The following is a 72089-nucleotide window of genomic DNA, read 5'->3' as shown; positions in this document are numbered from 1 at the left end:
TACTGGCACAAGTGATGAATGTGCTTACTTCATTTGAGATGGCAGGAAGAAAGCTGTCACTGAATTAGCCCTTATTTTCTCCTCTCTGTCTGTGTTGGTGCCGTTCTCTCTTCCTCTCCACCTCTTTCTCCCTAATTAAAAAGCCAAATCAGGAGTTAAACTGCATAAACTGTGTCTGCCAGTGACATTCTCCAGCCTAATCCTCATTTTAGCCCTCTTTCCTCATCTTCTCTCTCGCCTCTCCTGACTGCGAGTATAAAACCACGGCAAAATCTTTTCTCCCCAAACACAGATTTATTCAAATGTACCATTTGCATAATTCAGTATTTACATAATTGATTTTCAAGGAAGCATTTCTCACCATGTGAGGTGGCTTTGCAGACCAAAAGGTCTCATTTTGACACGCATGTGCACGCACGTTCTTAGTGAAGTGTCACATTCTCTGCCACTGTTATTCAGTTTTTAACTCCCACAGAGAGACAGACGTGTGTATACACACACACACACACACACACACACACACACACACACACACACACACACACACACACACACACACACACACACACACACACACACACACAGTGTTGCTCTAACATTTCAAGTCTAAATGAAGCATCTGTTGACCCTCATGATACACCCAGCAAACACAATTCAGCTCAGCATAGATTAATCAAATCTATTGAGATCCATTAAATTGGTGTGGTTGTGTGGAGGGGGTGTCATTATTTTGCTTCCTTGCACTGCAACTTCTCCCTAGAAGTCAGTGTCCTGGAAAAACGACCAAGAGCACAACATGCAAACCCCAAGAGGTGTAAAAGCAAAAACACCCTGCATAAATCTCTACAACTGTACAAATTTTACTTCTCTAAGGGTAATGTTAGTAGAAGGACTCAAACAAAAATGAACACTGCTTTCCAAAAAAACATTTGAGTGTGTCTGTAGTTTGCCACAGACCTGGATGTTCCACAAAACTTCCTGACCACTTTGTTCTTTGCCCACATGAGACAAAAATGCATAATCCTATGTTTGGAGGATAAAAGGCAATGCAGACCAACTCCAGAATCTCATCCCATTTGTGAAGGATGCTGTATGAAGCATCACAGTTTGGGGCTGCTTTGCTAACTCAGGTTCTGGATGCCGTTCAATTATTGAAGGAGTGAATTTAAAAAGGGTTTAAAGAAATTTCACATTAGACTGTTAGGGCTGTCAACTCAAACCACATGAAAGATGGATAAAAACTTGTAGATTCACTATCTACAAAATACATTGATGAAATATGAAAATTCAGATTTTGGAATGGCAAGGTCAGATACTGTGGGATGACCAGAAGATGGCTGTTCAACTGAGACATGGAAGTAAGACTGAAGGAGGACTTTAGGGAGGAATGATCCAAATGTTTGTTCTGTAAGACTCAAAAGTACCAAAAAGCATCTAGTAAAATCAATGCAGCTGAAGAAGCAAATAACAAAAAAAAAATTCAAGTTTTTTCCAGAATTGGAAATGTCTGAAACAGTTTGATCAGACTTTAAATGAACCCTACCACTCCCCGCCATAAACTCCCTGTGATATCTGATTGCACACGTCTGAGAACAGCGCGGGTAATTGTCTGGAGAATTCACAGTGAGGAAGTGAACGTCACGTGTCCTGCCTCCTGCACAGACACTAACTTTGCCTTAGCCAAACGATTCAGTAGTAAGAAGAGCAACTTTAAAATTTGTTAAAGTTTAAATTTGAAATGTTGTTGGTACAGTTACCTGCAGTCTAATAATTAAGGAATATTCCTAAACTGTTGGCCTGATCTACATACAAACATAATCTGATCTGCAGACGGTTATAAACCAGCTGTATGTGTTTCTGTTAACTGAGGGATCACAGTGAATTCTATATGTATTGGCTTGATCTAGGTTCCCTGGGAATTAACCTTAGTCTAATTGGAATTCTTCTTTGGCTGTGTTATTGCTAGCTCAGTGGATTCAGACTCTTAATGTTCACATTGAGGCTGCTAACTGCTGGTCATCAGGGAGCTCGGAGCTGGAAAACAATGAGTGGATGCGTCTGAAATGCTATGTGGGCTATGGCCCATGAACTGCACCAAACTGCTTGGGTGTGAGTTTGTCTGCATTTGTATCACAACAAGCCCCTTCACCTATCTTCTAAGTCTTTCATCTATGGAAATGGGACCGCCACACTCCTGTGAGCACTGCTGGGGTCTACATACACACAGCACAAACACAGTCACATTCAGACACATACTTGGTTTAGGGCCAGCCATTGAAGAGCAGGGAGGTTAAACAGCTGGCATCGGCTGTATCCGTTACACGGATTACCCAACACACACATGCATTCTGCCGCAAATGGCTTTGTGAGTTCACCTCATTTAACTGAATGGTGTCTTTATGAGGCATAGCAACATTCGAGCCACCTACTGCTCTAGTCTGGCCCTTTCTGTCCCGTGTCTAATGCCAGACTGGCGGTACTTGGTAGCACTTCAAATTCCTTAACAGAATGTTTTTGATTTGGTGATATTCAAGAATATGCCGTATTATAAGATTTTATTATGGTAGTAAAGACTCGTATTGAGGCTTATAAATGATCATATAAATACAGCTGGTGAACAGCTAGTCTTGGCTGGCCTACTAAGAGGTTTTAAAGCAAACAGTAATCATACACATGTATAATTGCAATTGAACTGTTATTGTTAAAACTAAAAGTTGAGGCTTAAACTAACAGTAAATAATCTGTAGGTTTTTTTGGGGGTTTTTTTTGTTTTGTTTTTTGTTGTTGTTGTTGTTGTTGTTGTTGTTGTTGTGGGTTTTTTGTTTTTTTTTGTGTGTGTGTGTGTTTTTGTTTTTTTGTTTTTTTGTTTTTTTTAAAGCCGCAGAGACTTCTCAGTCTCTGAAGAAGTCACTTACCTGGATTATTGAGCATAAGAACAGGATATACACATGGTCCATTTTTGCATACTTTGTCTACCAACTCTATGTTGTGGTTTCTACTTTTTTACACTCTTTTAAAAGTGTAAAGATAATCTCTTCTCTCTCAACTGAAGAAAAAAATCAAGGCACATCATGAGATACAAGGCAGTGAAGTGAAACAGGGCATATAGGTGGTCAGGACAGGGTAGTGAGGACCGTGAGACTTGTTTCGATCCAAAAACATGTATGAAGATTTTGACACTTGTGATATAAAGTTACTTGGTTAGAGAGTCCATGTTGCAATATACTGGATGTATTATGAGTGCTATGAGTAAATGAAATGTGCCATATAAATAAACTTGCCATCGTTTGAAGGCTAGAATGACATCTCGGGTGACATTTTATATCTGGCAAATTAAGTTTAAATCTTAACCACTTGCTCTGCAGTGTGATGTATTAACCTTGTTCTGTCCTTGATCCTTTTCATTTCTTTCTTCTCTTGCTTTTTGCTACTTTCATTCGCCCCCTTTCTTTATATATCTCTACCTCACCTTCCTTCACTCTCATAATATACTTGTTGGTTGTTTGCTCTTCCTCTTTGTCTCTTTAACCATCTACTCCAACCCCGTGCCTTTCTTATATCCTCTACTGTCTAACTAACTCCTGCTCCTTCTCTCCCTCCCAGCCTGCAGATTTGGATGCCTGGGTAAGCAACACCACCATCGCTAGTGCCTGCTTCTTTTCTCTCTTTTTTTTTTTTTTTTTAAATCACGTTGTTTTTTTTCTTGCTCTTCCCTTCTTGCTCTCTCTCCTCTCACTCTCTCTCCTCTATTCAAATGTCATGTTTTCATTGTGCATTAAAGCGAAGCTGTGAGTATGCTGCCGCCACCATTCCACACAACAACACTTTGGGAGGTATTCAGCTAGAAAATTACACATCATCTGTGCTGCTGGCAGAGGTGATTTTACTCACAAACACATATATACACTCACATCCCTTAAGCGTCAGTGTAGAAAGGGAAAGCTCTGTGAGCACAGTATAGGGATTTACAGATGTGTTCCTTGGGAATACATGCGACTGTTAAGTTAGGATGAGATTAGATTGGATTACAATAAATGTGATGTCACTCAGCGTAAGAGTGTGCGTCTGCATGGTTGTACCCACCATATCAGCAAAAAGCAGGGAAGATCAGTAGATCAGTCAGGGAAGATGTTGTTGTTCCATCTGATCTATATCGCTCTCGCTAATGCACAACTCAGTACAGTAATCAGTCATCATTACACCATCACTGTGTGTGTGTGTGTGTGTGTGTGTGTGTGTGTGTGTGTGTGTGTGTGTGTGTGTGTGTGTGTGTGTGTGTGTGTGTGTGTGTGTGTGTGTGTGTGTGTGTGTGTGTGTGTGTGTGTGTGTGTGTGTGTGTGTAATACAGTCTTTCTGTTTCAGTTCTCTATAAATCCAGGGCCCATGGTTGCCTTTTGCTGCGGCACCCGCAGCCACTTACATTGTGTTCATGCACCATGTCGTGTTCATACTGTTGTAGCACTGCTTCACTCATTACCCATATTGGTTAGATATAATTTGCATTCATAAATGCCCTTCATGAACACTAATTGGCATTCATTTTTAAAATGTAGACACACATACACATACCGTATGTTCACCTTTATAGATTACAGGTAGAGAGAATTCAACCATCTCATGCACAGCGTGCTCGTTTAGCTAACTCTTCTAAGGCTGATGCAACTTGACTATCTATATGCAATTAAGATTTTGCAGCTGTTTGGGTTTTTTAACTGCTGCATGATGAAACCTTTAACATATGTATGTAAACACTTGGGTCCTCAACCAGCTGGCAGGGTTTTTGGAGCAACAGTTGAATTTAAGCTCACCTTAGTTTTATTACTGTATAATGCCTGTGTTCTGAATATCATGTTCTCATAGAAAGAGCACCGTACCTTTTTATTGCTAAATGAGTCAGTGACTGTCCAAGCAAAACACTTTCTTGCTTTTATGTTCCAGGCCATGTTTGTTTATTCAATTCACTGTATCTTTCTTTTTCCATTTTAAATGTTGTGATCAGAGGTTCTTAAATTGGCTCAGTGAATAACATCCAGTAATATCACACACTGAGCTCAAGGCATGGCTAAACAACCCTGATCTGTAGTGTGCCTGCGTGACATTTGTGACATTGCTTCCTTACTTGCACAGTCCTTTTTCTTGCTTTTGTCACTTGTCTTTACACCTTTGCTACAGTTAACCACTGTATCTTCTTTTAAGATTATTTGAATCAGTATTTCTTATAAAGAAGTTATTTTCTGTCCTTTTTTTTTGTAATATGAAATAATATCGACTCACTTTAAATTCTCAAGTAGTTAAAAGAAGGTGACTCCATAACAGTTCTCCTTTACAACAAGCATTTTCTTTGCAGCCACCATGCATGGGTATTTCTGACTTAAAGCTGATTTAAAGCTCATTTTCAGTGTATCTTTTTGACGTCTGCCTCCTGTCCTCCTCTGCTTGCATGCTGCTACGTCATGGCCCAAACTATGGGTCTTCCTACAGCCAATCTGCCACCTCGCTGCCTGTCAAAACTTGGCTAAAGCCATTCACCTCATCTTAACGCCAGCGACGCCATGTCAGCCCCTGCCACAGCTGTCCCAGTCTCATGCTACCTGAATAGTTTTGTAAGTTTTGTTACAATGCATGGACATAACCTTAAATAGCTGTTTTGTTGTTAATTGTTGTGTGTTACTTTGTGATGTAGATGTGTATAATCATAGACTTTCATCAAACTATATAAATAAAGTAGTGTATAGATAAGAACACATACATGTTCCTGGAAAAATACATAACTATAAACTTGTGAAGGATACTTAGAAAGTTCTCCTTGTGCTATCTGTGTATCCCCCATATCTAAATGTGTTGTTAAAGGGCAGGTTTCTATGTTTTGTGTGCTCACTAGCAGTGAATAGATGGAGTGCCTTTTGTAGTCTGGCTTGCATTTTCTTGGTAAAAATCTGGAAAGTGTAACTTAAAAAAGTGTTAGTGTTTTTTGCCTGTGGCTCTTTTGCTCCGGCAATTCTACAACTGTGCAATATTATATCAGTATTGAGTTCTATATATTAGATCAGTTATGTACTCAGATTATGATTGCACGGTGGGCAAAACAGTTCCAGTGCAGTTCCAGTGCTAGTGAAACTAGACTCTGCAAGTACTTCCAAATACTGTACTCTGTAGCTACAGTAACAAGTGGCATATATATGTTGTCTGTCTTATTATTTGACAGGATTATTTTGTGATTTAAAAACTATTATTTTGCATGATGGTTACTGTGAGTAACCGTGTATTCCTACTTTGATTTACAGTGGGTGGACTGTGTAGTCAGAGTTGATATTTTGCTGTATTTTTCCAGTTCGGGGTTTTGCTGAAAGTCTTGAGGCTTTTAGCGCTACATTGCAGTCTTTAAATGAGCACACATTCAGTCCTAAATGGGTAACTGGCTTGTATTTGTATAGCGCTTTACTTAGTCCCTAAGGACCCCAAAGCGCTTCACACTACATTCAGTCATCCACCCATTCACACACAAAAATGCACAATACGATCCAAAATTGATGAGCCACACTTTATTTCTTTATTTTTTTCCAAAAAATGGGAAGCTGGTGCAGTGATTAATTGAAATTTGCAGTAATACTTGGAAATACAGTATATGAGTCAAATAAAAAGGTGTTTTTACATTTTCAACAAGCTTGAAAGTCAATATTTGGTGTGACCACCTTTATTCTTCAAACTGTCTGAACTCTCTTACGCGGCTTTCTTGTCATTTCTTCAAGTAGTCTTTAGGAATAGTTCTTCAGACTTCTTGAAGGACATTCAAAGCTCTTCTTTGGATGTTTGCTGCCTTTTGTTCCATTCTCCCAAGATGTGCCACACTGCTTCACTTATGATTTTTATTATTTTATTGTGGGGCCTTTACCTTACAATATAAAGCACTTTCAGGTGACTCTTGTTGTGAATTGGTCCTATATAAATAGAATTGAATAATGTTGACTTTATGACTTTAGTGCATTGGCAGTGTGTTTGAGCTCATTTTATGCTGAAAATGAAGCAATCGCTAATCAGACACTTTGCAGATCTGAAGATGCTTTTCTGTGTTCAGAATTTGGACGAGATCCCTAACACCACTGGCTGAAATGCATCCCCAAACCATGTCTGTGTTTTACAGACTGCTCTACACACACTCTGTTGGACATCTCCTGACCTCAGCATACACAATGACAACTATTTGAAACAAAAATCTGGATTCCTCACACTGTCAGACCTGTTGCCACTGATTTTCAGTCTAGTTCTTGTATATTTGGCAAACCTCTCTTTTCTTCCTGTTTTCCATCTTTAAGAATGGCTCCTTGGCAGCCACCTTTCCATTGAGACCATTTCTGATGAGACATCAGTGAGCAGTAGATGGATTAACCAAAGGTCCAAATGCATCACTCAGGACCTGTGTCAGGTCTTTGCTGGATTTTGTTTTCCTGTTTGTTAAGGACATGACTTTCAGATACTGTTCATCTGCTGTAGTTATTTCTTCAGGCCTTCTACTACATTTTATTGTAGTTGTTGTTTTTCGCTCTGGTTTTGTCTTTTCTTGTCCTTTTTTCCTTTTTTAAGGATGCACCACCCACGATGCAAAAATATGCCAGGTTTTCAGCTCTTTGGGACTCACCTGTTGGTGCAAAAATACTATTTTTATGGCGATCAAGCTGTGTTATCATCAGTATCTTTCATAGATTCAACTGGAACATTCTGCTAGTAACAAAGTGCCTAAAGATATAATTTAAAATTGGTTCTTTGCTGAGTTGTCTGTCATGTGTTGGCACAACTCTAGTTTTTCTTTTTAAGTTGGGTACCTTTTCACACTTGAATGATTCATAGATTACTGTTAAGTGACAAACAAGTCAGGTACAAGGATTGGACTGAAACTCAGTGAAAAAGAAGCCAATGTCCAAAGAAGAAATCTAAAAAGACTTTCAGAAACTTGGAGACCTGAGACCATTTAAAAATGACAAAGTCTGGCAACTTGGAAGCAAAACCTAAAGAAAGGTGCGTCTTGAATCATTTGCACACTATATGAAACCGCATCCCAAGACTACAATATTGATGTGACACAATAAACACTGACCAGTACCATCCAAGAATTTACACATGTATGTCATAAAACAAAGTGCTATGTCATTGACAGCTGGTCTTCACATGTCATTTAAAAAGTGGTATACTACTTATTCTTATTCTTTTTCCCTTTCCTTTCTCCCTCTCTCTTGCAGGCCCGAAACCTGGAGATGAAAGAAAGGGAGCTTGCTACTATATCTAGCTTCTATAGGGAGCAATTGGAAATACTGGAGAAAAAGGTAAAAGCCATGTCCTTATCTCATAAACATGACTGCTATTGCATATCAATATTGGCAACACTAACATTAGTATACTGTTTAAAACAAGAAGCCTAAACTCACCTGAATGGCTTTTCCATTTGTCCACTGGTTCCCTTGTTTTTCTGCTTTGTTTCTCCCCTCTGGAGAGGTTCCCTGATGGGTTTGTTAGAAAGATACAAGAATTTACATTTTTTAGATGTATAACAGCCGATCTCACTAATGAGATGAAAAACATCCTGTAGACTTGGAATGAAAAGACAACTTCACATATAAGGAATATCAAAACAAATCCTTAAGTGAGATACAGTATTACTCACTCTCCATAGAGATGAACATCTTGGTGGAATACAAGACACTGTTTCCTGTCTTGGAAATGCCAAGCCCACGTACCAGTGTCGGAATATGAATGTAAATGAATTAAAAGTTTCAGCAGGCAGATAAGAGGCGTGACTTTCTGTTGATGTGCCTGCACTCAAGAGGTTCCTCAGATAGCTGGAGTTGCCTAATGCAATGCACTGTGCTTTTCTGTTTTCTCATCACTGTATACCTTTGTTTTGTTTTTTAGTGCTTTAAAGGAATTGTGTGTTGTTTTCCCTCTACCTAATTTGCTTTTGATATTGTGCACAGTAAAAATCACTGCAATGGTGGTTTGATAAAGCTTTCTTTCAAAGTACCCAGTAAACTTTGTGAGGAGTAAGGCTGCACTGGCGTAGGATTTTGGTTGATACTCTAAAGCATATGCAGATGCTGCAAGGACTGAAAGTAAATTTAGAAAGAACAATTCCAAATTAACACCGATGATAAAGTATAATGAAAAATTATGAATAATTAAATGTAAAGGAAACAGGGTTTGAATGGATGAGTGAATTTCTTTTCTGTTCATTATCTTTGTCATGTTTAATTTGACTGCTCATTTTAAACATGACAAAAGTTTTAAATAATCTCATGTGAGCCAAAAGGTCAGGCTGCTGTAAACGTTCGGCTTCCATCAGTGTTTTCAACTCTTGGATCTGTTTGATGCCAAAAAGAGAGATTTCCCTGGCCGTCTCTTGGCTGTGGGCAAAGCAACCTCACCCACATGTTCTGTCTGACTCAACAATTTGCTCTGCACAGGAAATGTATAATCAAACGTAGACGAATAGCAAACGTTTGATCAAAAAGCAAGCTAGGGGGCGGCTCTGGCGCAGAGGGTTGAGTGGGTCATCTACTAATTGGACAGTCAGTAGTTTGAGCCCCGAATCCCCCAGTCTGCATGTCAAAGTATCCTTGGGCAAGATGCATCCATCAGAGTGCGTCTAAATGTTGGGCAAAAGGCCTTAGGCATAGGAAAAAGCATTTTTATTAGTGGGTGCGTGGATGGGTAAATGAAGCTTTGTAGGAGTGCTCAGAATAAAAAAATTCCAATATTGTTTAAGCAATCATAAAAATCAAAGCAAAATATTGAATTTGCTTTATTTGTATTGTAGTTGTAAACATTTAAAGTAAGAGTCCCTATAAATAAAATGTGCAGTGAGATAATAGTCAGTCAATGTTATAGCACATTTCCCATATGTGCACTTATTAACAGGGACATAAATAGACATAGTTTCATACAGCTTACGATTGAAAGATTAAGTCCACCATTATGTTCCACATTAAGCAAGTGATTAGTGTTAACTTTGCTATTGATGTTTTTGCTGTCCACTTCCATTTTCCAGATCTTATATCAGCTCCGACATCTAATTGAGGGACGGCTAATTCCAATAAAGAAGAGCAAAGCTTTTTTTCTTTGTCTACAGCTTGTTTACAAAAGCTCTTTGTCAGAAAACGATGACGTAAATACCCACAAGCACCTGCTTCCGCCTGGAGGCAATGAGGAGAACTCATAGAAAGTTGGCCTCAAAGAAACAGTAGCTAAATCAGCTTTTTTCAGACAGTTCATGAACTAAGGCCCAGTATAAGATAAGGGTTTTTCTGAAATGTGAATACTATAGTGTTACCATAGTAGACTAAAAAAGAAAGATGGAACTGGAAATTAGTCCAATAAACTTTAAGGTTACATTGACATAACCTGATAGCAAAATACACAATGGAAATACACAAGGAAATGAAAAGGTATCCGGTAGATGCAAATAACCTTACTCCAGTTTCCCTTCCCTTCATCAGTCCCGTTTCCCTCCTTAAATCCCAGCTTTCCCTCAGGTATTTGGTAGACACTCCTGGGGTCTTGACTCCCTTTCTGCGCCTCTACTCAGTCTCTCCCTCCCTGTAGCAAGACCCATCAGGCAGAGGGTTACTTTATCTACTCCCTAACACTCGCCTCCTTTAGGCCTGTGAGAAAACCTTTTACATAGGCAAGTTAAATGGGAGGGCCCCTGCACTCCGTGCAGCAAGCAACATGCGGTGCAATACTTGACGGAAGAGACTGATTGGCAGAAGAGTGCAGGATGGTCTATCTTTCTCCGCTTGCTGCTGCAGTCCCGTTTTCTATCTTTTTTTATTTCGCCCCTCACTTGCACACAGCTGACCTGCATTTGAATGAGGAAGCTAAAAAGCAGGGTACTGAGAGGGAGAGATAAAGAGGCTATATGGACTGTGCATTAAACAGACAGTCTATCCTGAGCCGGCATCCACCCTCCTCCTCCTTTTTCTTCATTTTCCAGTCTAGCACTCCATTCATCCAGTTCTCCTTTCAAGCTTCCTCTCCATTTCCTTTGCTATCTTTTTTCTTTTCACTCGCTCATACCTGGTGCAAATTCCAGTGGGGCTGAAATAAATGGCCACTTAAAAGTTGAATTGTGACTGACACAGGTTATATACATAAATGCAAAGCACAGGCTGAAACAGTAATGTGTCTCACTTGTGACACAACTGATTCAATCAAGTCTTTAAATGGCTTTCCATACTTTAGCCTTTGTACATTCTGTGAAGACATGTCAAATGTTAGAACTGAGAAATGTTATCAGTAACAGGATTGGGTATTGTTGCAGCTCAATGTAAAACAGAGAAATTGAAAAGAATCCAGCCTGTTATCGGCACACAGTTCAAAAAGCTATTATCCGCGATTGTATGGAGGTCCATTAGTACGCATGGCATGGGTAACTCGTGCACCCAAGGAGCAATTCTTGAGCTGCTTTCTCTTTTAGCATGACAGATGCAACAGGCATGATTTCAAATGCAAATTTCAGATTTAAATTTGGCTGATGCACAGCAGACTGACAATCTTCAGACCCGGCTAGGTCTGCAGGGCTTTATTTATTGGTTCATTGTATTATTTATCTCTAATTTTATTTTACATTGCAAATGGAGTTAGCCAAAGGTTGGAAAGGCTGTAAAAAAAATAAAAATAAAATAAAATAAAGGACAATCCACTGGTAATCTGTGTGTGGCGTTCCACTGAATCAACATTTTACTTTGGCTTAGCGTCAGATTTTTCTAACAGGTTAATAATGGTGTATATAACTGTGCGCACACTGTGTGTGTGCCAGTGTGAGAATACACACAAGCAAGCTCTAGTGTCCAGTTTGCCTTAGGGATGAATGATGATAACAGGCTGTAATGTTTGTCTAAGGGCTGCGGAGACTGTTTGAATTCACTCCTGACACGAATGTGAAAACGGTGTGTGCATGTTTGTGTGCAGGAGTTTGTAGATTTGTGGGCTCTGACAGGTTTGCGCGCATGCTGTCATATCAGAAATAATTGTGGACAATCCATTGCACAACTTCCACACATACATGTTGTGTATATACAAAACAACACACAAACGCTGCAACGCCGGCTGAACATACCAGTGCATCTTCTAATTCTGCTCCGTCCCAAATCTCCTTCCCTCCTCCTCTATTTTTTGGATGCCTCCCTAATCTCTCAACAGTGTAGAGGTAGTGTATATCTGTCTTCCTGTGGAAATATACCCTGTGACTCTGTAAACAAGCCTCACTTTAAAATTCACCTCTTTTAATCCCTTCTACCCCCCCTTTTGTCGACTGCTTCCTCAAAAAGAAAATTAATCCTCCTCCGTCCAAGCACGGCGCATGAAACAACCCCTCCCTCGAAATCCTGACATCAGCCCATCTCAGTCCACAGCTCCTGGAGGGTGTTCAGACAAGTGTACGCTCAAGGATCATCTGAACACAACAATTCAAGTAGAAACACAGATTTAGTCACACACCTGCATGTATGCAAGCTAATACACAACCACTAATCCCCTCCGTGAACCTTTCCAGCAACCCCAAAACCTTGCCTTCCCCCACTGAGGGCTGTCATCCCCTCTTTCTGCTTCTCCATATAGGGCTTTTGTCCCCATGGGTGGAAATGACTTGGAAGATCTCAGTGTGTGTATGCCAGTGATAGAGCTACCTCCTCTCTGTAGTCACGAGAGCTGAGCTAGGGCTATTCCTTGGGGTTTGTTCTTGATTAGACACAAAATAACGTGTGTGTGTGTGTGTGTGTGTGTGTGTGTGTGTGTATATATACACAACCACTGAACAGCATCACAGCCCCCCAAAGTTTCTGTTGGATTAGCTGTACCTGCCTAGCTTATTCACATATGTTGATTCTCTTGGTTTTTCCTTTGGTTTGTGTGGAGAAAAACAGACAAGATGTTCAAATGAAGCATGAAAGGCTCCAAATTGGAAAATTCCTGACAATCTCTGAAGAGCACACAGTTTGCAGGGGTAAAATATAGTGTTTCAAAGTATGTTTTACAAGCAGTGACGGCATAACTAGTGAAAAAGTTTGTTTTCATTGCAGGTTTCTGTGATTTTTTTATTTTATTTTATTTTTTTTATTTATTTTTTTGCATCACTCAGTCACCTATCAACCACTGCCTTACCTCTCTGAAACCTTTTAAGATCGAGCTTTCGTTTAGGATTTGCCAAAAAATGACCCCTTTTGACAGCAAACATTTCGACACAGTCTGTATTTATAAAACAGGCATATTAAAGTCTGCAGTCCCTTTAAGGAAGGTCCTGCTATTGTGCATCTGTTTTATTGAGTTGACTTGGACACTTGATGGAGATGAGCTCTACCAGTGCTGTCCTCACTGTTACAAGTTAAAATGTTTGCTACAAAAAAGGTTCATTGTCAGCAACAAGTTCACTTTACCTTTAAACCATCTACTTGCTGCTTCTCTTTCTGGTGCCCAGCTCTCTTTGTCCTGCATAATCAGAGGCACCCATGGGTTTAAGCCCCTGTGGAGACATCATTTTTTTTATTTATTTTTTTTATCTTGGCTCAAACACTTGATGTCCCACAAGGGAACCATAAACTTTCAAGTTTCAGCTCAGCCTTCCTCGGAGTCTGTCCATTGAGCCCATTGACCTGAGGCTAAGGGCTAAGCCACTAATGGGAGACTAAGTTCTTACCACAATATTCCCAAAGGGTGAACCAAAGTAGTAGCTTCACTCCAGCAAAAAATGAGTCTTTAATGTCCATGAATTCAGGGACTGGTTGCTAGTACTGTCAGATTATGGCATTTATTAGTGATGGTTTATGCTTAGTAGATTAATAAAACATCTGAGCAGAAGTTCAGAGGTCTGAAAATGTCTCTTCTTTCAAAAGTACAGGATGGTGGTATGAAATATGCTTGACTTGAAACCTTTGAGTTGGAGTTATTACTCCCCCATCCCTGTCAAGGTATGGTATTTAAACCTAGTCATATACTGGCAAAGGAGAGACATGGCGACAAGAGGAGTCTAATCCTGAGTTCTGTCCTGGATAATCCAATATAGCACAGCTAGGAAGCATAACTGGCAGTCATACACCTGGGGATGTTTGGCATTTTCACATTTTGAGTTATTGTGCAGCCCAAACATAAACTCAGGCAGATAGGGGAGGTAAAGTGTAGCTACATTTACATTAGCATGTTTATGCACCTCTGCATTGTCCACATTTCTGTCTTAGCGACTGTTAGGTGTGTTTGAAAATGTTGTGGTTGGAAAAGGAAATTTATGTGCCGAATTGATTTATTATCATATTTATAATGGATCTTTTTGAATCCCATATAAAAGGTGATTCTTGTCTAAATCTGGTGCCTACAGCTTCACTACTTCATCAAAGTTGGTGCTGATTTGAAATATCCTCCTCCTTACAAGACTTATGACTCCTTTTTTCCATCTTTTCTTTAAAGAACAGGGATGAAGATAATGGAGAAGCAGATTATTACACCGTAGTGAATACTAAAAGATAGGATTAAGGAAAAGATGCCTATGACATTACTTGATTCAGTTCCAACACCAGACATTCAGATCAGAAATTGCATGTCTGCACATCAGCTTGAAATAATGAGATGAGAAAATGACTAGGGGGCACTGGAGGAGTAGAGGACTAGGGATTGTGGGGGAGGTTTGTGTTTGATCCCATCTCTTCTCTACTCCATCACTTCAATTATCTTCCTCTCCTATCACCCAGTCTTTTGGGAATATGGGGAATAATTAAGTAAAAGCCGGAGCACCGCGGTTATTGGTTTAAAATGGCGATTACTGCTCACTGAATGCGTACGAGAGGTTTGGCTACAGAGATTTGCTTTGTGTTTGGGGTATTCTAGACAAACTGTATTTCAGAGGTTTCGACGCAAAGCCTGCCAGGTGATCCTACGTCTTACTGAGATGATGATTTTAAATGTACTCGAGACTTTTTCCCACACAAGCACACACGGGAAAGTTCCTCAACATAACTGATAGAGGTCCATATAAGTATGCAGATATCCAGTCATTTAACAGATTGTATATTAACAGCTGCCTGGTTCGAAGGAATGTGTGTGTCCATTTGAATCCCTGTGAAAACAGAGCAGGAAGATGTGCATAAAACGTGTGTGAAAGGCAACTTGGGGTTGTTTTCTATTAACTTTCTGCTATTTCCTGCTCATTTAGACCACGATGCTGTACAGTTAGCACTGTGACCACTGATTACAAAGGCGTACTCTATGCGACCTGGCTCTAGTTACAAGATCAATTTGTGATGTAACTTTATTTAAATGCCACAGTTTGTCACATGAGAGAAAGAAAAACACGAAGTACTAACAGACTATCAACATTCAGATTTGTAAGCAGGCTGTAAAATTCAAAGGTCACTAATTTAATGAATGTGACATTTTCCAATGTTGTTTTATGCATTTTTCTTATCGTTGCTGGCTTTTAAAGCTTGTACTAAATTGGAAAAGGTAGTTGTAATTGTGGTAAAATTATGTAGATTATAATTCATGGCACTTGATTTGGGGACTTTAATGTAGTCTGTTTTGATTTTTCTGTTTTGTAATTGTGTGATCTGAACATTAAGTTATACTAAGCCTTGGAAACAAGTTCTAGTATCATTAAATGCAGCCTCCGTAGAAGCTTTTTTTTGAGCCATGAAACACTGTTGAATTCATTCTCGTATTTCTTACTTTGTCTATTTGCCTGCAGAGTTTTGAAAACTACAAGGAGACGGCTGAACAGTACAACCAGGCAGCTACTAAAGCTGAGGCTCGAATCCGGTAAATATTCTGTATTATCTTTGTAACACTATGTTTTGGTCAAAGAACCTGCTACACTGCTACTTGCTTGCTTACTCAGTATTTATTTTTCACTCATTTCATTTCTAGATTGTTTTTTGCTATTTTGCATCAGGGTTTTTTTTTTAAATACACCTTTAAATGATCTACTGAGATTCACATCTGATTTCTTTGCTCTATGCTAGCCCTCCAAATTTAAATGGAAGATGCACTGGGAAGTTGTCAGAAAGCAGATGTGCTTGTGTAAAGGTGTAAAGGCTATTTGCGACATTGGTATGCTGTTAATCTGAACACTAGACTCCCTGCTGCTTGGCACTTATCCACACATAGTGGAGAGGCTGGGTGATAATTTGCTATTATCACTTCATGTTGCCTCCATAATATTATTGTGACAAAAAATCTCTAATTACCATATCAATTGATATTCCTCTCTTGATAATAAGGTAATATTTCCTGTTTTAAAATACGTGGGAATATACATGGATTTTTTTAAATTAAAAAAATGGATCCTTAATTTTGTATTAGCTTTAAATCACAGGCCATTTTTACCATTTTAACCTTTACGATGGATGAATATCAGAACAAAACAATGTCTAGATATTGCTGCGAGATGTTGTCTTTACTTTTCAGTTCTAGATTTGGCACAGTGAATAAAGTAAACATATCTTTTCATACCTTTTATGTTTGCTTTTCTTGCCTTTGTTTAAGCTTCTCGGTTGTTTCTTTGAAATCTCACTTTCATGTGTTACTGTACTGTGAAAAAATACAACTGAATTTCTTTTTCTTTTTGGGCTGCATCTAACACTGAATTTTCATAATCAAATGAAGATGGGAATATTTAGCGTGGTACAAAGTTAATTCTGAGGCCCTGGGACCATTGGAGAGTGGCTAGGGGAAAAAAAATCACTGTTAATCCAGACAGGCGCACACATTATCCTCAAAGCTTTTAGGAGTTGTTCTCTGATCTGATGGTCTACAAGTAGAGCTGTTTGGAAGCAGGAGTCCTTCACATGAATAGAATTCCAGTTTGAATTATTTGAAGGCATTTAAATGTTGAAGATTACACATGTTTCTACTATGAATACCTGACTGATGTGTAGATTTGTACAATGACATAGGCTCATTTCCACTTGCAACTGTTAGGTATGGGGTTAGACTCCCGTTTGCCTTCAAAACTGACTTAGTCCTTCATGGCATAGATTCAACAAGGTGCTGGAAACATTCCTCAAAGATTTTGGTCCATATTGACAGCGTCAGTCATATCATGCATATGCTGCAGATTTATTGGCTACGCATCCATGATTCAAATCTCGCGTTCAACCACATCCCAAAGGTGCTCTATTGGATTAAGTACAGTGATCTTATTGTTATGTTCAAGAAACCAGTTTGAGATGGTCTGAGCTTTGTGACATGTGTTACCTGCCGGAAGCAGTCACCAGAGGATGTGTGCACGGTGGTCATAAAAAGGGGTCAACAATAATACTCAAGTAGGTTGTGGCATTTAAACAATGCTCAGCTACTAGGAAACCTAACGAAAATATCTTCCCACCATTAAACTAACAACAGCAACCTGAATTATACCAGTTTAATGGTATGTTTTCAAGTAGTGTAGGAGATCAATCAGTGTTTTTGAATCTTTTGTAACCTGGATTTGTAGCCTCAATTTACCAGTTGTCAGCTGACAGGAGTGGCACCCAGTGTGGTCTTCTGGTGCTGTACCTCATCTGCTTCACGGTTGTGATGGGTTGTGGATTTAGAGATGCTCTTCGGAAGATGTTGGTTGTCAGACGTGTTTTGTTTTGTTGTGTTTTTAGTTACTGTTGCCCTTCTGTTAGCTATAAGCAGTCTGGCCATTATCCTCTGACCTCTGACACAAAACATTTTGGTCCACAGAACAGAAACTCCCTGGTAATATTCTCTTTTTTAGATCAACCCTAGAAATGGTTGTGCAAGAAAATCCAGGTTGATCAGCAGTTTCTGAAATACTCAGACCAGGCTGTCTGGCACCAACAGCTATGTCAAATTCAAAGTCTCTTAAATCACCTTTCTTCCTCATTCATTCAAACTTTAACAGGTCATCCTGCCTGCCTGCCTGCCTGCCTACATGCATTGACTTGCTGACGACTATCTGATGAGATATTTGCGTTAATCGGCAGTCAAGCAGATGTACCTAAAAAGTTGCCAGTGAATGTATTTATCTACAATATCAGAAACATCTACTCTGTTTCATCACGGCTTCTTCTGCATATGTGCAGATCAATGGATTGTGTCTGCTGGAGAGATTTCCCAAAGCAGATATTTATAATGCATTCCATAAATGAAGAGCCTAATCAGCGGGTCCCTCCAGCCTGACGCTTCCATCGGTTTTTCAATCTCATTTCTAATTTATCTCACTCTGGCTAATTAGACATTTGTGTTAACAAGCAGTTCAACAGGTATACCCAGCAAAGTGGCTGATAAGTGTGCATTAATGTAGCACATTGGAACTTCTCTGTCCGCACACGTTTTTGTTTTTGTGGTGGGGGGATGGGATCGTGACGGTCTCTAATAGCCACCAGCCTGGTCTGCTCCAAGGCAAACAGAAATGCTGTGACTTTGCTAGACACAGTGGTGCTCTCCTGGGACAACAGTGATTTCAGTCCTGTCAAAAAAATCATGTCAGTTTGATTCAACACTGAGCCACCACCACCACACCTGCACTGCCAGAGCATCTGAGCATTTCTAATTTATGCCCCTCCATAATACTTGTTCTCACTTCTTTCTAATTTTTTGTCAGAGAGCTGTTTTCCTTTTGGTTTCCATTAACACATACTTTTCGGTCTGTACCCTGATGTCTTTTTGTACATAATTATAATAAACGTGTAAAAACGGACCATTAACAAGACAAAATTGTAATTTAGGAGGTGCCAGTATCAGGGTTTTACAGAAGCAGTGCTAAAATGATAACCCTACTACAGAACAGTTCAAGTCTTTGAACTGTTCTGTAATAAGTTGGTTTTATTATTGAGTAAACATTCTTTCTTCTTCCACTTTGTTTCCAGTGTGCACATACTTAATGATTACTATCATTTAATGGATCAGTCTGAAACCTGGAACCTGGATAGTAAAGGTAGAGCAAGTTTGTGACGAAAGTCATTAGTGGGTGGTTGGTTAGTGTAATGGCACCAAACCTTCTACAGTGTTGTTTGTATTTGAATGCAGCTGTCATTTCCTACATTGAAAATTATTTATTTGTCATCATTGTCACCATTTTCTGTTACCTTGAAGAGAAAATATTCAAATTTCCATCTCCTTTACAATAATGTATTTCCATACAGCTTTTATACTTTACCTTTGTAGTACTAGTTGTTGTGTTTATTGTTACGTTGTATAGAGCAGTAGCACACAGTTTATTTCACTTTTAGAAACGGCAGAAAGAAAAAGTTGCTTGGTCTCTTTTCTGGCTTTGTACTGGCAGTGACCTCATCCACAACATTGCCATTTTCTTGCACCTGGTCCACTGAATTCAGCGGCAAACAATTCAAGTCTAAAATTTCGTCCAAATGATTACATTAGCAGGGATTTGCTATTGTCTACGGCTGCATGGAAGAGGTTAGGAGATCACTTCAGCACAAGTTTGCCAAAGGCATAGCATTTAGTCCCACCACAATGTGTTTCTATTGCTTTTTTTCAGTGCGGCACACAAACTTTCACTCCTTTTCCGCCTTTCTATCTCTGCCACCAATACAGGCACACTTTGTATTCAGGCAGCCATGTGCTCATCATGTTCTGTCAGCATTTGGGCAGTGTTTCATTGTGCTGTGGTCACGCTGTCGTTTCACACTACACTGACCACCCAGTAATTATTCTATTTACCCACCGCTGAAAGGAGGGGCGAGCACTCGGGGATTCAGCACTGTCTAACATGCTATGTAGTTACAATATGTCTTCTTTTCTTTTTTTCTTTCTTTTTTAGGGAAGGTCTGTGTCTCTGATTTAGCATCTCTCCATCTTATTGTAACAGTTTCCTAATTTTAAAATGAAGCCTGGATAGCTGACTCCTTAAAGTCTGTTTTAGTACAATTAATAGCAGAGCAGGACACCTGTGCACCGGATTGACCACACCAACTTTTCATCTCAATGCAGTTTAAACATAGATAGCCTCACATGGCTATAAAATGGACTGCAGTTTTTAGCACTTTTCATGTCTCTTTTTTAGCCCTTGAGGTTGCTACTTGATCACGAGTTATTTACCTACACTAGTAACCATGGCTACCTGATGGAAAGATTTGGGCGAACCACAGAGCCCTATAAATACACTTAGGGAGGCTGAAATCAGGAACAGTAGTCTAGAGAAGTTAAGAACACCACCATTTCCCTTGTTTATTGACTTGTTCAGCCGTACCATTTTTTTCTTTCTGGTTCTCAGCTTTGATTCTAGGAATGACCCCAAATAGTTTAAGTGCAAACGCTAATGCTAAAAGCAGCCTCTCAGACTTGAGGTGGCTACTTTCATAAAAGCAGAGCAAAAAGATGGAAGCCCCTGAGATGTTGACTGTAAAACATTATTCTCATGTGGCGACATAGCGAACGGTAAAATGTTATCCAGTGTCATCTTCTACTTGCTTTGCCCAACAACATGAGGTTATTTAGAGGAGTTAATCCATTAGCCTTGCCTTGGGGTATCTGACTACCCATATTCCCTCAAAATGCTTTTCTGTAGAGACCCACAACATTGCAGTCAAGCTTACCTTAAGATCTAAAAATCCATTAATCCTCTTAAAAAAAACTTGTTACTCTCAAAGTGTTAGCAAAGACAGAACCTTTGCAAACCTCAGGTGGATGTCTGGATTCATCATAAAGTAACTGCTCACAGTTTGTAGTTAGAACAAACTCAGATGAAAGCATGCTTTTATCTACTTTATTCTGTATATGGTGTGTGTGTGTGTGTGTGTGTGTGTGTGTGTGTGTGTGTGTGTGTGTGTGTGTGTGTGTGTGTGTGTGTGTGTGTGTGTCTTCCATGTCCAATTAATGAAACAGACAGGTAGCTTACTGTAAGGATCTCTGTGCCGTCCAAAGCAATAGACTTGAACCTTGTAATCGGACAGTCTCGGTCGTTGTGTCCTTGGGCAAGACACTTCACCAGTTGCCTACTGGTGGTGGTCAGAGGGCCCGGTGGCGCCAGTGTCCGGCAGCCTCGCCTCTGTCAGTGTGCCCCAGGGTGGCTGTGGCTACAATGTAGCTTGCCATCACCAGTGTGTGAATGTGTGTGTGAATGGGTGGATGACTGGATATGTAAAGCGCTTTGGGGTCCTTAGGGACTAGTAAAAAAGCGCTATATAAATACAGGCCATTTACCATTTACCATTTGAACCGGCAGAGATTTACCATGAGGACAGAAGGCTGCAGTCACTTAGACACTCTGCCTTTTTGACTGCCTCTAAAAGCATATGAAGAAACACAATTGTACAAGTTTACAGGACTCATTTATTAATGGAGTAAATTAGATAGGTGAGGTTTTAGACAGGTTTATCTTAACAACTCTTGTCATTCCAACCATTAGGGTAATAGTTACACCATTACATTTATTCACATTTCTTGAGGTCTTCAGGGATCAACTCATATGCCAGAAACTCAGAGGAGCAGATTACCCCTAAATTAAATGTGCATATTTTTCTACTGGTTAGTGTTAGTTCTGTCTAACTGTCTAGACTGTTTTGATCAAACTTGCCCAGCTTGGGAGGTAGTGGCTGTAGGAAAGTATGCCTTTTATTCAATCTAATGGAACTAAACGGTAATATGTCTCTTTTCAGGTATCATGTCACGGCTCTATTAAAAGGAAATTCCACAGGCCTTGTTGTGAGTGGTTTTATGTAGGAAATATTTTCTATCTGCCGAATTGGACCCACCACGTGTGTCACTACAGAAGAAACATCCCTCTACCTGTTACTGTAGGGCCAGCTGATGATGGACACAATACAATTTTATTAACTATATAGAATATAGTTTCAGAATAAGAATGAGAAGATGAAGAGTAATTGTTGCAATATTAATAGTAATAGTGCATTGATTTAAATGATTTTCTGCTTGATATGATGAGCAGAATTTCAGCACAGGCCCTTTGTGGAGTGACTAGGTATGTAAGCATACAGTATAGTCAATAACCTGATGTGTGTGTTTAATAAGCAAAGATGTGTATTAGAGTTAAGTTAATGTGATCTTTGGCATATTGATATTAAAGTGCATTTTTTTTTTGGCCTAAAAATTCCTGTATGTAGGGGAAAAAAAACTATCCATCCATCCATCCATTCACTTCCGCTTATCCTTTTCAGGGTCGCGGGGGGCGCTGGAGCCTATCCCAGCTGTCATAGGGCGAGAGGCGGGGTACACCCTGGACAGGTCGCCAGTCTGTCGCAGGGCCAACACACAGGGACAACACACAGGGACAAACAACCATTTGCACTCACATTCATTCGCACATTCACACCTAGTGACAATTTGGATTGTCCAATTAACCTATCCCCACAAGCTGCATGTCTTTGGACGGTGGGAGGAAGCCGGAGTACCCGGAGGGAACCCACGCAAACACGGGGAGAACATGCAAACTCCACACAGAAAGACCCCGGCCTGATGTTGGAATTGAACTCAGGACCTTCTTGCTGTGCGGCAACAGTGCTAACCACCGTGCCACCGTGCTGCCTAGAAAAAAACTAACAAGGCAAAAATCTCATTGATATCAGTATCATTTTTTGGGGGGGAGCATTGGGACCTTGCATAAGAACATGCTGAACCAGCAAATTATTTAATGATCTAAAGATTACCTGGTGCTAATGGAAGGGGAACAAAGAGCATGTCGCCTCACTGAGAGGCAAATTATGAAATCATGTTCTAGATTGTATTTTACCGTGCAGAAATAATATGCTCAGGCTTTGATGCGATTTGTATTCTGTGCTTAAAAGCTACACTGTTTTTAAGGGGAAGTGTAGTTGTTAAAAGAAAAGGACAAATGATACGGCACCAAACTGGAATTGAAACTGTTGATAGAAGGGAGAGTGATGGAAGGCGATAGCAGTCCCCTATCATTCCTAACTCGAGTGAGTCGTCCAAGCGCAAGTTTTCCTGATTGAAAAGTTATCAGTGATGAGATGTCACACAAACACACGTGCACATGCGCCTCTTATCTTGTTCCCGCATGTCACCTGTTTTAATGAAACACTGTCCTTATCCACTCCCATCTCTCTCTCCCTGTATTCCCACAAAGAGGTTGGCGGGGATCAATCAGCCAGGCCAACAGAGTGCGAATTTTTTATCCTACGTCCTTATCTGCCTTCAGCATTTCATCTGTCAGCATATGAAGATAAAGGGAGAGTTCTGTCTGTCTTCAGTCTTTGGGTTGTTCTAGATTTGAGATGAAGACTTTGTGTGTTCGCAGGAGTTGAGATTAAACTTGGTAAAGTTTTGGGCTGGTGTCATATCGTGTGAAGTGAGCTTAGGACTTAAGGATTGCTGCACACTTTGCAAAGGTAGGATAAGTGATTATTGCGACTACCAGAATAATCAAAGTTACTGAATTTAGTCAGGCATTAGACACCTCACAAGCTGTAGCTAAGTCTGCAGCTCTAATTTGATGTGATCTCAAAGTAAGATTTCTGCCGAACCACAATGTTGCGAGTGTTATCCATATGGCAGTTTAATAAAAGCTTGACAAAGCCTCCAACAATACACGATGCATGCTCTGCCATTTCTTTTGATCTCACCCCAGCCATGACATCTTTGATCCTCTCTTCTCTTCCTCTCCACTCAGCGTAATATTAAAAACCAAAAGTACAATGCCTTGGCTGCTTCTTTAAATGAAACCAAATCCTTGTCATCATACATTAATAACCATTCACACACATCACACACACGCACAAACACAAGCAGTACCATCTCAGACACGGAGAACAATAAAAAGCGGTGTCCTTATGATCTTCTCTTTTTCTTCTTATTGCCTAATTCCCCAGTGTCATGCTTTGCAGCAGACCAGAACTTGAGCTTTCTTCATAAAAGCCGCACACTGCCAAGGTGAGACAAAAAAATAATGAGAAACTTTAACGATTTGAGCCTAATCTTTCCCCCTCAGTGCTGCACGTATTTATGCAAAACGTCACAGACAGAAAGCAATTGGAGTGTTATTTTGCTTCTTTTTCCCTGCAAAAGTTGGCTATCAGACTAGCTTTTTTTTTTTTTTTTTTAATAAGAGCTCACCTTTAATTTCAGTCAAACAAGGCAGTTGGTGCAGATTAGCAGAGGCAATTTTCTGCTTCAGATTCCATTATTAAAACACACGCTATCAAAAAGTTCCTCTTGTTGAATAGAAAAAAAGGATGATTTTCTTTTCTTGGGTTTGGATTAAGACCTTGTGGTTATTGTTGCTGTTATCTGCTATTCTTGGGGAGGAATTCACAATGCCGACCAGCTCTCGAGATGCTCTCAAGTTAAACACCAGCCAATCTTATAATGTAATCAGGTGATTGAAAGCCCAAGCTGCTGATTTTTACCACAATAGCATAATTTACATTTTCTGTGCAATAGTACGAATACCTAGAAGCTGACCATTTCTGTCCCCACACATCAACATCTCTGTACCAAATTAATGTGGAATGGTCACATCACATAAAAGATTTACCCTTCTTCCTCGGCGCCGAGTGGCACGGCACCACATGATGTGGCAGAGGTTAAATGCAGATTATGATGATTGCTACTGGGCTACTGTTCGTCCATGCACGCTGCAAGGGCTATTTGTCATTTAATACATCACTGTCACATTCTCTCTCCTGCTCTCTCTCTCTCCCCCTTCTCTCTCCCAGGTTGCATTCACTTCTCTTTTCATGAATATTCTCTCCACCAGTGATTTATTTAATCCTGTCGCTCTACCCTCCACTACACACGGAAGCGCACACACACACACACAGAGCCACAGACACTGGGACTACACAATACACATACCAGTGCAGAGAAACTTCTCCCGCAGTCTTGTTTGTGCACACGGTTTATCTCATGGACACACATGCAGTGCATTCACAAGGTACAGATCAACACACGCACGCACGCACGCGCACACACACACACACACACACATGCACTCAGGCTTATTGTGTGTATTTGTCAGTGAAGGCAGGGACTGCTGAGCTCATTCATATGTAAAGGATGCATGATTCCGTAATTGCTTTCTGCGGTGGCATGACTGCAGTTCTGTATGTGTGTGTGTGCACATGCATGATCGTGCACATGAATACCAAGTGGTCAGCTTCCCAAAAAATAAAAGGCATGCCCCCATCATGTCAGATGGTTTATTTGAAGTGATGGAAAACGTGCCTCCTTATCAAACTTAGAATTTCTGTTCTGTCTCTTATTTTAAAGGCAGAAAAACTACCATCATATATGACATCATGAGGTAGATTAGACATTTATAGTATGTTAAGCTGTGATGATTGAGATAGTTTAGCTGGGGTCGGTACCCAAGAAAAGTTTGGATTATAAATACCTACAGTAGGTCTTGTTTGGAGTCACAGAGCAGAGAGAATTCCTATTTTAGTCTGTTCTGTTCTGTTTTACTCTGTTCTATTCTAGTTCAGGCTTAAAGTTCATGCTTGATCTTGGAGAGAGCAGTGGGAAACAAATCTCACCTCAAGACAGTAAAGAATAATCATGACTAACAATTGGAAATGCAATAATAAAATAATTCCATGAAATTTCACTGCATATCATTTAACATGATCAAATGCCCGAGTGAAACTATTGAATTGGTTTTGAGGTGAGCTTTTTTTCAATTCGCATATTTTATTCTACTTCAATTTGACTCTAATCTGTATTCCAGTCCTAATTTTTTCACTTAAATTCCATTTCAGTCCTTTCTCTTAATTCTATTTTCTCATTTTCTCTTCTGATATATTTTATTGCATTCTATGCTGTGAAAAATAACCCAGCAAGATTTTTAGGCAATTTTAAAACAATGTTTGTCAACTTACAACTGCAAAGAATTTGCAAATGTATCATCTATAGAAAGTAATACTCTTAAATGATATCAGAGAATCTCACAAAAAGTAACCAAAATTTACAATGACAACAAATACTGAATGGCAGTGATCATGGCAGCACTGCATTAAAATGGACACATTTCTGCAAGGACTGAGCTTTCTTGAAACTACTGTTAATGCAAACAGGAGCTACATCAGTAAATTCAAGTTAATACTCAATCATGATATTAAACAATTTATTAAAAAAGATCAAAATCATCTAAAAGATCATCTTGTTGCTGCAAAAGCCAGGGTGTATGACATATGGTCAGCCTCTGCATCTGTGAAGGTACTACTAATACTGAACAACACAAGGCTTTACTTACTATAGCAACACAAAAAACTCACAATGGCAACAAGGATATCAGTTAATGGAAAGAAGAGACGGGGTCACCACATGGCCCAGCTTCTTAGTTCTTGAAGGCCCTCTTTAAAAACAAACTGACAAAGCTGAACAGAAAAGTGGTTGATGTTAACCAAAAACCGAAATGGGCATCATGGATTGATTAAGCGTCTTTGTGTTCATGTATTCCCGTGCGTGCACGTATGTGCGCGTACATATCCATATCCCAGTCCTTCCAGTTGCAAGTTCTTGTCACAACAGCAGGTAAATTACCACGAGCAACAGAGCACTCAAAGATTACCCTCTTATAGGATTAGCATTCGCTACCTGTATGCGCGTTAGTGCACGTGCGTATGTGCCGATCTCGTATTTCGTGGCTGCGGTTTCGATTGTGTGCTTTTCTCTACACACATGTACTGTACGTGTGAGTCAGATAAAAAGAAAAGAGAAAGTTTGACATTGACTCCTAAGCTGCTTTGTTGATGCATTATTCATCTCTCCACAAGCTGCACCTTAAAGCCTTTGAAACTATCTTAGCTACTTCAACTGCGACTAAAACAAACCACAAACAGTCTCGCTTTTCTTTTTTTTTTTTTTGTTGTTGTTGTTTTTTGGTTTGTTTGCTCATCGTATGTACTTACACCAAACAGAAGCTGTTATTGCTAAAAGCAAGCTGAACTTAAAGGAATCAGCGCTCATTTCCTTTGACCTCGTCTGTGTGGCTGTGGTTGAAATTTCCATTAAGCAATCACAGTTGGAAATAACAACTGTTTTGGTAGTTATTTTCCTGATTATCTGAATCAGTGTTTCGACAAACAGACGCTACAGCTTTGTGTTTCTCATGTGTGACAACTTCTATTTCTATTGCAGCTGAACTGACTTTACTATCTTGAGTTCACATAGTAGCATTTACAACCTTGATCTCTGGTCCTGGTGGGTGGGGGCGGTGATGTTGGCAAGCAGATTTGAGCTTTTCCTTCTCTCTGTGTGTTTCTAGACCCCAACATACTGAATATCTGTGCGCTGAGCTGCAGGCCAAGGTGCTCGAGTGCTACAAGGAAAATCCACAGGAGACTCTCCACTGCTCCAGCCTGGCCAAACAATACATGACCTGTGTCCATCAAGCAAAGAAGGTAGGGCACAGAAGTCATCTTTGTCAGCTTTAGTATCTTTTGCATGTGATATTTAGTCGAAGGTTTGCTTAATTCGGCGTATTAGAGTGCAGTTTGTGTTGCTCTAAATAGTTTCTCTTATCATTCATTCCCCTCAAATTTCCTTTGAGAGATGTACCAACGTCCCTTTTTTTTTTTAAAGCTGTGGTTTTCAAAGTTGTTGTTGTTATTCGGGGTTTTTTTTTTCCTGGCTTGCCAGAAGAAAAAAAGAAGAAGAAAAAAAAGTTCCTTGCACACAAAAAAACGACAATAAAAAAGGATCCAAGTTGAGTTTTAGCAAAATAAAGGTCAGAGCGTTACCATCAACAAACTCTTGTTTATTTTCCTTTATTCCATATTTTGAGTGAGGGACACATAAGGACATATTTTTAAAGCCTTCTTCCCCCCGTGAAGACGAGAGAGAAGGCTGGCTTGAATGAGTCAGACCTAGGAGTTTGACAGCCAGACTGACAGTGGACCAGAAGGGTGCAGAGACAAAGAATCCCTTCAGTACCTGCACAGAATCAGTTAACTTCTGAGAATCACCATCTACGTGTTTGTTACTTTGACACTTCGAGTAGAAAGTTAAATCAATACAACGTGCTCATTGAGCGGATTTATAAGTCACCAGGCGTGCACTGTGTTTGGGGACTTTCTGATAGGAAGATTACACCATTATTAGTGTATTAAAATCAGTTTTGGCATTCAGTGCATTGAAATGCATTCTGTTTTCTGCAGATGCTTTTGCAAATAGTGTTCAGACCCTATGCTTATCTACAAAGTGCTTATTTTAGCCAATTTCTCCATCAAAAAAACAATAATGAATGGGCCAATTTGCACATTATTATCATGACAAAATGCACTGATACGGCTCCAAAGTAGATAAAAGCCACAAAACAACAATTGGTGAATTTGGCAGTTTAAACGGTTGATAAAAGCAAAGCAAAGGCTCACAATAAAAGCAATCAGTCTTTTTAAACTGGTTCAAAAGATCAGCTTGCTATTGGGATGTAGCTCTTTGAGGAAATACAGTGCATTTGAGTTTGTATATTAGACCAGTGTTTGTATGCATGTGCTATATAAATTCTCATACGAAGTGTTTGTTTTTTTAAAAGAATAGACGGTACTGCACAATAAAGCCAAACAGTTTTTGTTTTCTTTGAAGCCGGCCGAGTTTTAATTCATATCCAATTAGGCAGATCTTTGACTGTGAATGGAAAATGAAGGAGAAAACACTACGGAGGCTGAAAGAAGGCAGCTTAAAGGGCAAATGAATGAAAGGCAAAGATCCAGTCTATATAAAGCACATCAGCACTGTGCCCATACATTTATACTGTTTTATATTGAAGAGAAATAAAAAGTTCCTAACTTTCATCTTGGTAGAAAGAGGATGGATTTGACTGATGTAGATAAACACAACATAGTTCATTTTGTCCTAAATATAGTTTTAGATCTCTGAATTTGCCACTATTGGCCACGTTTTTGAATCACTTTATACTATATCCCAGATTTAATTTTATACTAGGGTGCTGCTTTATTTCAGTTTTTTGCTTTCTTACTTGAAAAACCAGTTTCGAATCAGGACATTTTATCACTGACATCTTCTCTGTCTAACCTTTCTTTATAGGGATAATCTAACAGATTAAATCTTTCTTTTAAAGAGTAACCTGTACTACTTGTTTGAAGATGCTGGGCTTTTCAGTTTGACCTTTAAGACTTTTGAGATTTCTATCCCAAGCTGACGCGTAAAAAGCCATATAAATGTTTCTGGATTTAAACTAGAAATATGGAAACCTAAAAGATTCCATATGTAAGCGTGGCCTTAAACTATCTCCATCTAATATTTTGTCATGTATTAGGATATCCTTTTTTCCTTCCCGCTTCCCTTATCCACCCATCTTCTATATTATCTGTTCATCCGTGGATCTTTTCCTGGTGCTGTTGTGATTGATCCCCCCTTTTTCTTTTAGTCACCATCCTCCATGGTTGCCATATTAAAGCTTTTTTCGCTGAACACATTGTCACATTAACCGGTGTTTAGCTCTGTTCTGCACTGCTGCCCGTGGAGCTCTCTTACATCTTATTCAGATCTGACTATGTATGTTTGCCTCATCCTAAACCCACCCCTGGGGAGACACTTTGCATATTTCATACATGGGGATAAAAAATCACTAATTTGGCTAATACGGCAAGTAAACTTTAGCAAGTAATTACACATTGCATTAGGGTTACTAGCAGGGAGGGAGCACTGATAATGGACAGATGGCGCCAGTGAAAGTAGTAGTAGTAATGAATCCAGGAAAAAGGTTTCAAACAAAGATTTTATGTGAGGGACCAGTGCATGCTTGCTAGTTATTCTAGTGGAGGTAATAGTTACTGTACTCTGTGTTTATTTATTCAGCTTTAGCTTTAAATGGCTGTGAGATAGTTTGCAACACAACATCCATCATTTTCTTTACTACTTATCCAAATCAGAGTTTGAGGATTTGAGGGGGGCTGGAGCCCATCTCAGCCACTATAGGGCAACAGGCCGGACACACCCTGGCCAGATTACCAATCCACTGCACAGAGACACACAACAACACATGCTACATTCACATGTGTTTAGTTTAGAATCACCAGTGGACTTAATGCGCATGCCTTTGGACTGTTTGAGGTAGCAGGAGTACCTGGAGTGAAAAGTGCAATATTGTATAAACCCCCTGTGGAAAAAGGCCCTGGTCGATTGTTATACTGTGAGGTGACATCATGCACAAATTTATCAATATATTCGCCCATCATTAATACATTTCTCATAAAGCTCCAGTAGGCGGAAAAGTTCCCCTCCCTCTACCTGTCTGTTCCAAAACTTCCCCAACAAGATGAGCACAGGTATGTGGAAGTGCTTCATATAAGTGCAGACTTTTGGCTACACACGGGATTCAAACCAGTCTCCCTTTGCATAGCCTACTGTAAAACCTGAAAGCAAAGTGATCTGTTTTATAAATTGCGAAAAAGAAGCATTCCTTACACTGCAGGTACTTAGCTTAGGATCCTCAGATTTTTGTTTATTGTTCTTTAAGATTAAACTAATCCTAAAATATCCCTCAGTGCAAACAGAAAATGTTAATATCTAATCTGATATAATTTAATTTGTCAGTCTATGTTCACACTTTGAAACTGTTAAAACAATAAAACTCAAGTTTCACTTAGTTTTGGAATCTGGAGTGCAGATTGAGTGTAATGTGCACGCGAAAACTAATTTTAAAATTGTCTTTTGATCACAGACCTCTGTCCAGGAATTATCCGTTTTATAGAACTTGGTGTTTTCTGAGTTTTTATGGAGCTATTTAGTAATGCTGGGTTAGACTACGTTTGGAATGATGCCCAAATGAAGTATAAAAGAGAGGGTAGATGAGTAGACCTCCCAGCAGAGCCCCCTGATCAGTCAGCCTTAATGAAAAGAAATAAGTGGGTTCTCCCAAGACCCCTCTGGTCATGCAGACAGCTGTCCAGTCTGCTTGTGTGTAAATGGATCTGACAGGGCCAGCAGCTTGGCAGAGCAGAGCACTTGGACGAGCGTTTCACCAGCAAAAGGTTCAGCATTTGCTCCAGGTGGAAAAGGGTCAACAGGGAGCAATATGCACTGCAGATTTAGTCATTAGAGAGAGCACTGCATCATATTTCATTATGAAATATAATGTTCTATAGACCCTGGAGAAAATGTTTTGTTATGGTCGAGACTGTTAATAATAGAGCTAGTGCCTGTGCTTGCTCCTGTTGTTGTAAAGGGAAACTGATGTTTTTTACTTTTTAAAAAATCGGAATAGGACATGTTTTAGAAAATTCTATTTATTGCTCCAGGAAATACTTGAAATAGACTGTCACAAGAAAATCTCCAATTTTCAACCAGCTTTTACATAATGTGTGATTTCTAAATTGGATGCATCATTTGGGAAATGTCTCAAATCTGTTATCCTTCATAATTTTGTAATTTAAAAAAACAGTTTTTCCTCCTTGAGTGAATGACTGATACATCATATTTTTGAGATGTTGGTTTACAGAGATTTTTGTTTGAATTAACGAGCAGAGTAAACTGGCTTTCATAGCCTGATAAAATAGAAATTAAAAAAAGACATGCAACATTTGGATGCAGTGATTTTTTTTTTTTTGTTCTCTGCGGTGCAACAATAACACAACTGCTCAATAGGCAGCAAAGCTTTTAGCCTGGTGAAAACCTCCAGACAGCTTAAAGGCTCTGTTCTTTTGTTATCTGCATTTGCTTGTAAGGATTTTCAGAAGCAGACACATTCTTCCCTATGATTAAAGGGAGAAAGCTGTATTTTTCTGACAAATTACTCGTTGTCTGAAGTGGATACCTTATGGTTCACACATCATCGTTTTCTCTCTTTTGGCTCTTTCTTTCTGAAGCATGACAGCTATTGAATAGCACGTGTCTGCCTAAAAGCTAAATCTTAGTTATTTTTGTTGTCCACCAGACACTCGTGTAAGCAAAGTTCACATTTGTGTACATCAGCAGTAGGCTCATACGATTTAGTGGTCAATCCTGTCAATTCCACAGAGCTGAGAGTGACTCACATGACTTTCCAAGAGTTTATTCATGTAGACGCTGCCATATATTTCTGTTACTCTCAATTGGAGTGTCTATTCTCGCCAATCAATCTGCCAATAAAACCAGTGGCTTGCTTATCTGTCTTTTCTGCCAGAGTCTTGATCTGAACATCACTAGAGTATCTATCTCAATTTTTTCTGTCTCTCACTTGAAGTCCACCCAACTCACTATCTGCAGCGGCACAGCCTTCCTTATGTCACTCAGAGGTTCTTTTATGTTTTATGATTCATGCATGGATGCACACACATACACATTTTTCACACATTCTACCCTCTGCCATCTATTAAAGACAGTTGGTTCAGGATATGGCCTTTCACCTCCTCTCTGCTATCACTCCCCTGTCCCTCTCCTGTCAGTGTCTCAGCTCGGGCCATTGTCATGCATATGGAACCCACTGAGTGCGTGTATGTGTGAGGAGTACAGGGTAAATGTCAGCTCACCAAGGCCCTACGTTATCATGAAGCTCTGAGCATTTTGTCTGTCTTTCGTGTGACAATATCCGTCTCATATTTTGTCATTACTGTATATAGACATTTCCATTGCAAAATTTCTATATTCTAAGCATCTGTGTGTGTTTGCATGAGCACAAGCCCACCGAATAGTCTGAGAATTTTTGGTTTTCATGATCTAGTCTCGCATTCAACCTCCTTCAGAGGAAAACAAAACACAGCCATCCTCAAAGTCATATTCAAGAACAAACATTTGTCAACCCACCACTTACAATAATTGTCACCCCTCCTCTTCTGCAGTACTCCAAGGTTTCAGTGCCAACTAGTGCAGAATGCTAATGCTATTGTTGCCCTATTTAATACAATCAGCCTGGGCTAACAATATCATATCACCACACTTTCTGTTGCATGTCACATACTTAACCCACTTGAACCTGCTGGTCTTCAGTCCGTGGATTTTTGTCTGCTCTGATGTGTTGATATGAATGAGCAGGCCCTGGTCTCCAAGGCTAGAAAACTCTCCATCCAGCACCAATTCAAATATAATCTCTATTCATAACAGCAAGTCTGAAAACACACGAACATGGTTCACATACAATAAACATGCCTCCTGCACATTTGGGCAGGTGTAACATAATAAAATGCAGAGATTGGTATAGTGCACAATAGCTGCTAGCTTAGACAACAAAGGTCCCACAAACCTGTCATAATTATTATTCTCTGTGTGGTTACAAAGTTGCTTTGAACAGGGCATGGTTGTTGGCGCCAGATGTGTATAACCATTTCTAGGATTTACAGAGAATGGTCTGGAAAAAGAGAAAATATCCAGCGTGTAGCAGTTCTCTGGGTAACAATTGGGACAGGCTCACTGAAATTGGATGACAGAAGATTGGGAAAGCGTTGCCTGGTCTGATGAGACTCGATTTCCTGAGATTCAGATGGAAGGGTCAGAATATGACATAAACAACATAAAAGCTCTGCTCCATCTTGCCTTTTAAGAACAGTTCAGGCTGCTTTTGGTGCTGGTGGAGAGGGGGACATTTCATTGGCACACTGTGGACCCATTAGCACAGCTCGAACATTGTTTAAATGCCACAGTCTATTTGAGTGTTGCTGCAAACCATTTCCACCCATTTATGACTACAGTGTGCTTGTATTGTAATGAATGCTTTTAGCTGGAGAGCACACCTTGTCTCAAAGCTACGATCATTTCAAAATGGTTTCTTGAACATGACAATGAGTTTACTATACCACGGTTATATTTGTGACCAGATCTTAATCTAATAGAGCACTTCTGGGATGTGGTGGAATGGGAAATTTGCATTATGCATGTGTTCCTCACAAATGTGCAGCAGCTATGTGAAGCTATCATATCAATATGGACCAAAATCTTTAACCAGTGTTCCCAGCATCTTGTTGAATCTATGCCACAATTAAGGCAGTTCCGAAGGCAGAAGTGGAAGCAAGCCAGTAAGAAGGTGTACCTGATAAAATATGCGGTGACTGTGTGCAAGTCTCCACTTGTAAATAATATTTTAGCATAATTTTTTTTAATTGTTTGTTTTCTCCATGCCTTTTTCTGTTGGCAGTTAGAAGTTAAACTTGGCACATCATTATGGGGGAGATTTATATTATTAGTTGATTTGCCTTGTGTCAGCAAATAAGATTAACAAAGAGAAAACTATTCCCACACCAAGCCAGTTGGAATGCTACACAAGCTTCCAGCTGGCTTCAAAAAGATATTAGTAATATAATAACATGACGATGGTGCAGTGCAGGATGTTGTATGTTTGCATGTTTATTTGCATCTCTTATCAGATTTGTCATCTGAGTGCTTATTTGTGTAGCATATTTGTGCATCTGTGTAGCACAATCCCTCCCGTTTCCAAACATTTTAGTTGACGTTTTCCACACATGCCACTTTGAACCACAAATTCACTTACTTCAAGTAGCTGTCCATTTCTAAATGTAGTGCCAGCAGCATCTTAAGTACCTCTCAAGACTACATTCAGCGTAGACCTCCATTGCTAGGGAAAAGAACAGGATGGCTCTAGCGCTGGCAGACTACTTCCCTCTGCTTCTCCCTCGTATTTCACCTGCAGGTAATTCTGGCAAGAAGAAAATCTCTTCCGGACATGTTCGGGCTGCAATGATGAAGTTGTCTGTTTGGGGTTTTTTGTGTGTTTTTCAGCTAAAAACAACAACAACAAAAAAGATAAGAACGTGGATGAGTGTTTGAGATGGAAGAGAAAGGTGCCCGTCACCAGGGTAATGGATGGAGACTGATGAAAGAAAAGAAGCTGGTAGAGGAAGAGGCTTACACATGGCTGTCAGTGAGAAAGGGTTCATTGAAAACTGTAAGAGAGCGATACAGAAGGAAAGAGTGGATGATAGACAAAATGTAGATAGGACGACTCTGTCAGTGGAAGGAATGGAAGGGTTGAAGTAGGGAAAAGGAAAAGAGGAGGAAGCTGTGTCAGTCACTATTGTGAGAGTGAGGAAAAAGCATAAAGATGGTAAAATTAAAAGCACACAAGGAAATAGTAGTGTGGTGTGTGTATGCGCACGCGTGTTTGTTTTTGTCTTTTTTTGTTTTTTGCATGACTATCAGTAGTAGCAGGTGGTGAGCCCCACTGTGAGCCTTGGCCTGCCTGCTAACTCTAATCTGATAACGCAGCCATTCTTCAGCAGCGGTTTGCTCCAACACACACACACACACACACACACTCTTTTATATGTGCACTCATGCAGGCACACTCGTATATAGACCCAGTCAGTTCTTTATACTGTATTATCCCTGTTATTAATATCATTTTTATAGAGTCCTAGTTTTGCTCTTACATTGATTATAGCTCCTGCTTGCTTGTGAGAACACATTCATGTAATTTTGCGTGTGTGTCACATTCTCATACACACAGGCACATATTTCTGTCTTTTTATGACTGTCTTTCTCTTTCACCCTTTTACCTCCTTCCATTCCATCTCTCCTTCACATCCATCATCTCCAAGGCGACCGCCCCATGAACGCACAGGCCACATAAAGATTAGCTGGTCTCTCTCGTGTCCCTCCCCTATATCCCCTCCACTCCCACCTACCCACCCCACCATGTGCCTGTCTCTCAAGCCTATAGAAACACTCCATCAGCATCCAGCCAAACATGTCTTCCATGCTGCTACACTCCACGGACCGCAATCACCAACATGCCATCGATCCTTGCCCCCCCTCCCCCCTTTGCCAGGTTTCAGCTGCCACGTGTCTTATTTCATTTGGCTAAAAATAACGTGTCAGTGTAAATTGTGACAAAAGAGACTTGCTATATGAGGACTGGGGAGCTCTTTAATTTCAGAGTGTGACTACCATTATCGACTTAAATAATCCTCTATTTAATGTTTGCAGTCATTAATCAGAATCAAAGATACTGGATAATAAAATGCTGTTCCAAAGGAATGTTGACATGTTTGGTTTAGAAACTATTTTTCTGCATAACAGTGAAAAAGAAATCATCAAATGAATTCAAAGTGTCAGGGAGTTTGTTTCTTTAACAACTATAAACCAAAAGAAAGACTGAGAGAGAACCTTTTAGTGATTCTGTACTCGCCCCGTGAAGTTCACCTTGAAACTTTGATTATTTGCTAAGAGTGGAAATCTGTGAAGCTTTCAGTGATCATGATGCAGAACTGATCAAAGTTCATCATTTACCAACAATATCATAGTTATGATATTGGTGTCTTATCAATACCTCTCAAGGCTTTCATTTATGAAGCACCCTGATTGGATTTGGGACTCTTTTGCTTGGCTCCCAGCTTAAAGTGTGCCACATTTGCCTCACTGGTTAATATAACCCACAACAGAAACTCTAAAACTGGAAACACAACTCCAAAAGAGTCACACGGTTGTGTAAGTAAGCATTATTTGATAACCAGTGTGCCGCCATATCATTTTAAAAGGCACAATGTAAGCATTGTTTTTGCAACTTGTTTCCGGTGCAACCCCGCCCACCACCAACAAAACAATTTAATGTTCTTACACGTGTAACCAACCAGCTGACTAACTGCACTGGAGGCTTCCTGGATTGACTAATGGAGTGTGTGGCTGTCGTACTGACTGGGTAATGAGTGAATTGCTGTGTGTTTATAAAGCAGTCATAGCCACGTCCACTGTGAGTATCTGATTGACAGTTCTGCCTGGCAACTGTCTCTGTCCCTCCTGAGAGAGGGAGAGAACTGCGTGCTGTTAGCACTGAGCAGAGGAGACAGTTATTGATTTTCTGCTTGTCTATTATTTTTGTTTTTTGCAGAGAAGAAACAAGTGAGCGAGTGAGTGAGGCTCCTCTTCTGTGTGCTGCAGATGCTTACGCGTGTGTCCACTGTCTCCATGTTGCCTATTAGCTTAAAACTGTGGAAGTGTGAACACGCGCACGGTGTGCACAGCGTTGCTTCTGTGCCTTTTTGACGTTCAAAGTTGATTCGCAGCCAACAAACGCAACGATCTACTCCTCAAACTGCTCGCTAATTGGACAGAAACTGGCAGGTGGAAGAAAACATGCGTTTGTGTGACTGTATGTTGTCTCTGTCTTTGTGAATCCATGTTTTTGTGAATATTAAATCTAATTATGACAGACAGATTTACAGTGATGGTAAAGTCAACTTTAAACTTTCAGTGCTGGTGAATAGAAAGCATAAAAGATAAAGATCAAGGCAAACCACAGCTCAGTCTCCAGGTGTGAAGCTATAGTTTTCCAATCTAGCACAGATTCTTGAGGAACACATCCATAAGGCAACATTAAAACCTTTGTAAAGGGTAGGATTTTTTTTCCAGTATAGCTGCATTAGAATACATTAGCTCAGTGTACCTAATAAACCGGCAGCTGGTGTATGTCTAAACCTCAGCACAGACCTTGAGCTAGAATATTTGGCTGCCCTTGCTGCCCACAGTTTTGTGCATGAAAAGCTTTTCCTGTCTTTAAATTATCCAAGTGAGGATGGCGGCAGTCCAAATTTAGACCTGGGGCACCAAATTGAACTGTGTGTACTGTGGGGGGTGCCAGGGGTCAGTTTGAAATTCAGGAACTACTTCATACACTATGCATTAGGCATAATGTTCCGTCACAGTGCTGTGTAAGAGTGTGGCAACACCAACACCCCTCTCGCCACGCGCGCGCACACACGCACACTGGTGTATGCATCAACTCCTGCTCGCATAAACAGCCGCTTTCACACAAATAGTGAGTTTTCACGCACACATGCAGACACACACTGTCCCCCTTTATATCTCAGAACGTGAGTGGAACAGTAAAGCTAAATCCCCTTGTCACATTTGCCGCTCATCTCCAATTCAAAGGCACAGGCTGCGATGCCCTCGGATGCACTTGGCAAGTGAACAGCTAACCTGCCCGCCAGCATATCTGCCTGCCAGCCGAGCACAGGGGTAGTTAGCATGCCAACTAGCACACCCAGCAGCGTCAAGCTAATGCTTCACTAACCCTGTGTTGCCCCGCGTCTCTTCCTGCAACTGTGTGTTTGGATGTGTATTTACGCTAGAGGAGTTCAGTGTAACCCCATAGTAAATTGGCTTTCCGAAACAAAATTAGCTACAAGTGTAACTCTGTGTAAACATATAAAGACAGTACTTAATAATCTTATTTCAAGAGACTGCCAGGTCACTTGGAAAGTATTTTGATACAGAGTAAATCTCCAAGGCTGCTATTCTTCATCCCCCATTTAATCTTTTCGCTGCTTGGTTCCAAAATGAGGTGTCCTCTAAATTATTAAACCATGAGACTGGTTCTTACTTGGCAACTATTAAGTACAGTCGCTGTGCTAATATCACAATATATTGTTCTGCTTTTAGGCGATAATTCTTGTTGGGGTGGGATAAACGTCACCATCTGGTACTGAAAGTAAGAATCCAATAAGAAACCGCTCCAAACTGCATGCTACACCAAGAGAAAAATCGTATTTTGTGTGTGTGTGCTGCTGTGGAATGGTCTATATTAACAGGCACCAAGCAAATATGATCCAGTGCTCTTGATGACAGAATGAAAATGAGTAAAATCAGATAAATTACGATGACATCTTCAGCCTCTGCAGATTGTCTTCTGTTCAAGTGCCTGTTGCAGCTCTTGGGCTGCACAGCAAATCCCCAAAAAATCACCTGTTATGAGTGTGGCTAAAGTATGTCAAGTGTAGGTCTACTGTAGCAATAAACCACTTTAGACCTTCCCTGCAGCTACTCTGATTCACTGGATTAGAACCTGTGTGTGTGTGTGTGTGTGTGTGTGTGTGCGTGTGTGTGTGTGTGCGTGTGTGTGTGTGTGCGTGTGCGTGTGCGTGTGCGTGTGCGTGTGCGTGTGTGTGTGTGTGTGTGTGTGTGTGTGTGTGTGTGTGTGTGTGTGTGTCTGTTCTTGTCCAGCTAGCTTTGTAAAGACCAGTATGAGTTTTAGACTTTGGTGGCGAAGACATTTTCTGGAACTGTGTTTGTCTTTACATTGTTTCCCATTTTTCTAAATGTAGTTTAGCAGCAGTGAAAGTAGCTACAGGCTAAACACGTTCCTGCAGAGGTCAGACCTTCTGCAGAAGCTTGTCTTAGCATTAGCCCGTTATCCCGAGGGCTGTTGACATCTCCAGTCCAGTGAAAAAAAAAATTGGTTCCATTTTTGTTCTTTTGTTTTTTCTACACAACTTTGGATCCATCATATTGAGAAAGTAAATATAGTCATGTCTTCCACCACTTGGCAGCTACCTGAATGAATTTTGTTTACCTTTCGAAAGAAGGTTAAAAGCAGAATAAATAAGCTCTGCTTACAAAATACGGATGTGTACTTTTTGTGCATCATTGTGATGACATGTTCTTGACACTATTTGGGATACGTTGACACTTAGAAATCTAATTTAGTTTTAAAAATGGATTATTGTTTAAAGAAAATTCCATACAAATCCATATCTCTGGGTAATCATTGATATTCTCCAGACTAGAACGATGATCGTGTCCCCAAAGTTGTTAGCTGGAACTGTAATTTTCTGCGTTAAGTTCCAGATATTTTAAGATGTTTAGGTATTTAATGTGGTACTGTTCTTTGTATATTGATCATCCATCATCAGGCTAGTTTGTTTATAGTAGGGAATAGATTTCCCATGATGCATCCTGGTTTCTCTTACTTGTCTTTTGGATTCTAGCAAAGTAAATGTATTATTTGACAGTTGTTCTACTTTTTCCACTCCCTTGTCATACCCCCCCCCCCCCCCCCCGTTTTCCAGAGCACTCTGACGAATCATGGTTGAGAAAGTCAAGAAATGGAGGAGATCTGAAGGAAGAGTGCATGTCAAGTCTGTCCTGTTTTTGTTGTTTGTTTTTGCTTCCCTTTCTATCAATCCGTCCATTAATTTAGCCATATCAATAAATACGTAAATAAAAACTCATCCTACTTGGTTTTTGAGTCTATTATCTTGACTTGTCACTCCAGCGTGTACGATGTGTTGATTTACGGTCACGTTGTGCCAGCACATTCCCGCTGTCTGTGAAATAAATCCCAGTGATCCAGTGGTGATGAAACTGCAGGTTTGTATCGTGTGTGTGTGTGTTGTGGTGAATGGCTGTCTCTTGTCACAGCATGCTAATAATGGTTCCACTACTGGAAATGGGGTCGTGTGCACCCTTCTGACAATGCTGTGCAGGCCCAAGGGCTTATTGTGCACTGTGTGCATGGTTTCATTAAGAGGGAGAAGCGAAAGGAGAGTGAAGGAAATGAGGGATAAATGAATTGGAGGACAGATGAATACTGAAGCATGCACCAATTAGAGTGTGTGTGTGTGTGTGTGTGTGTGTGTGTGTGTGTGTGTGTGTGTGTGTGTGTGTGCTTTTGCGCTGTACCGAACCTGTAAGTGTCATCACATATAGGTGAATGTGTACACATGAGCAACACACCGGACGGGGCACACATTGTCCCTGCTAGCTGTGTTTCCATGGTGACAGCAGGGGTTTGTGCTAGCAGCAAGGTGTGGAGGAACCTTCCAGATAACCCTGAAGGTCAGCACACAGAGCTACAGCTCACAGCACTACTCTGTACTCACACACTTAACCCCCTCCGTGTGTGTGTGTGTGTGTGTGTGTATATATACGAGTGTGTGAAGGAGAAGGACTCTGTCAAGATGCATTTCCACTTATATATGGACATGGTTGGCCACCCTTGGAATGACAGAAGCTTGTTATCACACACATGCACTCGCACATACACAGACATTGTACACGCAATATGCACACATTCACACAGCAGAGACACATAGAATATTAATGGCCTTACAGTGTACCCACGCAGCTCTTCCTGAACGTAAGAATGTATTCACACAAGTGGCAGTCGATGTGAATGTAGTGGAGTGCGTTTGTTAATGATATCTGTGAGGAGTGATCTATTGATCACAGTTTGGGTCCCATTCATCACCATCACAACATGATATCAGACAATACAGTGGATCGATCCATTGACTCTGCAAAGTGCAAAGTTGTATACCCTGAAAACACTGCCCACAACACACTAATGCTAATGAAGTGCCTTAAGTTAGCCAAATATCTTTAAGAGGATAGCTGTTGACACATGCTTACCTGTATGACAGCAGGCGTGGCTCAGCTTCAGATGTGTTCTCACTACTAGGAATATTTAATTTGGTTTAAATCAGCGAGCGTGCAGAAGGCAGGACATTTACCTCCACTATTGTCACATACATGTGATCTGAATACCTTTTAATGTCTAACTGAATGCACAATGCATGTGTGAGAACAGCTTAGCCCTCAGTCACACGGGCTTGGGACTGGCCGTCAATCCGTTGGCAACCTTCAGGAGCTAGGAGAAAGTGTAAATTCTGTGAATGCTGTTGCAAAAAGAGTGCAACAAAAACATCTTTTTGATTTCTTTGGTCATTGGCACATCTCCACAGTCATCTGTAGCTTCCACGGAACACTTACTCTTCCAATTACTCTTCAAACTGTACTGAAATTTGAAAAAGTGTGATGCTAACTGGAAATGCAATGTAAAAAGTTTTGCCTTACTTTGAGGCGAACATTCTCCATTTCCAGTTTGCGTTGCACTCTACAGTTTCACCGCTGCTTGACGAGTAGTTTTAGAAGTGTTGGCATATAAGCCAGCATCATCTGTGTAAATTACTACCGACCTTTGCTACCTGCTAATGACTAATCAGGCCAGAGACCTCCAGCAAACACTTGCCAACTGGTTGCAGAATACAGAAATTTCTTCAGCAAACAGTCATTACCGGGGTGTCACTGTCTGCTCTCAAGGTCTCTGTGACTCAGCTCTTTTATCTAGCTAGCTGTAAGAATGCACTCTGTCAAAACCCTTAAGCCTAACCTACAAAAATGTAGTAGCCCATAACTGACATATGCTCATTTGAATTGTGACAAAAGTGTTTCAGCACATACAGAGTGTGAGAATCCCACTGTCTACCACAGGTAACTTCTTGTTGTTAGCATAGTGTTAGATATTTTTAGCTTTGATTTGGGGTGGGGGTTTTTTTCACTAACACAGATTAACAGTGAAGCACCTCACACGAGTCAAGGGAGAGCCATCAACTGTTAGCCATTAACTGTTGCACGCTGTCTCTTTGCTCTGTTGCAGAAAGCTAGCATAGGACAGTGACAGCAAGTCAAATGATAAAGAAATGAAGCCCAGCATGGCCATCAGTTTTGTCTGTCACTGCCTCCGTCTACAAACTCCACTTCCTCAGTTGGGATTAGGCAGCTCTAACCCAACACACATGGCGCACATATTACCTATATTAAAGTCAGCACCATATTAGAGGTTTCAGCCAGTGACTCTCATATCCCTTCCTTCTCCCTGACATTTCTTTACAAATACCAGCTTCTATTCACTCTGTTATTGCCTTCTTCCATTCAACAACTCTCTGATTAAACAAGCTCCTGAAAAGCCCAGGCACTGCTATCTGCCATTTGGCTTTTATTAGAAACCCACCCCCTTTAATTAAATTGGTTGAATTACAGAAATATCAGGAATATTTTGCCAATATATTGGATAAGAGAGCACAATGGGTGAAAAATAATGGAAGAATGGGCTTTATGAGATGTTTTGAATGTGGTTTGGTGATGAAATGAGATAAACACTATCTTGATAGTGCGGGGGATGTTTGTTTTGTTTTTTAAGGAACTGGAGTTTGTACAATCTGAATGAGTCTCATTAAATTTATGTCACCGCTAAAACTCATTTTTAATGGCTTTTTTTTTTGTTCCCTCGAGACTGGATTTATTTTTCGCTGCCTCCACCTTCTTGAGCTCCATCTCAACCGCACACCCTCAGCACCGTGGCTTTCTTTTCCCGCCCTATTACAGTGGAAGACACGGGATTGAGGTTGCCGTGGAAACCAGCCGGGCTTTGATTGGGAGAGGCAGCTGCTCGGTGCAAGGTTAGAAGATGGCTACTCACGCCTTGCAGTGTGCCACTATTGATTTCCAGTCTTTACCAATTACCGGGCCCAGCTGAATACAACGAGTTCCAGAAAACGTGCATAAAGCAGAGGACGCTGTGTGTGTGTGTGCCGCCGAGGGTGGTGTTACTGTAATGCTCATTTTGCAGCCAGCATGCAGTAATTGTCTTGCTTTTTTCTTTTTTTTCCACCCACTTAAGTGCATGTGTTTGTCTGAAAAGTGATCCTTTGAGCTGTTGCCACAGTTTTGACCTGTCAGACATCCCGTAGCTTTAGCTCGACACGTGCTTGACAGTCAGCCGCGGAGCTTAATGTTGTATGTTTTATCAGCTCTGCACCATCTCCTTTGTTCCGTTCTTGAAATGCTGTTTGTCGGCTGTTCTTTCTCATCCTGCTGAAGAGGTGTCAGGCTTTGACAAACTGCTGCCCTTTGAAAAGACTTAATGGGGATCAATTCAAGTAAAGTTAGACACTTAGAATTCACATGCAGTCAGATAAAAATGCTTTTTCATGCACACACATTCCCACACATGTAACTACTTCTTTCTGGAGTTCACACAGTAGTAAAGTTATTTGCCCTACACTTCTCCCTCCCTCACTGTTCCCCCACTTCTCTGTTCTTCCGTCTTCGCTCGGCCAACTTGGCATTGCATGAGTGTGAATTCGACAGTGAGCCTAATTGGAGTGTGTGGCTGCATCAGTGACAGTCACCGTTCTGTTTCCGCGCACGCTCGCATGAGGTTCTTTTGCTAATTTTAATAGTCTTTTATTAAACTGCCCGAATGTGAACTGGAACTGTCTGCTGGTGATTTTAATTAGACCCCCCACCAACAACCATATGCATAAACATGCAGCTCGGCGAAGCAGTGGAATGGATGGAACCTCAGCCTGGAGGGACGAAGAGGAGGAGAAAACGGGAATAGAGTAAGAGGTGAGTTACATTCAGCGTTATGCTTGCGATTTAGGAGATTTGTAAGGAGCCGCTGTGTTGTTACACTGTCACTTCACAGACAGGAGGCGGTTTGAACCTACTAGTCAGCTGGGGCCTTTCTGTGGGACTTGCATGTTTTCAGTGTGCCTGTGAGAATTTCCTTCCACAGGCAAAATGTAACAACTGAGCTAATTGTTGATTCTACATCAGCCACAGGTGGGGGTGTGGAGTGATTGACTGGTGTATTCAGTAATTTTAGATGTCATGATTCTCACACAAAAACAATAGGGTGAAAATACAATGTCTTCAGTGACTTAGCCTTACGATCAGCAAGTCTACTGCCTGTAGCTGTCCATGTGTCCAGTCCATGTAGTGAAGCTGCAAAAGTTAGACGCATTAAGAATGCAAGAAAATTGTAATCTTGTGAAACATGAAAGTAAGTGAAGCTGCGACGGGTGGAGACCATGTATAGGCGTGTGAAAAAGAGTTTTCACCAGACTCTGCAATGCTGTGGAAAACTCCCATAATGTTTTCATTGAAATTAAGAGACCAAGAAGCAGTCAGGTGCTGATGATCCAATACACGTGATTATTGATCGTCAGAAAGTGTGAGCGTCTCTATAAAAGAGACGTTTTAGCAGTTTGCTGCTCTGGAGCATTCAGGTGTGTGCTAACACAATATAACCGTTTTCCCAGGAGTGGACAACCCACCAGTGTCATCATCACAAGTTAGACCATGCAGTGTTCGGAGCAATTACAAAAAAACAAGATCTATATGTTGGGTTAGCATGTTAAACGTCATAACAGCACCGTTAGAAGTAGACTGACCGAATATCTCTTGTTTGGATGGGTTGACAGTTGAAAGTCTGCTGCCATGTTCATTTTAGAGAGAACAAAGCTTAGGTTTGCAAAGTTGCAACCGAAAAAAACACAAGACTTCTGAAAGTGGACATTTTTTGCGACAATGCATAGCAACACACTTGGAGGAAACCAAATACAGCGCATCCGCACAAACACCTCATACCAGCTGTCAAGCACAGTGGTAGAAGGGTGACCTAGGCACCCTGCAATCCTTGAGTCAACCATGAACTTCTCTGTATACCAGAGTTTTTTAGAGTCAAATGTGAGGCCATCTGTCTGACAGCTACAACTTGGCTGAAATTATGTCATGCAGCAGGACAGTAATCCCAAGCATAGCAGCAAATCTACAACAGAATGGTTGATAAAGAAAAGAAACAAGGTGCAGCAATAATTGTGCCCGGCTCATTCAGGACATAGTAAAGACGGGACATGGCCGAGGCCGTCACACTGTGGCACGGTCAATGTCCAGACCTCAAGACAACAGAAATGCAGTGTAGGGACTGTTTAGAAATGAATGGTCACAATGCTTGAACTGAAGCAATGTTGCAAAGAAGAGTGGGCCACGATGATATGAGAGAGTGATAAAGTCATGCAGTAAATGACTACTGCAAGTTAGTGATGCTAAAAGTGGTTCTTCTTCACATGACTAAACATAACACCGAACAGCTTCGTTGCCTGCGCAAGTTATCATGTCCCAGACCAGCCTCCCAAATGCTGCAAATAATTTTCTAGTAAAAACAATTTCCCATTGTAATCATTTTCTCTTTACTCCTCAAAGTCAGGCTCTCTCTTCCACTCTAAAGGACAGATAATAACATCTTTTCTGCAAATACCCAGAAAATGTTATTTAAGTTTGTCCAGTTTTCTAATATCAAGATAAGATAAATAAGGATCTGCCACCAGCTCCAAAGTGCACACTACATAGGTCCCAGTTAGCTGCCCTGAAAATTTTGTCTGCATTTGTCCCCCAGAGAGAAGCACTGTCTGTCTCATCCAGTTTGTGTCCACTGACAGAGTGAAAAAAGTACAAGGGATGGTATGGCTATGAAAAGGGAATAGAGATAACCAGAGCGTCCGGAAGCAGCAGGGAACCTGACCCAGGTGTCTGGAGGGAAACAGCATGTGACTTGAGTGTGAAGCAGTTCAGGAACCCTACACTGTCATATGTGACACTAGAGGAGTAGGGGAGCTTGGAACAAAAGGGAAAGCAGAAGGCTGAACAAACCCAATACACCAGTGAAATCAAAGAGTAAGGGAGGAGAACAAGGGAAAGAGGTCAAGGTTAGGAAGGACAAAGAATTTCATCTGGGACCAGAGGGCAGGAGAGAGAGGGACAGAAAGAGAGAGAGAGATGAGCATGACATAAGTTAGAAAGGTGAAAGAGGGAGCGAGAGAGAGACTGGGTAAGAGAGTCCGCTGAGGCCAGTAGAAGCAGTTCGAAGAAGACGGCTCCCTCCTTTCTGCTTTATTATATTACACTGGTGGATAAAAAGAATCCGACATCCTCTAAAGTCATTACAGCCCAGTAAGACTGGCTCAGAGGGCAACGTAGCTCCTTAACCCCTCTCAGCACATGCCTGGATGTGCGTGTGTCTCTCAGAGGGTGATTGAATGAGGAAAAAAAAGGGTGCGCACATGCCCGAAAGACTGATCAGGCCTATTTCTGTGTGTATGCGTGCATGCATGCACACACATTCAGCGAACCAAAGTGGCACATCACTTAATCCTTTCCCAGTAACTAGGATAAGCCACCAGCCTTATCTTTCCTTCCTCCCCTCTCGTTGCTCTTCTCACTCTTTCTTTCCTCTGGAAACTATTGTCCCTTTCCCACCATACCCTCCACACTCCCACCCGCTCTTTCAATCTTATTATTACCCTCCTCAGCCCCAGACTTTAATGCCTCATTATTCTGTATTTAGGGCCTGGAATCTTCATGGATTCCACACTTCTTTGGTTCTTTATTGCCAGGCTGTGCACAGGATTTGAGAGCAGCTTTCCAGAAGAAGAAGAAAGATTTTGCTGTAATCAGCAATCGCACCACCTGCTCCTGGAAAGGTGTGATGTACTGATATTATTCCAGGAGAAGTGACAACAACTACCTTTATGAATGGAGCCACGGGTCTAGGAGTATCTGATATGTTGAAATGTAGGAGGTAAAAATATGAGGTTTGTTTTTAAAATAGGTGGCTAAGGATCACCAAACCTTTCCTGCTCCTTTGGTTGCAGATGTTTGCATGAAAAAGGTTGCACAGTCAGTGCAGATCGCAGAGCTTTTAATAAGTCAGCTCATTATTTCTTCTTCATACTGTCAGCAAGTCCCATAAAAGCACCAGCAACGTTCCTACAAATATTATCTAAGATCTGTTACATCTTCACGGAACTTTTTAAATGATCCGCACACTTCCAGTGACTCCGACAGGCTAAATAAGTCCAAGATTTACAGTACGTGTTAAGCAGTAACCGATGAGCTGGCAGTGGGAGGCTGGAAAGCATTCACAGATGGACTGATGCATTTTTGGTTTATTTCTGTTTATGGGATTTGTTGACAGTAAGATAAAGAGAGAATGTTGCCAGCCTCGTCTTTAAGGCCAACTGTCTAGAAACTGAGCTGGAAAAATATATAGGTTTTAATCAGATGAAATCTGCTCGTCGCCTTTTTCCAGAAATCTCTGAGAGTGGTAAACTTGATATAATGAGAACAAACACATTCTGGCAGCCTTGCTTGTTGTGCAATGTGCAGTTGTTAAATGACTCATTCCCCTAAAGGGCCCGCTATACAAAGGCATTACACCTTATTAAATTTCCCTTGATAAGAAAGAAAATAGAAATGATAAGGCAACATGAAAGTTGCTCTTAACAAATCCAATTTTAATTCTGTAGCATCCCTTAGTTGCACCTCGGCCCAGGGTGATAGGCCTTAAACACAATAGCACACGATCACCTAAAATGGCATCAAATTGAGTGAGGTGAACAGGTGTGAACGTGCCCAGCGTGCTCGCTTTATTATTAGCATCTAAACGCTGCATGGTGCTAAAATGGGCCGGTCTCTTATTTATTTATCTATTTATTCATTCATTCATTTATTTTCAGTGGGTGAGTATCGTGCATTCATTGGATCTTAGTGTGAGTTTTAGGTTTGGTTTCATTTTTAACAACTCAGTGAAAGACAGGAGGTGGAGTTGAAGATGATAAGGTTGTGCAGTTTGGAGACAAAGTTAGAGAGGTGAGCCGGAAATGGTTCAGACATGTGCAGAGGAGGGATGGTGAACATGAAGGGAGGACATGCAGAGGGTTGTTGTGACCAGAGATGGGCAGTAACGCGTTACTGTAATCTGATTACTTTTTTCAAGTAACGAGTAAAGTAAGGGATTACTATTGCAAAAACGGTAATTAGATTACCGTTACTTTCCCGTAGGAACGCTGCGTTACTGCGTTACTAAAACCGTGATATTTTGCGAGAATGTCTCATGACAGTGACGTAAGCGAGTGCGCCGTTAGTGACAACAGCTGTGTGCAGATCAACAATGGATAATATATCGATTGTGGGAGAGAGTATGAGCGTGCAGCGTTTAAAGCGTGGAAGTACTGACCTTACTTTGAGCTTGATTCCATAAAAAGTGACAAAAACATTAGTGTCCATTGTGCGTGGGAAGAAAACTTCTTTTTACAGCGAAAACAACCCCTAAACTTCCAAGCAAGCACCGAGTGCGCTATGACGTAATGGGAAACTCACAGAGAAACTCGCGGATTCTTCAACTGACCGCGGCACACCTGCACCAGGGTAAACCTCCGCCTACCGCAGTCCTGCTTTACAGGTGAAAATAGAGCAAAAGGACCGCTAGTCTTTGATTTTATTTATTTTCTGCTGTGTTTTACTTGCATCTGTTTGAAAGAGTGAGTGTAAACACAAAAAATATTTTATTTTATGTGCTGGAATGTGTAGAAAATAGGTTTAAATGTTAAACTAATTTATTCAAGTCAGAGAATGTTGCATATAATTAAATTTTTGCTTGATGCATAAAGTTAAAAGATTAAAACTGATAAAACAAGTTTTAAAAAGGGACTTTTCCATTTGATTACATTTTGTATGATGGATTATGTAGAAAAAGTAGAATTGGGCTGAAAGATCTATCGCTTTATCACCTCTTCAGGTTGTAAATCGTGTTTTTAAAAAGTAACTAAGTAACTAAGTAATTAATTACTTTTGAAAATAAGTAATCAGTAAAGTAACGGGATTGCTTTTTTGGGGAAGTAATCAGTAATTAGTTACTGATTACTTTTTTCAAGTAACTTGACCAACACTGGTTGTGACACAAGAGGATGCTAGAGATAGCTGTCTTTTGAGACTTGATCTTCAAGCACTCACAGTTAGAAGGTTTAGCAGAGGTGGGCTGATCAATCCAAATATTGATTCCATCGATACTAGTGCTGGTATTGGTATCATTTATATTAAACAAGTCTCCATTTAAAAAAAAAGCTCAAAATAAATGAAAAGCTTTAAGGTGTGTTTTGCTGTGTTAGCTAATTATGGAGTATCCAGTATCGATATTAGTACTGTAGCATCACATAGTACTGATGTTTAGTGTTTAGGTGCTTTGATATGTATAGATTGTAGATCTATCCACAGCACTTCCTAAAAGCATGACTGCTTGTTTATTTCTTAACAAATTGGGCCTCCTACAAACTGTAGGAGGGACTTCCAGAGTTGTTTTCCCCTCATAAACTGGTGTCACAGCTGTGAAAGTCACATACCTCTCACTCAGTCCCACAGCCTAAAAGGATATGATTTTAAATGGGCTTTGTGTGTAAATGTGAGTATGTATTTCTCTGTGCGTTGGGCCAGCGATGGACAGTCGATCCGTCCTGTGTATCCTCCCTCTTGACGTTTAGGTGTGACCTAGGTCTGGATAAGTGGTTAGGGTAAATGGAATATCTCAAGAAGTTATTAATACTGACATATTTTACATGCTTGAAACATACTAACGCTCTCTCTGTGCCATCAGTGCAGTCACACAAGCGTAGTGTCAATAATGGCTGGGCGCTGTTTGTATAATGATCCTATCTTCCCAGATAGACGGGGTGCTATCGGCTTTGTCTGTCACACAAAGGGAAGGGAGGCAGTGAGAGGAGAAGTGGATCACCCGTCAACACACACACACACACACACACCGAACCCCACTGCCATGGTGTACGCCACAAGACTTCCTGTGTCAACAGAAGCTTTGATTAACTGGGGACAGGCACGAGCCTTTGTATCACTTGGACAAAAGCAGCGTTACATGGTGAATTTCTATTGAAGATGGCTCGCTGCAAGTTGAGGCAGCGAAATGATGCGTCTCAGTCTGGAACCCTATAAAAGCACCGATAAGAATATTTGATTTCAATACATCAAATCGTTTTCAATTTTCCTTTCAGCTCTTCTGCTTTGTTTTTCCGCTCCTTGTTTGTTATTAATACTCCAAAAGAAACATAAAAAAAAAATCCTATATGTGCCGACACTCATCTTGTAGCTTCAGCTGGGAATCATTTAGAGAGCATAAATTAAACACAGCCAATTTCCTCTCCTACTGACAGCGTGATTTTACCTTAAACTTCCAATTAGCCGCCTTCACTTCAGCTATCAGTCACTCTCCAGAAAGGCTTTCTCTTTCTGCCGCACGATGCACATCAGCCGCACCGTGATCAATTTGACTCTGATGATAGGCATGTAGGCTGAATCCATCAAATGCAGCTAGTTATGACAGCAAAGGGAAATTGATATTTAGTTTCCTTCACGTATGGAGCCGGAGGAGACGTGACTCCTTCGAGTGCGCGTGAGTTTGGGTGCTGTGTGTGAGCTGAGACCCTGAAGACAGGAGGTGTGTGTGGTAGAAGATAAGTGACAGGGTGAAGGACCTCTCAATGAAGCTCTGTCTCTCTTTACCTGCTGGCAGGGAGTCAGCCAGGTGAGAAGCTGGTCAGTGCCAGCAGGGCAACTGAATGCCAATCAACAGCGGCCTGCGGGTCATATGCGGTCAACTTTAGTTAGAGGAGGAGGGCGATGAGGTGTAGTGCGGACTTTGTAATGTTTTAATGAGTGTAGCTGCATAATATGGTGTGATGTGTATCGTGAAGGTTATGTTGCAGGCAGGAGATGGATTTTGATACATGCTGAGGTATAAGTGAACAACTTAAGAAGCATTAGATGCATTTAAACACTTTTTGTATTGTGTCTGCTTAAAGAATGCTAGCTTTTGGTTACCAGTTAACATGTTTGTACTGGTTTTTATGTTGGCTTTTAGAGAGGGGGCCTTGCTGTGATGGCTAAAGAGAGAAGAGCTAAAGCTAAATGGAATGTGTCCCCTGTTCTCTGTGCTCTATATATTATGGTGGAACATGAATCGTGGATGAATACAGTACAGCGATGGCTTCTTTCCTGCTGTACTTTGAGAGTGTGTTAGAGGAAGAGGAGTGTGTGTGTGTGTGTGTGTGTGTGTGTGCTGTTTGCTGAAACATCAGCAGAAATTTACTCCTACCTATAGATGGCAGCATTACACTCAAAGCCATCTGCATGTGTCACACCCGTTTCCATGCAGCACGGCTCAGGCCTTCACTCTCACACATTAGCAGGATTTCTTTTCACCCCTAAGGCTGCACACGAAGGCTGTGCCCTCCTTAAACTTAAACATCCCGGGTTTGTTGCTGTAATTGTCTTGATTAGGAGACAAAGTCAGATTTTGTAACTTGGTTTCGTTAAAATTCTGATGACAGTTCCAATACATCGTTACACTGTGTATTGCTCCGTGCCCTTTCAAATCAAGTTATTTTCCTTTTCAGCACAGTAGGTCACCTGACAGGAATAGATCATTCACCTACCCCCTCCTGCCACCTTCCTCCTAATGTGGGGGCTGATGGTGCATGTAAATGTGCTTTTCATTTCTGCTTAATTTCTCCTGAGCAATAAAACTTTGTTTTCATCCTTTTTCTTAAGGCTGATTTCTCTCCCACTTTGTCTTTCTCACCTGACGCTCTCAGTGGTCCCAACACCTGTCAGGTGTAACATCACAAAAAAATACAGAGTTAACAAAGAATTAACCCATTTTGATGTAGAATTATAATTCGAAACAAACCTTATCAAATTATAATTAATTTAACCACTGTTTGTAAGACCGTTTCCTCTTAAAAGAGTCTGTGTAGAAAATGATGTCCAGCATAGTCATACATTCTGTAATTTTGCAGTGTGGGAGGAAAATGTGAAAAACCCATATCAGACAAATTATTATTGAAAATACTTTTAGAACATATTTTTATTTCTTAAAAAGTGCCTGGGGGGGATTTTCTAAAGCAGACCCCCATCTGCACTGAAAAAAGTGATATTGTCTCCTTTTAAATATAGTATATTATATTTTGGTATATCTTTTCAATTCAAATGAGTAATTCCTGTCTACATATATAATTCGAGTAACTCCAGAATACATTCCCTGCGTTTTAATCCAATTAATTTTAGTTAATTAAATGTAGCTCAAAATGCTTAAGTATGTTTTTCATAGCCTCCTGCTGGGCCATTTTGCGCATGCGTTAGGACAGGCCGCCATTTTGCGCGCGGACTGAAGAAGCGGACTCTTTGTGTGCTGCAAGCGGGCTCAAGTTAATCGCACAACTTCATATAAAGGTGGTCTAGCTTCGGTAAGTAAACCTTTTACGGTCGTTTTTGTTTTATTTTTTTTACCTCAGTCAAAGCATGTTGACTCTTTAAGACGTGTGCACATGGAGAAAGAAGTCTAAGTAGTTGTACACCTCTGAACTTTGTCATGAATTTGACTTAAGCTAGCTATGTGCTCTATTAGCTACTGCTCTATTAAAAGAGTAATTGTATTGATGCGTTAAAATGTCATATGTTTTTAGCTTAGTTCTTGTGGCACACTTTGTACTAACAAATTATGGAACGAGGCAATTTCTCTGTAGTTAGCTGTAAAGTTCACTGTACAGTCGCCTGCAGTTTTAAGTGGAGAAATCGTCCCTCCCGCCACAACATTGGCATTAAGGAATAGTCGGGCGGGGGAGGGGGCTTCTGAACGCACCTGCACAGTCAGGGGTGCAGTAGGAAATAAGTAGGATTGGCGTTGCACAACGTCTTTTGTGCAGAAAAAAATAATGGTTGTAAACTGTGGAGGAGAATAACTCAGTGGTTGCCAAAAATGTGAGATCAAAAGGCACTGAGAGTGATGTTTGTCAGAACTGAAATTAACTCAGAAAAGAAGTTGCTTCACTTGATAGAGCTGTTGAGTGCAAGACCTGTCAGCGGTCTGGTTTAGCATTTGAAGCCTCGCTACGTGCTTCCAAACCGCTGCATTTAATCTCAGAGAAAACTAACACAGAGAAGTAAAGCAAGTGTGTAAGTTCATCTCTTTATGTTTGCATAGTATTTCCATGTTGAGCTTAACAACCGATGTATGGAGCCACAGCTGGACTGGCTGTCGGAGTTTTGTATTGAGGGGGAAAGGAAGCGATTTGTTTTATACTTCAGCTAGAATGAAAAAAGACACAAAGCTGGAGTTATTCGGTGTCTTCATGCTGAACAGCTAAAACTTCTTCCCTCATTCTCCCCCCTCCCTCTCCTGTTGCTACTTCAATCGTGAAACTGATCGGTTATCAGCTGATCGGCTTTTCTGTCGCTAGTCTCTCTCATTTGTTAGTCACCCAGTTTGCGCTAGAAAGAGGAAAACGGCAGATAAACAACAGCAGCACGTTTAAGCTTGATAAGCTGTTGCTAGAATTTTTTTAATATTACTTCTAGTATCCGCTTATGTTTTCTGGAGCCACAGCCGTAATAGCTGCTGGTCATGATAGTTTGGATATGTGGTGAGAAGGAAACATGAAGGTGAAACCAGGAGAAGTTTTTACTGAATCATTAGAGCTGAACAGGTAATGAAGAAACAGGTTTACATTTTAGGTCACATGAATGAGTTGAAGGGAAGTTATGAACTGTTTATGAGAGACAAATAACACCAGGATCCTTTTCTATGTAGCTGACATCTGGTAACTGTGCAGGGGCGGATCTAGCAAAGTTTTGCCAGGGGCCAGGTAGGGCATTAACAGGGAAAGGGAGACACAAAGACATAATTTTCTTTCTTATTCTCATTTAAAATGTCTAGCTTTTAATAAATAATTATTCTAAATCTTACTACCAAAGTGGTGATCTGGTTAAATGTATAGAGATCCATTATTGTATGTAGTAAATATTAAGTCTAATATATGCCCTAGTAATAGTAGTACATATAGCACTTTTTCCTTTGGGAAGGTACGCTGTCTGCGCTGTCTGCAACTGTATTGAAGAAAAATGTTGAATCAAATTATTATAGAAAAATAATTGATTTCTGTGCATTAAAGTAGATTACGTCAATTAAGCATTATCAGGCGGAGGGTGCGGGGTGGTTTCCTAATATTTTTGCTGGGAGTTGGCAGTCCTATTAGTTAGTTTAATATTTCTATGTACTGTTTAGAATACCTGAATAAGGAGGATGGTGTAAGTTTTTTAGGTTGATCAGTATTGCTGAAGTATAAAATATTTTGGGTGCAGTGTATTTTTTGCATACAGGTATAACAGAATAGCTTTAATGTTTTGTTTTTAAAACTGAGTATGAACTTATACAAAATGCAGTAAAATATTTATAAAAACAGTTTTATTTATTATAAAATACACTATATCGGATTCATATCGGCATCGGCAGATAATCAAATTTATGATATCGGTATCGGACATAAAAAAGTGGTATCGTGCCATCTGTAGTTTGCACAGAGGCACAAGTAAGATTTGTGTTGTTACAAGGGAGTATCATGAAGTAATGCACTAATGGCTTGGAAACGGTAATTGTTTGTCTTTCTAAAGTTTTTTTTTTTTTTTATTTGTCTTCCTTTTCTGGCAGATTTTCTTCCCCTTATGTGTTACTGTTTATTCAAGAAGATGGTGTTATTTTGGTAAGTACATGCAAATTCCTTACATATTTATCACAACAGTATTTGTCACAGTATTGCAGGGACAAGTTTATCTATCTCATCTTAAGATAGATAAACTTATTAATATTGATATTAATTAATATCAATTAATATATATATGATTAAATTTCTTTTATCCAGGACAAAAGAAAAAAAAAAAACTTGCGAAAGTGAAATGAAAAACAGGAATTTAGTTCTTGTGAGTTAAGAGGATGCAGAGCATAGGGTTAGATGGAGGTGGATCATTCACTGTGGTGATCCCTGAAGGAAACAGCCAAGAGAAAGAGGATCAGATTGCAAAAAAAAATGTGGTTTGTTTGCATACATGAGTCTTTACGGTACCCACAAGACTCCTGAAGTATAAGTACTCTGAAGTTTGCAGAGCAATTTCAGAGATGTTTGGGGCTTACATGGCAAGCATGTTTTTAGTTGCACATCTAAATTTTCTCTGCTCTCTGTTGCTGATGGCAGAGTTCTGCCCCGCTGACCTCACAGGTGAGACACTCCCACCAGTGGACAAAGAGCACAGGAAAATGTGTTGCCAACCACCTGAAACAGACAAATATCTGCTTTTTAAAACCCTTTAAACCCGTTAAATGGACTGATGCCATTCATTTCTTCTTTGATTAACAGTAGTAACATCCTTCATGCACTGTATACTAACCCATATGATAATCATGCTTTATGAAGTGATGGCAATTGCATTGTAGCATTTAATGAAGAAATAACAAAATAATCATACCAATGATTAAGCACCAGTCTTCTTTTTGTGTGTGTGTGTGTGTGTGTGTGTGTGTGTGTGTGTGTGTGTGTGTGTGTGTGTGTGTGTGTGTGTGTGTGTGTGTGTGTGTGTGTGTGTGTGTGTGTGTGAGTGATAGATACAGGTAAATGCTGAATTCCAGTGTATTACAACACTTCAACTGGAGATGACCTTCGCGGCACAGTTAGACAGAATTACACCTCAGTTGATGACAGTTTTCCAGAAGAAGGGCGGTGTTTCTGGGCAGAAACTTGCCCACCACTTGCAGATCATGCAAGAGGTAAATCTGAATATTGCAAATAGGGCTGCTCGATTATGGCAAAAATGATAATCACGATTATTTTCACTGAAATTGAGATCTCGATTATTTGACGATATTTATTTAACCCTTTAAGACCTACCATAGAACCAAGTCCGCCAGAGCTTATATTATTTTTTTACATGTTGTAGTGCCATTTGTGGGAGCATTTCAAGTTGCTATACAACTGTTATAGCCCATATTTTAATAATATATATGCATTATGTCCATAGTAACTACATAAATTGCAAAAAAGTTGCAATAAACTACAAAAAAATTGAAAATCGGTTTTGTTTTTTTACATATATTTCTACTTGGAGAAATTTAAGAGGTTTATCCCTCAAAACTTTAAATACAAAAAAGTTGCAAAAAATAGTTTACAACAACAGGAAATTTATTTTGAGTGTCTTCATAGTTTTATTTTGGAGATACACCAATTTTTATATACACTGCAGGAAAAACGAAAAAACAATCCTATGATGGAAATTTGCAAAGAAAACAGCAGGTGCATCAAAATAAACGATTTCCAGCAGTGCAATTCGAGTTCTAAGCATCCCAGAAACTATTCAGAAAAGTCAAACATGACCAGTATAGGCTTTTAAGGCCTACAAGTAAAAAACTACATTTCCGCGAAAATGACGTCACTTCCGGTTTCGGGGAGGAAATGGCCGACATGTGATAGTTCGTGCTGACGTCTGATTCACTGTGGGAAGTGTTACGAACAGCTGATCGGATCGGCAAAGCGTGTTTCTGGAATATTATGTTTTTGTTCCTGCAAGCGCTTTCTATGCAGTTTTTGCAAAGCTTTATGTGGAAGGAAACCGTGACCGAGGACAAGCTGATGGCATCAGATGTAAGTACAACTCCTCCGGTTTCATATGCAAAAAAAATTATTGCGCTAGCTTACACGGTTCAGGTTCTACAGGGATTTAAAAATAGTTACACAAAACGGAGCGTGCTGCTCTGACCGGCTTCAATGACTTTAAAAAATAATATAAAATAGTGTGCAACACCACTGAAGTTTTTTAACCTCTCTTTTCAACCAACAGCAGTCACTCTCTCCTCTCCAAATAACTTCTGCTTAGCTTTCCGAGCTTCCCTCGGGTCCTCTTAATCAGCGGTCTCCAACCTTTTTTGCGCCACGGACCGGTTTATGCCCGACAATATTTTCACGGACCGGCCTTTAAGGTGTCGCGGATAAATGAGGGAGGGGCTAATAATCGGCTCAGTCATTTTTAATGATCGTTGAAAGCCCAGATCGTAATCGTGATTAAAATTTGATTAATTGAGCAGCCCTAATTGCAAATTCTATTTGGATTTCTTTTGTCTTAAGTGGCAGGTCACTGGTGAGTCCAATAAGCCGTTTTAGGTGACCAGCCAAGCAATCTAAATTTTGAAATTTCATATATAAATTTTATTTACTATGTTTGAACTGACATATGATAAAATTTACTTATTGCGAATGTCAGACATTGTTCTTTTTTCCAAATTGGTTTAATCAGCAACTCTCTTTAAACAGGCTGAAAGTGATGTTAAAGTGAAAAGGGAAGCAGTTCTCAGGGCACTTTGCCTCTACCAAACGACTAGATTGGAATTTAATTGTAGAGTTAATTGTTTTTTCTTTTACCTTTTTATTAAATGTTTAGGACATTGAAGGAGATGATATCCAGTGAGACCTGAAGAAGCACACCATGGGCATTTATGTCATCAACAGGGAGGATGGACAAAATGGACATTATGATGACATTGGAATATTTGTTGAAGGGGAGATAGTCATGGACAACATTGGATCTCTGGCCCAAGCTTGTGCATTGATGCTTGAAGTAATCTATGCACTAAACCTAGCCTTCCCCAAGGAATTGAAGGACTATTATGAATTCATTTAGAAAGTGTTGATGGGATTCGATGGTGAAGATCGTGAAGGACCTCAGCCATCCCAACAACAGACTGTTCTCTCTGTTGAGGTCAGGAAAGCGATTCCGCTCCCTGAAGACCAACACAGAGAGACTGAGGAGGAGCTTCTTCCCGCAGGCGATACGGTCTCTCAATCACACCACCACACAGTACTGACCCACACATATGGTTCTTACACACACACACTGGACTTTCTGGACTTTGGTTTTGCACAACACTGGTCACTATATTCTTCATTTCCGGTTAATACTTGTACAGCTGCTGTTATTGTGTATATATTTATTTAGATTTAGATTTCTTCATACATTCTTATATAGTTCTATATTGTGTATTGTGTATTTTGTTGTACAGTTATTTTATTTTCAACTTTAATTTATATATTTATCTTTATCTTATTCTTCCCAGTTAAATTTACCCTTCATTCTAATTTGTGTTGTACAGTTATTTCATTTTTAACCTTAATTTATATTTTATTCCTTCCTAGTTAAATTTACCCTTTTTAATTTTTCATATTTATTTCCTATCTTATTCATAGCCTTTTCCTTTTTTGTTTTCTTTAGGTCACGAGCAGTTGTCCAAGCATTTCACTACATATCGTACTGTGTATGACTGTGTACGTGACAAATAAAATTTGAATTTGAAAAGCTCTCCCCCAAAGTCTTTGGGCTGAAGAACAAAATTGCTACTGGATAGGAAGATTTCTAAAATAACACATCAAGAGAATGCTGTTATGTAAATTACCAATGACTGGTGCTCTTGTGAATAGGAGTGAAACTCTTGTACAACCATCATTTGTTCTGTGTTATGTTTCGATTGAACATTTTAACTTTCAATAATGAATGTTTCACGTGTGGTACATTTGAGTAGCTTGAAGAGCAACTTTGTAATTATTCAGTTATAGCTGCTGCCCTGCGTATAATCAGTGTTAACTCAACCGGATAAAAAAACCAAAAAAAACCATTCATGATTACCACACTGCAGCACACTGGTAACACTTTAAAGACTATTAATTGTTTTGAAGCGAGTATGTTAGGTCAGAAAATATGTAAAACATTCAGAATCTTCAAGGAAGGACTAGAATGGAAAGACAGTGGTCAATAAGCAGTAAGGGAAACACAAGTTTAATTTTAAGTCTAATTACCTTATTAAAATGCAATTTCTAAATATGGATCGCAGAACAGCAAGTCTGAAACTGGTTAGTTTGTGGATGCATCAGTTTCTAATTGTGATACATTATACTGCTGGTAGTGTTTTATTCTTTTATGTAAGGAGTTTGGTTTTTTTTTTTCTTTTTTAGAGGAAGAGAAACATTGGTTAACATTTCTCTTGTCTGTTGTTTCTGTTTTGTTTGAATACAGCTTTTTAAAGCTACTAGTTCATAGGCAAAAGTTTTGTAATTTGTATTATACAAATTGCAGCAATTTCCCTTAGAGATGTGGATTCTTATTCTGTTTGCAACAAATTTTGCATTAATAAATGATGTGAAAGAATGTTGTAGTTTTCATTATTGACGTTTTTAAAAACTACAAATCAGGGTAAGCAATATTTTTTAAGTAAACTTAACTTAATTGAAATAGAGAGAAATTAACAATTTGATTGATTTGAATATAAGTTTGGGACATAAGTGTAAAGGAAACAAATTATTCTGGTACATTTAACACGACCTTAGTTGGACTTACTAATAATATTTGACTAAGACGTATCCACAACAGTTAAGTTAAAGTAGCTTAAAAATATATGTTGGTTTTACTCGCTTAAATTAAATTCAGTGTACTTAAAAAATATTTCTGGATTCAAACAAATTTATTTCGTGCAACCACTTGTCATAAAAAAATTGAGTAAATTGAACAAAACATTTTTTTCAGTGTGGAGGTTTCCAAACTCTGTCTTTGCTGGTTTACTAGTCCCCATTCAAAAACCAGATTGCTGCACACACCAGCCCACTAACCCCCATAAACTGGGTCACGCAATCTGTTGTACAGATGCCTCTACATTCTGTTTGCTATCACGACCCATGAAATTGATTCTTTTTATCTGTATGTTTTGTAAGCATTTTCCCAGCGCCTCTGGCTGCTCACCCGCTCTCTCTCCGCGCTCTCGCGCCACACTACCTGGTATTTCTGCGTTGTGTGCGAGAGACTCATTTCATGCTTCATTTGTCACCTCTCAAGTTCCTTCAATAAACAAGACCCTTTGTCGCCGCTGTCTCTCTGCCACCTTTTAGTGTGAGAGCGTGCGCATGTACACGCGCGCGCGCGTGTGTCCGCTGCTGTCGGACAACTTCTCATCAGCACCGGCGTGGGATTAGGCGAGGCGTCACGCTCGTCAGCGTGATGTCTTTGTGTTTTCTGTGAGACAAAATAATGTCAAATTCATTACCAGCTTCAACACCGTGGTCCATTTTAACTCCTCCCATTTATAAATCAGGCAATCTGATTGTTCTCTAATTTTGCCATGATTGCTTTTTTTGTTGAAAAATTGTGGATTTTTATGAGCGCATCCAAACAGCAGCTTGTTATCGGTCTGTCCTTGCTGCTAGTGCATCCTTTTAGAAAAATATGACATTGCATAAGAATTGCTAAAGGGCAGGATTCATCTCCCATCTGTCCAAAATATACCTGTGATGGGGGAGAGCACTTTTAACACCTGACCAAGGTCCGTTCTTTCTATTCAATCTTTCATCTCCTAGAGTTTCACATCTTTCAAGGAAACTCAGTGAGGCTGCTGCAGTCTATTTCTCTTTCTTTTTTTTGGAGGCACTTTCTTTAAAATGATTGTCTTTAACGACACGTCTATTGGAGGCTTTGAGTAAGCTGCACAAAAGAACAGTCACACAAATGTGACTGTAATAGTAGCCTTTGTGATTTTTCACAGTAATGTAGGTGTTTATTAAAAATCCTTTTTCAGATTTGTTTAATAAGCTAAAGCAGACATTTTCAGGGGGTATGAAGCAGATATCGCAGTAATTCATATTGTTTTCACTTTGTGCTGTGCTCTATTAAAAAGCAGTTTCCTTGGAGCCCTTGCATTGCGTTTTGAGACCCTCCCCCCCCCCCTCCACTCAGACAGCATGAAGCAGCGTTTATATGTTGTGTTATTAAAAGAGAGAGAGCTCAGACAGTGACTAATCTATTTCCTTTCACACACAGAACCCAGTAATCACTGTTCTATGAAGCTGTTCACTCATCCATTCGTAATGTTATCAAGACACATTATCTGTGCGCATGTGTCGGCATGCACTTGTGTGTCCGCCTACTTGTGGGATTTTCGGGGGATTTGAAAGAAGGTGTTAAAAGTGTTATGGTGTGTTTAGATTTCAAAACTGTGAATGTGTGTGTTGTTTGTGTCCGCATGTGTGCAAGCCTTTATGTCAAAGCTCTGTCCACGCTGCAGATACAAACGCAACACATCCCCCCTGCAGCCTGTGGCTCAATCTCACATTGTCAACCAATGGAGGTCACACACTAATGTGTGAACATAGGTCCTTCTGTCCAGCCCGAAAGGCAGATGAAGCTTTCTGCTGGGCTGAGGCCACAGAGACAACACCCAGCTGGTTTTAACAGGATCTGGCTGCCAGAAGCTCTTCTTCATCATTATGAAGCTATTTGTGCTTTGCATACAAAGACACATAGCTGATATTGTAACACCTGAAGTTTTGAAATGTAAATGACATAATGGATGTTGTGGATGCATACATTATTCTCATTTAAAAAAATAGGAGGATGCTAAGAACATTAAGGCAATGTTGGCAGTTACAGTACAGTGTTGTAATCTTTGTTAAATGTTGTGCAAGGTTTAATTGATATGAAGGAAAGAGATGAAGAATTAAAGTAATCCAGTGAAGCGTTGGCTCACATTGTGCCTGGAAAGTGCAGTTCCTTGCAAAGCTCATGAGCCACTCCTCATTTATTCATATTTTGCTTCTAAGGAGCCAGGCAGTTTAAAAGAAAAGTGGTCTTGATCAATAATTCTCTGAAAATTAACATTTATTGTGAAGATTTTAAAAAAGTTTTGGCTGAAGATTAAAACTGGTCTGCTTTCACTCATTCTCGTGAAACTACTCTTCTTACAATCTCCAGTGATATTTTAATGCATAGTGATGCAGGGAAATGTTCTGTTTTGCCGATGTTGGGCCTGACCTCTGACTTTGATACTGTTGACAGTCACATTGTGCTTGATAGGCTGAGATACTGGGTGGGTGTATCATGGTCTGCTTTGCTTTTCTGTGGTTGCTTCTATGTACAGACCCACTCCCACTTCTTGCCTGCGGTGTGCCACAAGGTTCTGTTTCGGAGCCCTTACTGTTTCGGTTATATCTATCTCTTCAGTACATTTCTTCTTATAACCATTAAACAGCTGACATACTGTTATATATCATTTTCAAACCCTAAGATGTTTTTAAGTTACAGATCTTGGACTGTTTCAAAAGTTAGATGGCAGACAATTTTCTCCAAATTATTAATAAAGAAACAGAAGTCCTTGGTAATGGCAACTTGTCCCTTTAGTTAAATCTTTTATCAGGAACCTTGGCGTAAATTTTGACATGTATTGACATGGGTTTGGATGATTAAATTGTTCTGGTTCACTCATAGTTTAATCACTTATTCTCAAGTTGAGTTCCATTTTACCATATGCTGAATTCTAAATTGTTAGTCACGCATAATATGAATAACATGAAATAAAGGCACAAGATCATGAAAAGGCACCTAACTCAAGGGATGAATCATTTTTTTCTGTACACATCAAAGAAACATTAGGAAATAACCAATTTTAAGAAACAGTGGAGCACTATCAGTCATGGACGGGCCTGATTGGCCCATCCATGACCAAACTGAGTGAAAAGACCTGGAAGTATTTGTGTGGCAGCCATAATAAGAGCTGTTTTGAATTTTCCCAATACTTAGACCAGTGTGAAGCACTTTTCCTATCTTTAATGAAAGTAGATGAGATAATTCCATCCCATAATTAATAGCGATGCACCATCCAACATTGGATGGTGCAGATTATGTAAATGTTAATTATGAATGTGTTTTTAATTTCCATAATCTGCTGATATATTTTGAATTTTCAAAAACAGGCCTTTAAACCCACAGGTTTACTACAAAGATCGCACCGCTGAACAAAATCTGTTTTGTTTTTGCTTTTATTGAGACATTGACTTGCATGTGTAGATCTATATAATCTCTCTGCATTCTGATGAGCAACATTAACCTATATTAACTCGTGAAGATGCATTTAAGGTTCATTTTGCATTAGCAATGTCCATTGTATTTCCAGGCTTTTTGGATTATCGTGAATTAATTTTTACTTTGAATTAACTCAGATGAGTGATTGACGGAGAGAATTTTACTATATAGAAAGAATATAGCGAAATAAAATTGATTGTCATAGAAATCCACCAGAAACTGGAAAGGAATTACACTGGATCACGCACCAGCAGGCAGATATAAAAATAAGATTTGTTTTATTTTAAATGCTAATATCTTCATTTTTCTTTATACTTCCAGCTTTATATTTTTCTCTGATGGTTCTCTTTTATTTGACCTGCACAAAACAAGGGTAAGAGCACAGTATGAAGTAAAATGTGAATTTTGTAGTCCGTCTTCTGGATACCATAGTTTCAATACAACAAACATCTTCCTTCCTTCCTGGATTTCCTGAGTCCTTACCAGTTCTCCTTCACATCTTTCTTTGACCTGATGATGCTTTCCAGGTCAAGGAAGAGAGATGAGGAAAATGAGGTAGGGGGTCATTTTTTTTTTTTTTTAACTATTTGACAGCCAGACATGATGAGGAAGCGATGGTTCTAACGGTGCGCACCATAAACTACAGCTACAAACTGTAAGCTTGTATCAGATTTGTACACAACTGGGTTTCTTTTTGGAAACGAAGCGGTCGCCTCCTGTTGTTCATATGAAAAACTGCAAGTAGATCTCCATGTACAGTCTATATGCTTTTATATATATATATTTATTTTACATTTTGTGTGTGTGTTTCACTTTCTCAGTTTCCCTTTGCATTACATAGAGAGAGAGAGAGAGAGAGAGAGAGAGAGAGAGAGAGATCAGAATGCAGGTTTACAACATTAGGAAATTGCTGCGGTACTTAGTGCAAAACATACTGTCATTATCAAGTACTGATCCTCGTGGGAGTGTTTGGTCCTAAACCCCTACCCAGCTCTCTCTTACTGTCCTCAGGCTTCTTCCACCTACACCTGTCAGCACCCATTAGACGTTAAAGCACACAACACCACAGGATGTGCTCTCGTTTACTCTTTGACCTTTCTCTCACCAACATACACATGATATACAGCAATTGGTAAACCTCTCCCTTTCAAGCTCTTCTGTATTTGAAAAGCAGCTGCATTTATCAGACTGATTTTTTACACAATTTCAAAATGGGAACATTGTAGTTGCATAGCATCTCTCTCTCGTGTACGTGTACGTTCTCTTGCAGCGATTATGACACTTTAATTATTTGGCTAACTGATGAAGCACATATCAAACTGAATGCACTGCTGTGTGATAAAAGCCAGCCTCAATCAGAAATAGGGATTTGAGAAGGCAAATCGTTATTCAAACAGAGGGTCACGGCAGCAAGCAGGTGTTAGGTAAGGTGGAGAAATATTTGGGTGACTGGTGAGTCATATGATTCTGGTTCTTTTGGAGCAACTCTCTGTATATTGGAAAGCAGCTTCTACACCTTGACTCATTCCCTTCTCCCTGGGGAGTCCTCTCTGTCAGACTGCAGGGGAAATTGACCTGTGAGTAAAGAAAGCATTTTTTGGGGAATGGTTATTTATTGAACTGGTAGAGAGGAGACTTGATGATTCACTGACAGATTCACGCACGCCCACGGATACAGACACACAAATACTATTTTATTTTAGGGAACTTTTATGAAGAATATCAAGGTAACTTCAAGCAAGCCAGGATCCCTTTTGCTCTGCAGTCAGAACATTTTCTCCCTCTTCGTGCCACTCTTCTTCCCTGACTCACAATTGAGCTTTTTGTAGCTACAGCATTATCCGGTCTAGTCAGTACAACTGACTCTCAGGTCTGTGTAATATGATTTTATCACCCTTTCCTTCATTTAACCTAATTTTGTTGTTGTCAAATGAAAATATTGTATCACCTTTCAGGAGTTAAGAAGTCCATTACTCATGGTTATCCAGTGGGACTTGAATGCACGGAATTGAGATGTGAATTTATCACCAGAAGTAGTAGAGTATGCTATGTTTCAGTGGACATAAAAGGGATTACTGGTTATTTCTAAGTGATTTCCTGCTGTTAGGACTTTGCATCCCCAAGAAATGCTGCTAGATTCTGCGTGCCTTTCCCTTCAGGAAGAGCCACCAGCTACCATTTTTCATCAGGTCTAGGGACATCTTTTCTTGTTGGAGGGTTTTGATGTTAACATAGCTGCAAACTCTAAAAATATAGCGTCAGTGTACTTCACCTTCTTATGTGTATCCTCCAGTGCGTCATCCTAGAGCACTGAAAGATCATGATGGTCTAAGGTTGGTTTGATGTGTCTCTAACTGGCCCATGTCTCCCACTATCTTCCAGCTATGTGCCCCACCTAGCTGACCAATTCTGGGTCTCGCTGTGTCTGGCTTCACCCTCACATTCCTAGACCATGATAGATAGCACAATTATAGACTACTTGGGGTCAGTAATCATGACCATCACGCTCCAAGTGCAGTGGAGAGAAGTTAAACACTTTGGCACACAGTTGCTTGTTTACAATTCAAAATCATCATTTACGTGGAGCTGGCTCTCTTTGCAGCTCCATTTTCAGTCTCCAGCGTTTCCCGAGAGAAATATTTGGCCCATGGCTGAAAAATCCCAATCAGTTAACTGCCACCATTCCTGTCTGAGCTCTAATTAGTTTGTGCTTTTTCACTCCTGCATCTTTTTGCAACCAATCCACCCACCGGATGTCTGCGGCCTGACTCACACACTCACCGCAATTCACCACTTATCACCCCGTATATCTCCACTTGCCATCTTAACCGAGTTTCTTGGCCTTTTCACACGCAGATGTATTCTTTTTTTGCTTTGTGTGTCGGCTGTTCGATCTCTGGTTGTTTCTCTTTTGTGTTTGTTTTTTGTAAGATTAAATCTCTCTCAAATAAACCGCTAAAACTGATCTTGCCTCCCTGATCATGTTTGCAATCCTTCTCGTTCTCATCATACTAAGCACAGCGAGCAGCTAGTTAACAAAATTTGGTCCGAAACCACATTGGCTGATTAAAGTTGCTGCCGTAAAACTAAATGAAGAGCACGTGCAACACTTTTCTGACACTCATAACAAGTCGAAATGATGATGGAGGAGATGTGCGTTTGATACATTTCAAGAATCCCTTGTGAAAAAAGGACTATCATTCTTGCTTCTAGCAGACAAACTGAACTGAACGAACAAAGAAACACTGAGATGCCTCGAGAGCCTTTCATGATACCATTCTTTAAGAAACACACAAAGGCACCACACCCAGGCCAGCAGCCCACCTGATCTGATGCTTAGCGACATGACCTTCACGTCTCGCCCGGCACAATGGAAAGCCCCTCAGGTGATCTCTCCCAGTCTCTCGCTCTCACTTCCCTTCCCCAGCCCCCCCAATACCATGTTGCCTGTTTGGTGCTCTCCCAGCTATGGTCTGGTACCAACTGTCACTTGTATTCACCGGCAACACGCAGGCACAACCACCAACACGCAGATGCAGCCAAGCATGATTGGAGGCACAGACAAAATCACATACACACACTCGAGGGTGCGCACGAATGACAAACGCAGACCACCCACACACAGGTTTGAGGAGAGTTACCACCTAGGACAGAAGGGTCGGAGGAGGAGGAGGAGGATGGAGACAAGTGTGTTATTCGTTTATTGGTGTTGTGAGTCCACAAAAGAGTTTTAAAGTTCTTTTAATACTGTGATTATCTTTTTTTATTTTTTAATTCTCTTTGATGTGATGCTAATGAACAAGACAGGACCTGGAGTTACAGCAGGACCTGCCCCACCCTGGTTTGAAGTAGGTGGTCACAATGTGTGTGTGTGTGTGTGTGTGTGTGTGTGTGTGTGTGTGTGTGTGTGTGTGTGTGTGTGTGTGTGTGTCTGCAATACAGGCAGGGTTGTAATCAAGCAGCAAGCTGTCCCGTCCTGACATGAACTGGTCACTTACCATCCCTCAGTCTGACAGCTTACATTATAATTCATGAGGTGGATGCAAGGCTCCTCCACACACACGCCTTATTTAGCCTTATGGTGTTCATCAACACAGCGGTGAGCAGAGAGAATTTTACTGCTGTCACCACGCAGTGTAGAGTCACATCTAATTAAAGCCTTCCTGTTTTACTGCTGCAGATTATTTTGCCTTGCCAGGCAAGCAGTGTAATCAGTGGATGTGCTTTGCTGGTGTTGTGACAGACTCCAGCAGTATCTGTGGTGTTGCAGTTTTTTGACCAGGTTAATTGTGAATCATTTGGACTTTGTGCTATTTTTCAAACAGTACTTTTATCTGCTAAACCTTTGTGTAAAGAGAGTTGTTTTGACTTGTGTGTTAGCGCATTGTTTGAAATATCGCAACAAATAATGCAGAGTGTACACTATCACAGCATCATTAGGCTGAGAGTAAAATTATTGAGTGGGCCGACAAAAATTGGGACATTTATGCTCACCTTAGCTTGACTCGTGGTAACTTTCGTTTTCTAGCCATGAGTTCAAAAGTTTACTTTGTCAAGCGCTTTAGTTTATGACCAAGTACTTCCATGGGTAAAAATAGAATAGCCCTTAGACTCGGGTATCATGAACCTGGACCCTTGCAAACATGGTACATCACAGTAAGCACTTCAGTTGCCATGAATCAGAAAAATATCTGGATGCTTTTTACTGTGAAGCATCTGCAGAGAGCCAGGGTCAACTCTGTGTTCTTCATCTCTTTAAATCTGAAAATCGTGGTCCTCTTTCTGTATTCTTCTAGGAGGAGTTATGTTAGGAGTAGTGTTGGGGTTGATGCTACAAAAAAGAAATATATTACACATTACACATTACCTTTCTGAACAGTAATGCAGTATGCTGCTTATACTTCACGCTCTGGCTGTTTGGCTGGGGTAAGCATTCACTTGACTTCATCATCCCTCTGGGTTATTTGCTAGCTTTGCGTTAGCATGCTGTATGTGCAGATGATTGCAAAGTGCTATGTTGTGTTAGCAGCACAGGGTCGTCAGCAGACACGGGACGGGCAAACTTTGACTGAGGTGGGGGGAATTGTGGTTCAAATCACGTAGCTTTCTTTTTCTAGGATAGCAATCATATTTACAGTCATATACGCATTGTACACTCATAGAGAAATGTAGCCACAATTATAAAAGTCCAAAAATTTTAATCTTAAATTGCAGAGGCAAAGCAGGAGACAAATAGGAGAGACTGCACACTAGGACAGTGTACTGTGAACGTGACCTCAACACATCTTCAACACATTTCCATTAGTTTGGCAGTTTTCAAGTAGGATCACGCTCTAAAACTAGCTGAACAAGCTTATGAATGTTTTCCAAAACTCTGACCTGCACGTGCCCGTCTGCTCAGTGTCCTCCTCAGTCACACTGGTTATCACGATTGCTGCAGGAGCACTAAACTACCGTGAAGTAGGTAAATAAAACTGAGGTTTCACTGCAGTAACTTATTGGCGATTTGAGTGTTTTACGATTTTCATCACCAAATTGTATAAATTAGTGTAACTTATAGCTGAAGTGTATCAGTAGAAATCAGCTGAGGGTGGACGGTGACTTTGTTTGAATGGTCCTGGATCCCTGCGGCCCACTTTACCAGCATCTTTAAATAACAACCAAGACTCTTTTTTTTTTTTGTTTTTCTCCCACCTTAGTGGCAGTCCTGATCTATTTGTGACTCTGCTTAGAAGGAAAAGTTAAACACCATGTTGCTGCTTTTCAATGTGGCCATGAGAACATTGGGTTTGTGCCAATAAAAGGGTATATAAATATTCAGTCAGTATATATGAAGGGTCAGAAGTAAAAACCCTTGCAGTGGTATGAGGTTTTCGTGCTATAGAAAGACAAACACATCATCAGTGACAAGAAAAAAAGCGACACCTAAATACAAGCTCAGAGCATGCCTGCTTGCTTCATCCTGTGCACTCCTTCTCTGTTGCTTGTGTTTCCTTTACAGAGTCTGCATAAACACACTGGAATGCTGCAGTGGAGACAGTAGAAGTCTGTGTTTCCAAAGGATGTGTTTGTGTGCAGTGGCCTCTAAGGGCGTTTATCTTTGAGAAGGGAAAATGCACTTTCATCCTCAAGCCTATTAACACGTCTCCCAGTGACACACCTGTCAAAGGAAAGTTCAGATTATATTCACACAGATCCAATCTGTTCTTCTTCTGTGGGTTTTAAAACTCTTCTTTCTTAATTTGCAAAATTCTAATATGCACTAAAGTGTTATTGCTCCACTGTTGCATTTCCCCCCCTTTTTGCAGTGAGAATGGGGCCAATGTGACTGAATTCTTTGGGTCTGTGCCTTGCTGGACTAGATACTTGGATGGCTGCATAACATCTGGACTATGAACAACCTTTTCCAATATGACCTGAAATGACCTGGCACATTATGGCGTGTTCTCACACCCTCACATGCACACAAAGTTGAACTGTTCAAAAAACACGGTCCAGTTCTTACAGACACAGATGTGCCAGACATCGCCAGTGGGCTTAGGAAAGTGTGTCTGTGTGCATGCGTGTGAGTGTGCGCATGTGCGTCCATGCATCTATCTGTGTCTTCATTGCACAGACATGAAGACACAGATAGATGCACGGACTCTCACACTCACACTCAGTATGGGCTTGTTGTAGGAACCACTAACTTGAATATTCACTTGTCTTTCTTTTTTTTTTTTTAATTCAACCTGAGCCTCATTTTCCTATTTACTGTATTTTCCGCACTATAAGGCGCACTTACGATACGATCCTTTAATTTTCACAAAAATCGACGGTGCGCCTTATGTATGAATTCTGGTTGTGCTTACTGACCTCGAACCGATTTCATGTGGTACACGGTGCTCAAAAATCTGTCAAAAAATGTTTTAGTAAGACTTTGGTAAGCTATGAACCCGCACCGCTTGATGGATTGTCGGAGCATTACAGCTACCGTAGTCGGGAGCCTTGCGGAGTAATCTGGGTCCAAAACTCCGTCCCCTTCAGGTCTGAGAGACAAACAAACACTGCGACATCACTGAGAGTTAAAAACTGTCTAAATTCTTTCATCTTTAATAAAATGATCTGCTTTGCTGTTTTACTAGGAGTAACAATTACGTTTCACATCCAGGAATCCATAAAAAACAGAATTTATTACATTTAATGGAGTTAGAAGTTAGCAGGAAGTTAGCTCGCTAGTTTCCACCTAAACATGATATAGCATGTTCTGACTGAGAGATTTCTGAAAAATTTAAATGTACAGCTCTGCTGTCACTTCCAACATAAACGAAGAAGAAAACTAAACAGCAGTGATGTTTGTAGGGTTTCTGAAGTTGGGCTAGCTGGTATATAATGATGTGCTACATGACTGCTAGCGACACAGCTATGTTAGCATAACATAAACACAGTGAAGCTGGAGGATGAACGCTAACTTTTTTCCACTCGATAAAAGTTAACGGGGGTTCCCGAAGGTTAGGGACAAATGCAATCTCATGGCAGGATGCAGTAAACGGACCAAAACTTCAGTCAGGAGAACAACTGAGATAATCCATCCAGAATACGAGGTTAGTCATTAATATACTGCAACAACATGGGAATAGAGCGGCTGTGAGAGAATTCAACATTAATGAATCAATGGTATGAAAATGGAGGAAGCAAGAAGAATGAGTTGAGTAAAGTTTGAATTATTTGAGTGTATTGTTTCGCTTAATGCGCCTTATAATCTGGTGCGCCTTATGTATGAAAACAGACCTGTTCATCGACATTGCGCCTTATGGTCCAAAAAATACGGTAATTCCACTTGCAGTTGTAAGGACCTGCAGGTCCTGAGAATGCCATTTGTAACTCTCTGATCCATAACTGTAAAATTAGCTTAAACTGACACGTGTCTTGCCATCTGCTGTTATACTACACCAGCACAGATGTTTTAGTCAGGAGTAGCCATGAACTTAAGTAGAAAACAAGGTGAAAGAGATGAGATGAAGCCACTGGTAGGGAAGATTGATGCCAGGTAGCATTTATTATTCGAGTTACTATATAGGGATACCACATCACTGCAGTGAATGAGGCAGAGAGACTGAGAGCATGTCTGTGTTTAGCAAAGTGCTTACTGCTAGACAACTGAGAGGAGATCATGGTAAGGTTTTTTTAAAGGTTCTTTATATATGAGGAAGTTTAACATTACCTGCTGTCTCTCAGCGGGTAAATCACACTGCTGCCAGTGATGCTTTGCCAGTTTGCGCAGGCGTTACGCTAGGTATGTGGTCAGGCCGACTGCATAACCGACCAGTATACGTGTCCTTTTCCTTATGCAGATAGTAAATGGCAGCACAGAAATAGAAGCGGCCACCGTGCGTGTTTCCTTCTCCTAAGTCTACACAACACAGACTCAAAGGATGGCCTAACTAACCTGTTAAAGTGGAGACTGGCTGAGCTAATTTACACATGAAAGCTGCTGCCTGTAACATCGTGAACTCTGTTAGAACTCACTGAATTCAAATCAGTGACTGATGTCACACGTACCCTGGCCAGCGGTTCTGATGGAGATGCATTTCCCCACCATTTAAAAATGTGTTTCTGTATTTAATTTTCTTTTTCTTTTTTTCATCTGCAAACAAATAAGTGACATGTTTTCTCTGCAATGTGTAAATATTACTGGACCTCACCTGCCGATTAACAAAGCCTGTAATGCACGTCTGCATACTTGGATCTCAATTATGCAAAATCTTTCAAACGATATGATTTACAGCATAATATAGCAGCATTTATATAAAATTCTCAGTGAAAATATCTCAGTTTTTTTGGCGCATACGCACTCAGAAGTAAGACAGTGAGTGTGAGCAGAAGCTTGTGCTTGGAGACAGGTGCACTCATCTTCAAGACACTTCCCCCTCCTTCTAATATCTACATCTGCATTTCTTCCTTTCCCTCCTCCCTGCTCTTTTCTCTCTCCCTCTTCCTTCTGCAGTGCTCAGGTGGGATGGTGATGCATCGGCTCAAGCAAGCGTCTTATTAGCTGAGCGCTAACAGGCAGGCAGTGTTCCCGTGGGGGCTGAATGATGCTGAGTCATCCTGTAGAAGCCGAACAGTACAAGTCTTCTTTCTGATCCACACACACACACACACACACACACATGTACTCTGGCAGCTGGATGGAAAATACACTCACCTGCACATACACAAGAGCGTTTGACTTGCTGGATTCCAGAGGGAGTGTTACAGTGTAGGCGTGTCAGGTTCAGTATGCATGGTTGTGTGTGTGGGCATGTGTGTGTGAGGGGGGGATAGGCGCAGAAACA

The 72089-nt window shown here is 40.3% G+C and overlaps 1 protein-coding gene and 1 long non-coding RNA gene across 5 annotated transcripts in view; both read left to right on the top strand.

Annotated features, from left to right (window-relative positions):
- Positions 1-39828, top strand: part of chchd6b (coiled-coil-helix-coiled-coil-helix domain containing 6b) — a 52286-nt gene extending 12458 nt beyond the window's left edge. Inside the window, exons 5-9 of one of the 3 annotated variants that reach the window (XM_076883874.1) lie at positions 3604-3624; positions 8235-8318; positions 15719-15789; positions 27185-27320; positions 39649-39828. In XM_076883874.1, coding sequence (XP_076739989.1) covers positions 3604-3624; positions 8235-8318; positions 15719-15789; positions 27185-27320; positions 39649-39666 — 330 coding nt within the window. In that variant the 3' untranslated portion in view covers positions 39667-39828. The remainder of the gene's footprint in view (positions 1-3603; positions 3625-8234; positions 8319-15718; positions 15790-27184; positions 27321-39648) is intronic. The other 2 variants (XM_014407990.4, XM_014407992.3) reach the window with 2 other exon arrangements.
- Positions 39829-48601: 8773 nt separating this feature from the next.
- On the top strand, positions 48602-59076 carry LOC143418605 (uncharacterized). Of its 2 annotated transcripts, none has more exons than XR_013098616.1 (3): positions 48602-52304; positions 54545-55654; positions 57192-57249. It is a non-coding gene; the product is annotated as an uncharacterized LOC143418605 (long non-coding RNA). The 2 variants fall into 2 exon arrangements; XR_013098615.1 differs by lacking the exon at positions 57192-57249 and adding an exon at positions 57319-59076 and having other exon boundaries at positions 48603-52304.
- The last annotated feature ends 13013 nt before the right edge of the window (positions 59077-72089 follow it).

This window comes from Maylandia zebra, linkage group LG5 (assembly GCF_041146795.1).
Source record: "Maylandia zebra isolate NMK-2024a linkage group LG5, Mzebra_GT3a, whole genome shotgun sequence".
Taxonomy (NCBI): domain Eukaryota; kingdom Metazoa; phylum Chordata; class Actinopteri; order Cichliformes; family Cichlidae; genus Maylandia; species Maylandia zebra.
This window is presented reverse-complemented; position numbering and strand designations above follow the sequence as displayed.